Source organism: Euwallacea similis, unplaced genomic scaffold, assembly GCF_039881205.1.
Source record: "Euwallacea similis isolate ESF13 unplaced genomic scaffold, ESF131.1 scaffold_72, whole genome shotgun sequence".
NCBI classification, from domain to species: domain Eukaryota; kingdom Metazoa; phylum Arthropoda; class Insecta; order Coleoptera; family Curculionidae; genus Euwallacea; species Euwallacea similis.
The window spans coordinates 1-71,246 of NW_027098697.1; the positions used below are offsets into that span (position 1 = coordinate 1).

The following is a 71,246-nucleotide window of genomic DNA, read 5'->3' on the forward strand; positions in this document are numbered from 1 at the left end:
TACTAAATTTTGGTTAATATTAGTTTTTAGTAAATTACAAAAACAAAAATAAGCAAAAATAACTTGTAAGTACGTATGTTGACTATCGAGTCTCTTTCGTTACACAAACTTACACCTTATATCTTTTTTAGAGTATAATACTACCTCAATTTAGTTTTAAGAAGGCTAGTGCTATTCCCTATCTAAACCGACTTGTGAACGAAGAATTTGTTTTCAAAAAGCAGCTTCGCTTCAAGGCTCAAGCCATCCTCAGAGAGGCTTTGAATAATGTTTCCAAACCAGAGCTTATTACTTTTATAGGGGTGCACGTAAGACGAGACGACTACATCAAGTATTTGGATAAGTAAGTCATGTTATGTATAATAATAGTTATTTACATAACAAATGAAGGAAGGTAACTGTTAACGCATAAACTTGAACTGCTGCGCACGAGACGCAAGCGTGAGCGTAACATTTCGAACAGAGCCTTTATAATTAAATGGAGGTGGTAGGTCAACATTTTCAGCATTTACTTCATTGACACAAGTAGCAAAAAATATTGTTACTTCCACATTTTATTTCTTTATTTCTCACGAATTACTCAATCGATCCCAACGAGGAAGGTCTCATGGCAAAGGGAATTCAATTCCTTTTAAAATAAGATACCACTCGCCCTTCCTTTCTATTTAAGATTTCAATGCCACAGACACCTCTTCGTAGAGGTTGGGGCAGAGGGGGTGCAAAAGTTTAAAAAATATGTCTCTGAAAACTGAGGTTTACGTCTCGGAGCATATTTTCATTTATTCGTTTACAAGAAAAAAACCCGAATGGAAACTTTTCGGCGCGCCTCCCTGTATTTATAAATGTACTAAATCTTCAGTACCTAGATATTTAAATTAAAGGATTATATTTGCGATGGAAGGATCATCCACTTAAAAGTAGCAACTGCTTTTCTAGGTGATAGAATCGACGCTCTTCTATGTCGCCCCTATTTGGGGATGGATGGTCAGGATCAAAAAGTACGCACACAAAATGCTGAGTTTGCAAATAGAAACACTGCTGCGGGTCATGTGCGCATATCGCACTCTGTCCCTTGAAGCGATGCAAGTATTAGTGGGCACTCCCCCCCATCGACTGTCTCCTGGAAGAAAGAATTCGTCTCAGCATTCTTCCACGAGTAACGAAGGGTGACAGAAGAGTGGTCAAAACACCAATCATTCGAAACTGACAGGAATGATGAATGAATGTAGAAGATAAAGACCAGGAGACTCAGAGATTAATCCCTGACCTTGAAAACTGAATTTTGTGCAGACACAGGCGGCTGAATTACTTTCTAACTCAAGCGTCAAGCGGCCATGGAAAGTTTGAGGCGTTCACGTACTGAATCGGGAAAACCGGGCCTGAATGCAGGACCTGCGAAATCGACGATTCTGCGGAACACTACATCTTCTAGTTTCTAGACTTTGAAATATAAACAGAAGAACTAAATGCGTTAACACCGGATTGTTTTGTGGAAGTAGTGCTAGAAAGCATATTATACCGGGGATAGCATATTATACCTAATAGTACCGATACAGCAGCGCCATTTCTGTGTTGGTCAAAGAAAAGAAAAAGATGGAATGCAGCATTTAAAATGCATGATCCTACGGAGTACATAAAAAATACAAACTCAATAAACAAAACACAATATAATAAAATATAATGAAAAAATAAATAATAAAACTATCGAATTTATACCTCCTTGATTCCGATGCTTTTATTCCCGAGAAACAATTCCGTGTCGTGGCAAGTTTGGGGAGGAATCCTCCGAGACTTTTAATGGGTAGGCGCTCCGATGAATGCCATTCTACCAGGTCGTTAGAATAACAGACCGGGCGTCTGGACAATTTTCTTCAAGAAAAAAGTACCTAGATATGTCAGAAACGGTTAAATTAACATGTTATATTTGATACGGTGTTGTCACCAGGTTAAATACTTCGTAATTTTTCCGTAACATACGCATTGGGAACAAAATTATTCATTCATTGAAAAAAAATTTCTTTGTTTCTGTCCGGATAACTAAGTATTTAAGCCCATATATTTTTGGTAGAAAATTTAATATAGAGACATATTATAAAGCTTTTCAATGGCTGTTTTTTAAATTGTATTTAATTTTAATAAATTGGAGGAATTTAATTGTAACATTATAATAGATAAAAAGAAAAAGTTTAATACTAACAATTTTTTTTCGAGGAAAATCTTCAAAAAGATACTCGGTCTGTCGTGTCTGGTAATCGAGCAGTGTGGGATTCGCTTGGGCACCCACCTACTAAAAATCTCGGGGCTCTTTTCCAAATCTGTCACGACCCGGAATTGTCCCATGGGGATAAAAGCCTCGGAGTCGGGGAAACATAAATTCGATGGTTTTAATTTTTATTATTTTTTTAAATTATTTTAATGTGTTTGTAATTTTTTTATGAACTCAGTAGGATTATGTATTTTAAATGTTGCGGTCGATCCTTTCCTTTTCTCTAATTACAGCAGAAATGACGTCGCTGCATCAGTCCCATTTTGTTTTGCTTTCCAGTATTTCTTTTATCAAGGAATTTGCTGTTTGTAGTTCAAAGTCTGAACACTAGAAAACATTAATGATGTCCTTAGTAGAATTGAACTACATACCAAAGAATTAGAAGAATTTGTGTATTTTTTGGAATATACGCATGTATAAATAATTTTAATAAAATCAAGTGAAGTGTAAATGAAAATATGTGCAACTAACTATAACATTTATTATTCACAAATTTCTTAATTTTTTTTTCAGAAAATACAAAGTTACACCTGCGACAAATGAATATTACTTGAATGCCATGGGATACTATAAAAATAAGTACAAAAGATGTCTTTTCATCATCATTAGTGATGATCCACAGTGGTGCTACGATCAATTCGGCAAATTACAAGACGTTTTCGTTGCGTCGTACAAAAGAAACAACACGGCTGGGGAAGATTTGGCCATAATGGCAGCGTGTAATCATTCCATCTTCGATTATGGGACCTACGGAGAATGGGGTGCCATTTTAGCAGGTGGTGAAGCCCTTTATAAGTCGATCCACAATACAAGGGGGGCTATCATAGGCATAAAAAAATGGCGAATGATGCATTAAGATATTTTTATTTTTTGTTAAAGTTTCTAACAATGTTTGTGATTGTTGATGGGGTTTGTAATTGTTAGATCATTGAATTAAATTGAATTGAATGAACGATTAGTTCGTAATAATATACTCATATATGATATTAATAAAAAGAAGGTATCCTAGTATGGGTTTTACTTCCAGTAGAAGTTTTTCATACTGTCTGGATAGATCTGCTCATCCTGTGCTTACTTTCTTTTTGCGAGGAAGTGAAAATGCGCCCACCTACCCACTAAAACCACCTCTTCTCTTCTGCCCCAGAAGCGCCTTTAGGCCTTGCATCGGGGACTCCTGCTCGCCTGGACTAGGCGAGGTCACAATTTCGCAACCCACTCTTCTTCGTTTCGTTCTCGCTTGCAATCTTCGCTCTCAGAATCTTTTCAATCATGCTCTCAAACAATTCCTACTTCTCCCTACTCTCCACCAATTCGTTCTTTATCGTGCTTTGGTTCAGGTCGAGTCCCCCTCCCTCACTTCCACACGATAACTCTCCCATTCCGGACATCCCCACAACGTGTGCTGTGGCGTGTCCTCCCTTTCGTTACAAAACTAACATTCCGCACTCGTTTCAACCTCTATCCGCCTCAGGTATTTACCAAACACACCGTGCCCTGTAAACACCTGAGACAGCATATAGCCGCTCTTTGTCCACTCACATTCATATCACATTCGGATTCTGGGTATGAAGGTTTTTGCCTATCCTTCATACTCCTCCTATTCCCTTTCCCATTCCTCCATCATCCAGTCTCACACCTCTCCCCTACATTCTCTCCCCCTTTCCCACATCATGCTCCTTTCTTTCACTCTGATTCCCACCGGCGGTATTTTTGCTAAGGCCAACACCGACGGGGCCGGAGCAGTTCTGTAGGCGCTAGCCACCTGGAACGCGAACAAACGATTTGCCCTCTTCAGAATAGCTTCGCACTGCCTGTACGTCAGCTCCGTCTGCCAGACAGGAGCCGAGTACAACAGGGGCGACGATATCGCCATCACCATGAATCGCCTCCTTTAGTATCCCAAATCGTTCACCCACGGTAATATGCCTTCGAGCTCACGGATCACCCGTGCCACCTTTTCGGCCGTTCGTCGGGCGTGCTCACCGAAGTGAGCGTCCCTACCGAATCAGACCCCTAGGTATTTCACGCATTCCTTCGTCTCATAAATCTCGTCGTCCACTCTCAGATCCATGCTCCGAATCATCTTACGTCCGGCCAGAAGCTTCATCTCTGTCTTGTCTGTCGCCATGTTGACACTTTTGGCACGGAACGTATCAATGATCAGTTCCATGGCCTTCCATGTCCTCGTCTCCAGGATTTCCCTATTCCTGTCCGTCACCACCAACGCCACCGGAGTGACGCCCTTTGGAAAACCCATCGTCAGTATCTCGTTGTAGTACAGATTCCACAAGACGGGGCCCAGCACGAACCTCTGAGGAACCCCACACAACAGCTTCCGAGCTTCTCCGTTAGGCAACGTTAAGATTCTATCTTGCAGGTATGACTGCACGAGGTCAGTCATGTATTTTCTCACGTGGGATCTCCTGAGCATCTCGACTATGAGGTGTCAGGGCGCGGAATTGAACGCATTCTTAACATCAATGGTTATCATAACGCAGAAGTCCGCGCGCTTCTAATCCGTCCTCCTGATCTTCTCCACGATCTATATCACACCCAGCATGACGTCCATGGTGCTCCTGTCCTTCATGAAACCATGCTGCCTTTCACCGATCATGCCATGTGCTTTCACCTCTTCCATCAGTCTGGTTATGATCACCTTCTCCGCTACTTTTCCGTGTCTGTCAATTAAACAGATGGGTCGGTACGAGGCCCCCGTACCTGACTCCCATTTCGGTTTCTCCATCAGCACCAATCAGGCCCTCTTCCAGACCTTCAGGAAAACCACCGACGTCACGATGCGTGAAACGTAGTCAGCCATACCCTGGGGCACTGTCCCAAGATACAAATTTAAGACCTCGTTCGGTATTCCATCCAGCCCCGGAGCCTTGCGGCTCTTGAGATGCCCAATGGCCTGCCGAATCTCCTACGCTGAGACCCGAGCCACATGTTCGGTCCCCAGTTCTCTTGGCACCCCTCTTGGATCCTCTCCTTCTTCGTAAAAAGTTCGTCCACCTACCGTTCTACACACGCAACATTTCTATTTCCGATAAATACTCTGTACTTACTTGCGGCTAGTAAATCGAAAATTACAACCTGATACTGAAATGTCATTGCAAACCAACTTTACCGGCCTTTAATGAATTATCTTTCGGTTCAAAATTGCAGTCGTTTAAATTCAACATTTTTATCATGATTAGAGTTATCACTAATTTTATCCTAAAGATATTTTGAAACATTGCAATATTCACTTCTTCATATTTTAATTATATTGACATTATGAATGGCCAAATTTTTATAAAATATAGAACAAATGTACAGTATTAGTTCAAAGTAGATAGACAAAGTCGATTTATATCTCAACTATATTAAAACAAATAAATTGAGCATTGTTTTATTTTTTTTGTAAAAGAGATAGCCATACTCTAATAAATAAAACAACAATTTCTGAAATATCTTGAAAATTCTAAATGAAACAGTAGAAAAAAACAGAATATGGCTGGACAAAAGTAGATAGACATATAAAAAATAACTCAATTTAAAAAAGAAAGGAAAACATTTTTTCTAAACATTAAAGTAATTATAATTAATACTTAGTATAGTATTATAGTACTGTTTATTATTAATTACAACATGGCACCTCCTTGGCATAGAGTCTAACAGCCTATTGATAACAACCAAGTCCATATTTTGCCAGGTTTCCAGTAATTTCGCAAACAAGTTATCCCGATTTGAATATTGTACATCTCTAATCTTTTTATCAAGGATTTCCCAAAGTTTTCTATTGGATTTAAATGAGATGACTGCGACGGTCATTTTAAAACAATGATTTTTTCAGCTTCAAAAAATTGTTTCACCAACTTAAAAGAACGTTTCGGGTCGTTATCGTGTTGAAATTTGAATCGAAGAGGCAAATTTTTATCAGTGTAGGGAACCATGATGTCTCTAAAAATATTTCGATACATTATCCTATCCATAATGCCCTTAATAATGTGAAGTGGTCTCGTTCCAAATTCCGAGAAGCATCCCCACACCATTACGGAGTCACCACCATGTTTTAAGGTCGGTTTCGTATATTTAGGATACAGTCGTTTCCCAGGAGGTTTTCTAATATACTGAATACCATTAGAATTGAGTAGATTGTCTTCTAATATAGTGAATACCATCAGAATTGAACAGATTGAACTTCGATTCGTCCGTCCAACATACTTTTTTCCATTTTTCTTTTGTCCAGTAAATGTGTTGGTGTGCAAATTCTAATCGAGCCTTCCGGCTCTTTTTAGAGATAAATGGTTTCTTGGCTAGTCTACGAGCAAACAACCTTTCTTCAACTAGTCTTCTCGTTATTGTCTTTGAAGATACACTACACATCCCTGTCGACTCTAAAATTTCCTTAATTTTTTGGGACGAGAGAAAGAGGTCACTCGAACATATCCGTTTTAACTTCCGAAAAGTTCTGGCACTTGTTTTTCTAGGACGGCCTGACTTTGGTACAGGTTCAATAGTACCGGTTCTCTCGTATCGCTTGATAGTGGCCCATACAACAGCCCTTTTTATACCGAACCCCTTACCAATATCCACTTGGCGGTCATCTTGTCTATAGACCTCTATAATGTGCTGCTTTAAATCAATTGAAATTCTTTTTCCACGGGGCATTTTAAAAGTTGATATTAGAACAAACTTCACTAAGAATTTAGTTTTTGGTTAAACACTTATCATGCAGAAAACTAACCATAAATGGTTTATCTATCTACTTATGGCCAGAGCTATTTCCTTTTTTTATTAACAAATTTCGTATTAAAAATAATAAGCGGAGAATTTTTGCAAGCAGGTTTGGAGTGCTGCTTGTGTGTTTGATTTCAATATGAAAATAATTCGATTTATTTATTTACAACATTCTAAGGGACAAAATAGCTTTGTTTATCTACTTTTGACCAATACTGTATTTACCACACCAAATCAAAGCCGACTCACCAACAATAATAACAGGTGGACACACAACTGAACCAAAGAATGTCGTGAAATACCTGGGAATAACAATCGACAAAAAATTAAAATTTACTAAACATGTGCGAAACATCAGATCAGAAATTATCAAAAGAGCAAAACATTTCTAAACAATAACATACAAGGACAAAGGGGTCAGCACTGAAACTGCTACACAAATATGTTAAGACTGTAACTAGTCACATCGGACTGTTTCCTCAATTAAGATACCCGATGCTACGCCCCTGTATTTGTAATTTCGTTTTAGTTCCCGAATCCTACTAGTTTTTTTTTCTGTAAGTTATTTTAGTAATAGTCACGTGCATTCAAGGAATTCTCAGCGTTAGCATCCATCATCCCCAGATGGTTGTTTTATGATTGGGATTTCCAGCAATGTTCTTTGTCGGAGTCATAATGTCCGTCCAATTTAAACGCCGCTCCGCCGGCCTGGCCAACGAAGGCCCAGTCGGCTATTCATCTGGACGTTGCGCGTTAACACTATGAGTAGCCGGGAAGCCGACAATTGCTTCTAAGTTAGGGGTACGTCTATGAGTACCGGCCCTTAGCTATATTATTTAAGACCCAAAAAATGTAGAAATCTCTCTCTCATCTATCATCTCTCAGTGCAACAACATCACGACCAAGACACTGTGAGATCCTCAGCTACCTCGCGCACCCCTTTCCGACTTGTAACAACCACTCCGGGCGTGAATTATTAAGTTAGTTAAGTGCGTTACTTCGTGTATTGTTTAATAGTACAATAAATGAATTGTAAAGTACTCCCGAGTTCATTGTCCGCGAGTTACGAGATCCTGTAAAATATTCACGAGGGTGGTGTTCGCGCCAATCGAGGAACGAACCCCCTAACCCGAACAAAATATACAAATCTATCTGCAGATTATTGTTCGACTACAGACACATATTAAGGACAAATGCAACAGAAAAAATTAAACGACACATACAGACAACAAAATAGATTACACTAAGGTTAATCACAAAAATAAGACATTCCGACAAACCGTTATATGTATAATTCACTCAACCAATTACTATACGAACGCACACACATGACAAAAATAACCGAACGACTCTTACAACTTCAGATGAAATGGAAGAACGATTCTCACTGATCGAGAATGAGATCTCGGGCACTCAATGTCTCATCCCAAACACAAGTTGGGGCACAGTTGAAAAACGATGCCAAACGTTTAACTTATCTTTGTTCCTTAAATGCTTGCTTAAGGACCACAACTGCCACAAGAAGACACTTGGAGCTTGATTGCACTTAAAGTTTTATTTAACAACATATAAACAACATACACTACACGGTTAACTAAAATTCTAAAATAGTGCTGATAATTGTGAAAAAAAACAAGTGACCGCCGATAATTCAAATTCTCCCAAAAATTGTACTTTTCGTAAAGTTCGGGAGAAGCGTCGGCTGTTAGTGGTAAAGAGCCAATAATGATGACCTTACTAGGGTTGTCAACGAAGAAGGCGCCAGTGGTGATCTGTTTTGTGTTTTTGAAAGGAGACTCAGGTCGCCTGTCCCGTTTTCTTCTCACTGTGCCATCATAAAAGGAGAGTAACGACTAATTTATATTGTCTAGGCCATAAATTAGTCTCATGGGTTATCTATAGTACAAATGGTGTTGGGTCTGTTTTCTTTCAACAAGCAGATTTGTATCACTTATAGATGGTGTTGGGTATTTTTCCAACACTCACAACTGGATTATACTGAAACCACTTTGCTTAACGAGATAAATAAGTCAATCCCGTTTCTTTCCGTTGACTACTCTATTGGAACACTTCCAGATCTAGATCATAAGTTTTGTTTATAATAATGTTTAGTCTAAGTTAAGAATATGTACCATGGGCAGAAAGAACAGTTTAGTTGATAGTTTTTTTTTGCAAGGAAATAAATATTGTTTATATGTATATTTAGGGTGTTTCGTATTAGTAGGCCAATCCGCTAACTGGAGATTCCTTATGCGAAAATAACACCGACCGACATATTTTTTGTAACTCCATTCAGTCCACTATATTTGCAATGTTAATACTTTTCTAATAATAAAAAAAATATACTTACACTATATATATTCTATATATATAATATAATAAATACGTACCACTTTTCGGTAACCTCGGTAGACCCTTTTATATCATCAAGTAGTAAATTTTATGAGAGGGATTGTTAAAAAGAGTACATTTTAAAATTAAAATATAATTAAAATTAAAGCGTTTACAACATAAAACTTGTTTTCTTATTCAGTCTTCTTTTCAGTTTCGAAATGAGTGGTTTTGCGTTGTTAAGGCAGTTTTTTGAACGACGAAAATATAAAGTCAAACGCTCCGCAGTTGCAAAATATCTCCTGACAAGTTTCGCTATCTATGTGGAGAATTTCTTCTGAAATATGAAGCCAAGTCATTTTCAGAAAACATGAAAAAAGCCTATGTCATGTATTTTAGGGTTTTAATTGGAATTGGGAAAATTTGGCCCGAAAGGAGTGAATTTCAATCAGAAACTCAAAATGTTAAATATGTGCCTTTTGTAGACTCAAAAAAATGTCCTTTTGCCTCCTCTTTACATTATACTTGGGCTGAAGAAGAACTTTGTGAAGGCTATGAATAAAGAGGGTGAAGGATTTAAATATCTAAGGCAAGTCTTTCCCCAGTTAAGTGTCGCCAAATTAAAAGAAGGCATTTTTATTGTGTCACAAATTAGAAAATTACTGAGCGATATTAATTTTGTAGAAAAGCTCACCACACAAGAACTTAGAGCTTGGAACTCATTTGTAAGTGTAGTGAGGGGACTTTTAGGCAACAATATGGATTCAAACTACGAAGAACTAGTTAATGAGCTTTTATACTCCTGTTCGGACTTCTAGCATGTAGTAAATCATTGCCCATCTCCCGTTGTAAATCATTGCCAAGGGAAAGAATACCCTTTGTTGGAAAAGAAACATATGGGCCAACTTGTACCATTTATAAGTGGACAACGGTTAAAAAACATGGTGTGCAACTGACCAAGGACCAGAGAGACAGGCAATGGTGATATACAACAAAAAGAACCAGTACACTTTGGCAAGTTGATCGAAACGGGCGCGCTTGATATCCTTCAGGAATTTTTATTGTTAGCATTGTTAAGGTGTTATCTTCGTTAGCTGTTAAAATAAATAATTTGAAAGGCATCACAACTGAGAAATGAATTCGTCACGTGCACGTCGTCCACGAACCCTTATTTATCACTGAGTAAATCGAGATGATATGAGGATAGTAATCATTATTCAACAACTCCTACAAAGCGCTTGGTTGCCGGATATTATTGAATGTTCACTTTCTTTATTTCCATTTAACTTTTTTTCTGAGAATCTGGGAGCTGACAGCGACGAGCAGGGTGAAAGGTTTTATCAAGATATCAGGACAATGGAAGTTCGGTACAAAGGATGATGGGATCCAGCCATGATGGGTGACTACTGTTGGTTTTTAAAGGGAGAAGATGTGTCCCCCAATAAAAGGGAAAAATGGAATTATGGTCTTTCAAATAAATGCGTTTCATTTTTGCTTTTTCTTAGATGTTACCACAATACTCGACGCAACAAAAATTATAAATATAGTCGATATACAGGATAAAATTATTTGTAAAATGATTTTTTAAATACAGTAATGTTCGCTTATAACGAACCTCAAGGGACCATAGTAAATTGTTCGTTATAACCGAAGTTCGCTATAAGCAATAAATGCTGATAGGATTCTTTTTTAAATTAATATATGTCGGAGTAACTTGAGAAGTATTCTCCATTTTTTTTGTATTTTGTATATTGCTTTTTTTATTAACAGAAAAAGAAAGATAGAAGAGACAGACAAACCAGTTCACTATTCCACGACCGCTCTTCTTCCCATCAATCTATTAACTGCCCGTTCTTTGTCCTTCTTGTCTTAACTTTCCCAGTTCTGGTGAGTCCTTCAGAACCATGGGAAAAGTACCTGCTAGTCCCTATTACAAAGGAACCAATAGTTTAGTGTCACCCAAATAATTAGCACACATGGCCACTTAAGCGCGCCGTGGCAATAGTGACCTCGTTCGACAGTGCTTTGTCTTCAGATGGCCCTGTCAGCCTGCTCTTCATCTTATTGTCTATCCTAATGTTACTTTTACACATCTTAAAAACTAATAAATCTCCGACATATATAACGTACTTTATTTACATATGAAAAAAAAATTAACAAGTAACATTCTTCAACTAGTAACCAATTTAAATAATATTTGTTAAATTTAACAACGCTTTTTAAGAATTTTTTTTTAAATCACGAATTTTGGTTCCTTTTATTGTGGTGAAATGAATTTAATATATATGCAATACCACATTGGCTATTTCATCGAGAATATTTTGTGGAGTATTTCATCCCTTTAGCTTTCTTCTCCTCTTTAACTTTACTGTATGGTGAAAAATATTTGTACATTATACAACCAAAATTGCAATAATCTGGATTAGTATCAAAAGTAATTCTCCAAGGATCAGGTTTCACAGTTACCGATTTGCCTTTCTTTTCAACAACGATATGATAAATCTTGTTAAGTTTCTTAGTATGCTTACTTATAGAAGGTATATTTTCATTTTCAATATAAGGATAGCTTTTTTGGCTAAGTTTACTGTATAACTCCTGATCTGTAGATAAGACTTGCATTTTTTCTGACAAACTACTTGCATCTCTGTGCTTAAATAATAGTCCATCTCTAACATATTCTACCATGCCATTATAATCGGCTATTATAACTGGTATTATAAGTTGTTGTGTTTCATGTGTTACTAACGATGAATTTTCACCCCAAATTGAAGGAACGACTATTGCACCAACATACCATTCATTCTATTTTTTCTTTAACGATAGGTAAAAACTGATTGGTAATCACTTTTAAAGCTTTAGTTCCTTCTCTTGCTGCTGTAATGTACCTATCTTATGAATTAGGATAAATTAACTGATATTCGAGCTTATTTGTATTTCTCATGAAGAATTGTATTTGTTCTGTACTAACTCGGCCTTTGGCCCAACCAATAATACTAACTTAACCTTGGCCCCACAGATAAAGTAATTAAGCCAAGGTCCGGAGTTTTTCCAATAGACATTACATAGTAATTAGTTTTGTAATCACCCCTCTATTTGATTAGATATATACATAAATACAGCTTGGGGGTAAAAACACGTACACTTCCCAATAGAACCTCGACCAGAATAGTTGATTATAGTAGTGACTAGTAGAACCAACGCGTTTTTGTTGTCAAAACCTATCTCCCTGCATCGGGGTACATAACACTGCTTCCCAAATTCTAAATTTTGCTTTAGATGATAAGTGAGAAAAAGCCTTTAATAATAGGTCAACACCTTTCTCGACGATATGAGTGCCAATAACCAACCAATAAAACATCAATACCAGTAAAATAAAAATGTAACCAAAAATAAACTCTTTTTCTTGTACATACTTCTCTTTTAGTTGTACATGAATTTCTATTCTTAAGACGATTTAGATCAAAACATAATCAATATAAGAAATTTTGTTTATCGGAACATTAAGTGTGCAAATTAATCCTGAGTAAATTTATCCATCAAGAATTTCGATGGGGAAATAAAGTAATCTATAGTATAGTCTATTATTTTTCTCGTGTGCTTCATTCTAGTTGCAACCCATTGCTCCCAATAGTTTAAGTCTAAATTCAGGAATTCTTCATCTCCTGTAAAATATTCCTTGTACCATTGGATTGCACGTTTTTGATTTTTTTGTTCATCACAAAGCCGTAATAAATCTTCAGAATTATGTACGTTGAATAAACCCTCCTCTTGGACGCATTAACCAAAAGTCATGTAGCGTAAAAATTACAGCTATATTGTCTTTAAAAGCAACTTCTGGTAAAGTAATTGATAGATAATTAAGATGACCAAAATGTATAAAATCTGGCTGAAACTTATCTATTACTTTTTTAAATTTTATATCTATTTTTTCATTAATTTTGTAATGATATTTAGCTGTGGGTATATTAATTAAATGCAGTAAAATCCGGGGCGAATCACTACGATTTAGGACTGTAGTATAATAAAAATCAGGTGAAAAGCTATTTTCATACCTAGTAAATACTTGTACCTCATTGTTATTTACTAGTTCATAAACAAGAGTTTGGCTATCAACCTCTGAACCAGCACTATAATGAGGAGGGTAACCATGAATAACTTTTAATATTTTCATATATCATTATAATACTACATCTATATTGTTGGGATATTCTTGTGTATTGTTTTGTAGACTTTTTATAAATTTACTTAATCCTACTTCTAATGATTACTTAGAACACCAATCAAGTAGCTCTTTAGCTCTAGTAAAATTACCATCAATTCAATTGATCAAACTCCTTTATATCGGTATCCAAAATTTAAGATTTTTAGATATATTAGAACCTCGTTAACTTTTAATGTGCCACTCACCGTGAATGATTCTATGTAATATAGAATTACCATTCATTTTTATATCAGAATTAAACGCGAAATTTTTATTAGATACAGGTAATACTCGTAGATTCATCAATACAAATTTAACATGTAAATATTTTCCAAATTTTGTAACAGAAGAATATTTTCAAATTCAAACCGTGCATGCCACCTCCTATAATAAAGAAGTTGCAACAATGCCAATCTTTCATACATTTGAAACTAAGGGATATCATAAATATTATCTACTTGATTTTTCCAACAAATACGACGGATTAATAGGTATAGATTTAATTACACAATTAAACGCAACATTAGATTTCAGTTCAAACGTTGTTAAGGACTTTAGGTTATTGTTTCTTGGCGTAGTTTGCTTAGTTAATTTGTTTTGTACTTTCATCCCTTAAGTTACGCCCATGTGCATCGATACGTATTTGAAGGAGTCCATCTGGGCGCCAGGCCATAGTACCCATCAGGCCATATCGAAGGGCTCTTTATGGCTGGGAAATACGCTATTCGTCAAAGGAAGCTTTCTTAATTGGACCATTGCCGCGATCCGTAGTTCGGCGGATTTGCCATACTTCAATGAAAGCGACTTGTATAGGTATTTGCTAGATGGCGACTATTTATGACCTTAGGCGCGACCATTGCCCGTAAGGGCTTCTGGTACTGGTGCGCCCCTGGTTGGAGTTCCTCGGGTTTAGTACTTAAGGGATGATCGCAGTAATTTTGCTCTTTTTCTTCTGACCGGTGCTTGCTCCAGACATGTGATCGTAAACGTAGTTTGTAATCTTCCCAACTAAGCAAACTCCCACTTCATACTTAGACCAATACTTTACCATTATTTATATAAGTGAAATTTAATACAGTCCACTTTCGTAAACCAAATTGTTGTTTTCGTGGTTTTCGTTTATCGAAGGAACCTCAACAAACGTATTACAATTACCCTCAAAGAAAATTCCTATACGTTATCAAGGAAAAATTGAAAATGAAATTTACAATAAAAATTTCAAAGCAAATCCTGCATATATCATTCAATCAAGAACAATTCAACAAATCAAAGTATCCACAAAAATAAAAAAGGAATAGGAATATTAAATTAACAAAATGAAGGTAATATAGAAATTCATGAATGTCTAATAAAAGTTAAGAATCATTTTGCATGTATGTACAACATCTTTAAATCAAGTAGAGAATTCTGTTGAAATATAATTCATTGGACGTTAAACCACTAAATTCAGCAGAATTTAATTTTAACAATCATCCCGAATTAAACGAAAATGTTGATTAAGAATTTGATAACTTATTAAAAGAAAATCTAAAAAATATTAACTTGAGTCTCTGTAAGAGAGAAAAAAAGGAAAAAACACGGAAACTTTATCATAAATTTTGAGATATATTTCATTGCGAAAAAATTCCTTTATCTTTTTTAAATGCAACGACACACGAAATTAAACTCATAAATGAAACCTCAATTTTTACCAAACATTACAGAGGTCCTAAAGTCCATTTGCGAAGAGATTAAAAAACAAGTGTCTAAGTTATTAATTAAATCAAAATATTATTATGACATCGAATTTATCTTGTTCTGTTCCAATATCGATAGTTTCAAAAAGAAAAACCAATATAAAACTCAAAGATGGCATTTAATAATTGATTTTAGTAAATTAAATGAACGAAAGATCGAAAATAAGTTCCCATTACCTTGTATTAACGAAATTCTAGGTAAACTGGGAAAGTCAAATATTTTTATCACATTCAAATGAAGGACGATATGCCTAAAACGAAATTTTGTACTGAATTAGGATGTTACAAATTCGTTCGAATGCCATTTGGTTTGAAAAATACAGCGGCGACCTTCCAACGTGTCATGAAAAACATTTTACGTGGCTTACAGGGTGCGCAAAAATGTAAAAATATAAATTTTCCAAATTAAACGTTTTTGAATTAAACTTTTTGATGCATCAAAATGAAAAAGCTTGGAAGGAGAAATCGAAAAGCCGAATAAAGTTTTTCGATAGGATTTGTGGTTGTCGTGATATTTTACTTAAAAATCTAATAGCTGGAAAAAATAAATAATTTATTTAACTTATTACACTGAGATAAATGACAAACAGTAAAATTTATTCAACATGGAACCTTCCAACGTCGATACATTTCTCCATCCTTTTTCGAAATTCGTAATAAGCATTGTGAATTATATCTGGTGTCACTGTAGCAATGGCGTCAGTAACTCTGGTTTTTAAAACCTCAATATTATCTTACATGTCTGTAGTATAAACTTTTTGCTTAAGGTAATCTCACAGAAAATAATCAATTGCAGTAAAGTAAGGAGACCGTGGTGGCCAGTATATCGGTTCAGGACGAGCTATCCATTTTTGGGGGACATGTTCATTAAGCCAATTTGTGACAACCAGTATACTATGCGTTGGGCAGCCATCTTGCTGAAATACCATATTTCTTCTAAATTCTAAATTGTCTTAATCTAATTGATGCATAAAATATTCATTAAGAATTTCCAAATAATAATTTGTGTTCAGTCTTCTTTCCAAGAAAAATGGGTAAAAAATTACTTTATTGAACATAAATGCATACCATACGTTAACTTTCTTAAATTTCCGACTATTTGTATGAAGCTTAAAGTGGAAATTTTCTTTTGTCCAAAAATGATCATTTTGAGTAGAAATTATCCCATTTGTAGTGAACGCAGATTCGTCAGTGAATCTGATATTATGGTAAAAATGACGGCTTTCTAGTATGCGTTCACCTATTAGTAAAGAGAATTCTAGTCTGTATAAACTATCGCCTTCTTGAAGTTTATGAATAAAAGTTAGTTTGAATACGTGAAATTTATTTTCGGACAGAATATTGTTTACGTCACTTTTAGAAATGCCACCCACAACCTGAACTAACCTGATTCGCTCTTGCTCTTAAAGTCGGGGATTAATACTAACTGATTATAACTCTATTATAATTATAACTCTATATTTTTATAGATAACTCTAAATTGTTGCTGCATCATTTTCATCATAAGTCTTTTTTGTTTTTTTTTTACATATTTAATATTACCGTAAACGTCGAATTTACGTACCAAATTTTTTAAAGTATTAACAGAAATGTATACACTGGGAAATTTCCCATTGAAAATTTCAATTGCGTATTTGTAGGAGATCTCTTCGATACAAATAGATTTGATCAAGTAAATGCACTGCTCTAAGATAAGCATCTTTCTGGAAAAATTAAAGTGTGTATTCACTTCACTGTTCACACAAATGTTGACAAATAATGTAGAGATATCACGTAGGCGTTATTTGAACACAGCAGTCTTGATATTGTTATTCACAGAACGAGATAACGACCCAACTTCTCAAAATAATACCCAGATAATTGAATCAAGTCAAGAATGAATCACCCGAATCGAAAAACTTAAATATTAAAAATCGCAGCAACCACAAACCCTATAGAAAAACTTTATTCGGCTTTTCGATTTCTCCTTCTAAGCTCTTTCATTTTGATGCTTTAAAAAAGTTTTATTCAAAAATTTCAATTTGGAAAATCTACATTTTTACATTTTTTGCGTACCCTGTACATCAAAATCAACGTTTCTTAACGTGAATCGTATTTGTTAATTTAAACATCAGTCGATACGAAAAGAGTTTATTATATAGGTATATTGAACTTCTGACTATAATGAGCGACCAAAATGGACTGAACTACAACTGATATATTTTACGATTAAGAAAAGCAATTGGCGATGCTGATTCTGATATTATTTGTACCCCAAGAAAATTAGCTCTAAGCAGAACCAGCAAGGAATAACAAAAATAAATCAAGCTAAATAACGATTAGATATGAACTTAAATAAAGGCTGAAATATTTTTCTAATCTAATTCCAATTTAACAATATTTATACGACAAGCAAAAGAAATTAGAAGACTGACTTTTTCCGAAAAACTGAAAATAAAATATATTACAAGTATAGTGAAGTTCATCCGTGGACACACAGTATAAACAAGCGGAGCGTTTATTTGAAAAATAACACATATCCGAAAAGGTAAAAGTTGGAGAGATGAAAAAAACTGGTTATGTTTCCATATTTTGACAACAGGCTTTTTCTGGGCTATTTACCCAAAGAACTGGTCATATTGCAAACATTTTGGAAATTATATTTCAAAAATAATGGTTAAAAAACATAAAATAAAACTTCTTTGACATATTTTGGAAAAGTAATATACTATAATATAATATCCTTTAGTAACAAGTAAACATTTTTAGGAACAGGACGAAAAAGAAACCACTCAGAACTACTAGAGTAGCTTAGGGATGTGCTGTAAGATCAGCCTTATGTATATTTACATAAAATTCATTTTTGCGTAAAATGGACATGTGTTGTTTTTTCGATAAACGCTTCAATTGTACTATTTGTCAAGCAGTAAAATATAGTAAATTGAAATCTTATGTACCTTTAGTCAAAACCGAGACGCCTTCAAAACTGTTTCAAATGTTACACATCGATCCGTTCATCTTCAAGGGACAAAACTTTCTTACAATATTTGATACATCTTTTAAATTTGATCAAGCTTATCCTTATGATAAAAATTCAAAATCGGTTTGCGATAAATTGATCAATTATTTTTAATTTTTCAGATACTCTGATTCAATAATATGTGATTATAGCGACGAATTTAATAACACTCTTCAAAAAGAATTACTAAAGGTACAAAAAATAATTCATTTTACTATCCCGAAACACCACGAATCAAATTCACCAGTTGAACGTTTCCATTCCACTCTGAGAGAACATCTAAGAATATTGAAACAGAAAGATAAAGTAAAATCTGTATCCGATTTAATGCCTTACGCGATTATCGCACATAACAGGAGGACACATAGTGTAACTAAATACACGTCCCACCAATAAATCTTGGGATATACAAAGTCGAGAATCTTCTCGATTTAATCAATCCTGGGTTCTATTCGGATTACATTTCTTCACATGTAGATACACCTACTTCGTTATACAAAAATGTTATAAGAAAAACATATGAAGCAAAGGAGAAAGTTATAACTAAACGTAACAGTAAAGGAAATTTAGCGTTTCAATTTAAATTAAATCAGAGAATATACACTGTTGGCCAAAAGTAAATTGACATTCCTATATATGAAGAAATTTTCTATTTCAAAAATTAAAAAACCATACCTGGCCAACAAAATCCATAAAAATAAAATAGCAAGCCTTAAACTATTTATTGATAAATTCCTTGTTTTCGTACTAATTGTTTATCGCCTTATTTTATAGATAAAAAATAGTTGGCTTTGAGTGCGACTCCACAAAAATAATTTGACAATGTATTAACGAATGGTTTAAAAACTGATTTTATTCAATTGTTGTTTTTTTAACAGTGAATTGATTTTGTGTGTTCCTAATTTAATAAAATGGCACCAGGAGTTGCTTGATCAAGTGACATAAAATCCAGAATTATTGCTGATTATGAAAAATATATATTGCTAGCTATTGCAAGCCGATATTGCTAGAAAATATTCATTATTAAGAGCTACAGTTTCACAAATTATTAAACAATTTCTTATCCACGGCAATGTTCTCCCTTGTCGAAAAACTGGAAGACGTAAAAAAACTACTATTGCTGCTGATAGATTAATTTTAAGGCAAACATAGCAAAATCCATGTATTACTTCCAGAGAAATAAAAGACATTTTAGACGAAAACCAAATTTGTTCAGTAAGTTAGCGTATTGTGAGAAGAAGACTACAGAATAGTGAGCTAAAACTGGAAGACCTGCTAAAAAACCTTACCTTAGTAAAAAAAATGTGAATGCCCGTCTTAATTTTGTAAGAGAATACGGAGCTTGGACTGTTGACGATTAGAAGAAAGTCATTTTTAGTGAGTAGTCAAAATTTTATTTTATCAATTCGGATGAGAAAAGATATGTGTATTGGGTCCAATAGAGGAAGTTTGTTTGATTCGAAATTCGTAGAAACAATTGTATTTCGCGATTCGAAGATCAAACTTTATTCCTCTAGTGTGGAGTCGATGGTTGATTGGACTTTCTTAAGGACCACTCTGAAGTTTACAGTCTCAGAGAAACTGCTTTTGGGAAACAATAACTCTCACTTTTAACTTGATACTTATTGCGTTCTTCTGCGTAATATTAAAAAAAGAGTTACTATTAATTGTTAGGGCTTGTGTAGAGGACAGAATATCCGATAATTAATTTAATCTATTAGTTCGATAAGTTGTATTCTTCATAAGCCTAGTATTAAATCTGTGACTAGTATGTAAGGAACCCGTGTGCTACGCCTATGAACATTACTCGTTTTTCTTGCCACTTTGCCCGTATGACCAGATGTTGGTCCGCATTTCGTTTGATCTTAGACTAACTATGTAATAAAACTCCTTGCCGACCTTTTGTGCGTACTAGAATTTAGACACGTTCTCGGTTCTGGTCATAACCGCCCTCCAATAAAACCCAATTATATTGTTAAAGTTAGGCAAGTTACAAGGACAAATCTCGAAGAAGTACCGTTGATGACCTTTTGGTTTCTGGTACGCCTATGTATGCTTACCATTAACTTTAGTATTTAAGATTTCGCAAGAAGAAAAATCGCCCTCTTCTTGTGCGTCTCCGTCGACTCTTAACTCCGTACTTTGCACGTTACTCGTACGCCATTACTTTACTCACGGTTCCTATACACGGTTAATTAGTACACTAGTTAACCTGTCACGAAAAGTTGTTACTCCTTTGCTAAATTACTCGAAATTGTTGGTGAACAATAAACCTTAGTTACCGTTAAAAAGGGTTTTTGTTTTCTTCATTTGCACGAACACGGTGTCTCTGAGACCGCGAACTCAGGGTGGTCCTTCGCAAGCATCCAGTCCATTGCTAACTAGACGTATCAAGAATTAGGCCACGTCTAATCAACATCTTGGTACCACGATTCACGAAAAAACAATTAATAACGAGTAAGTTATCAAATTTGAGTTAGCGGATGAGCTCGAGACCTTTCGCGTGGCGTCTCAAACCTAACTGCCTTTTCAAGGTCTTTCTAAATTCTAAATATATTCCACAAAGAAACATGAATTAAAATTATACACTCCCATGCTGGAATATAAGTGTTATGTGATTACCTAGACAAAATAAAACTAAACGTAAGGTCGGACACAATTGCTCGCACTTAAAGGTTCTCTTGTCACCGCCAGACTAAATCATAGACTTGGTCGTGACAAATTAATCGAAAAAAAAACTTAATATGAGTTCATTACTAAAGTCCGAACAATATGAGACGTCCTGAAGGCAAAATATGCGGTCCAAAATACATTATTTCAACGGTCAAGCATGGCGAAAGATCAGTAATGATCTGGGGATGTTTTTCTGGATAAGGTATCGGGCCACTTCATCGAATAGAAGGCAATATGGATAGGTTCATGTATTAAGACATATTAGAAAATGTGGTAGTACCTTATTCAGATGAGGTTATACCTCTTAGGCATTATTCTCAGTATGATAATGACCCTAAACATGCTTCGAAGTTCATTAAGAATTGGCTAACAAAAAAAAAAATGTTATTAAATATCCATCCCAGTTGCCGGATCTAAATCCAATGAAAAATTATGGAACTATCAGGACAGAAAAATTAGAATCAATATATATAAAAACAAGGACAACCTTTTTGAAAATTTAATGTAAACATAGACAGAAATAATCGAAACTTTAATTAAAAAGCTAATTGGATCGATGTCAAAAATATTATTAAAAGTAAGAAGGAACAGAGGATATAGTAATGATTACTAAAAAAAGAGTGTCTTAATTTTTAAATTTGTTTTTTTTTGTTATTTAAAAGAATTGTCAATTTATTTTTGTCCACATAATAATTTATATTTTAAGATTACATATAATTTTTTTGTAAAATATGTGTTTAATTTATGAACATTATTTATCTAGAGTGGATGATTATATCATTAAAAGAAAAAGAATAGGGTGATTGTTTCTCTTACTTAGTAAATTTTGAAAAATGTATTTGTCAATTTATTTTGGTCACCAGTGTCTAAAAAACTTTCACCATGGAATAAGAAAAATCCTACATTTTCAGGAATCAATCATCAAAGAAATATACTGAATGACAAAGAAAGGTAAACACCCAGTGTTTGTACGATTCGTATTTTTATTTCAATAATATTTCGCATGCTTTTTGAGGAAAGAATTTGACTATTCGATCCTTAACACAAAAATGTTTATTGGTATTTTCGTACAACATCGTGTGTCTAATAAAGACTTGTCTCTACATTTACACTCAATGCTTTAAATAAATTTGCCGATAAAAACAATTTTCCCTGCGGACATGCAGATGGCACAACTATATTATTCAGCTGTGAACTGTATTCCTTTGATGTTTAAGACCATATTTGCATCAATTCCAAATCGTCCCTTGGCGACCCTTACAGGGGACCCCACGGAGCTCCAAAACCAACTTCGGGTTTTTTGTGAAACTCAGCGGATGTAACTGAGTAGCAATGCTCTTCTGGTCATGTGGGATTTCCCAGTACGAGCGGTTGGGCGCTGTTGGATACCGATGCACTGTCGTCAGCCGGCACATCAGTCTGACGGAATCCAACGGCAGCCATAATCTCTCGACCTACATACTGGAAGAACGTTAGTACGTCCAGATGGACCCGGGCCCGTTTTGTTCTCAAAGAGCTGGGAGTCGGTCTAGGAGAATACTCCGCGGAATACAATTGAAAATATAAATTCTGTTATGTAAAATGTTCTGTCAGTGGCATATAGTAATAGGGAGTGCTGAAAGCATGTGATTAACTTAAAATATATACCGTATTACCCCGGATAGATGAAACATCAATTATAAAAAAAAATTAAAGTTGCCCGAGGATTTTTAAATTTAGTATAGGACCACAGATGTTGATTGTAAACAGTTCTCCATGATAAATTTTTGTAGCATTTGCTTCACAGAAAAATTTTACAAAAGCTGTTTTACTTATCCAGGAATACACTTTATATTGAAAGATCAGACTCTGATGAAGGAAAAGAACAAATTGAAAGAAAAAAGTACAGAAAAAGAGATGTAAGAAATTTCAGAACTTCAATAATTGATTAATTGTCTTCGCATTATATTCAGTCAGATTCAGTTTGATAATCTATGGTAAATACTTCGTATAAAACTACTGCTATAAATCGGAGATGTAGAGTACTAATTTAAAAAATCTGAATGTAAATTTTATCGAATGGAATCAAAGGGATAACTCCCACAGTTGAAATGTGCGTGAAAGGTATAAAATCTTTTACGCCTTAAAACGAAGTCGTTAAAGTATTTTTCTAATTTAAACGGTTATTACTACTTTGCCACGCCGCTAGTAGTTTGAATGTGAGCTATATTACCGTACTACTGTGGTTCTTTTTGCTCTGTTATGTTGGCTACCATTGATCTATACAATTTAAATGGCGAATTTAAGGAAATTGCGCCCAGAAACGTTAATTATTTCTCCGCAGTGTTAGAAGCTTAATACTGAACAATTTTAAAATTACTAGATACTTCGAATATACAGGGTGTTTCCTAAGTATTCTAAAATATTTCACGAGGTGATTGCCTAACTCAAAACATAAAAAAAATCATATGATAATAGGTTCGCAAACGCATCCAAATACGTTTCCAACATACAGGGTGTTAAAAATTAATTATATTTATATTTTTTTACTCGAAAACTGTGCATTTGGCAAAAAAATATCAAGAGAGCGCTTTTCTTCTAAATTAAAAAGGGAAACCTAAAAATAATTTGTGTTGAGAAAAACTAACAGTGTACCATTTTTTTCGATAAAATTCTACTAAGATGTACCCGTACGCACGCCACTGGTAAAATTAGAATGATTGGTTGTACATAAAAAAATCGTCATAGTTAACTGTTAAAAAGTGCAAAATGTCATAAAAATATCTCAATTATTTTTGGAGATATTATTAGTAAATTTGAATTTTTTAAATGATTCTTTAATACCTTGTATTTTTATAACGAAGCATTTCCGGACTATGGTTTCAATAACAAACAAACACTATTTCGAATAAAGAATTCAGTTCTGAAGTTTGATCCACTAATTATGACTCACCCTATATACTTTGATTCTATCGCATAATATACGTACTGTAGGCGTTATGGTATGGGGTGCTATCGCATATGGTAGCAGGTCACCCCTAGTTTTCATTAGAGGCAACATGACTTGCCAACGTATATCCAAGAAGTGTTGGAGCCATATGTGATTCCATATTTTCTAACTATCTCGAACGCTATTTTCCAGCAAGACAATGCTAGACCTCATGTTGCTAGGCAAACAATAACGTTCATGGATCAACATCAAATCAACCGTTTACCCTGGCCACCTCGATCGCCGGATCTGTCTCCTATTGAACATGTCTGGGACATGATTGGCCGCAGACTGTTGAATTTACAGCACCCTCCACAGACTTTAGCAGCCCTTACTCATGAAGTTCAGATTGCCTGGAATGAGATACCTCAAGAAGACATTGACAATCTTATTAGATCCGAGCCCAGGCGTATCAATGAGTGTATAAGGAACCGTGGATGCTCAACACACTATTGAAAAAAAAATGAAGTTTTTCCTCTGATCTTGCTGAAAATGTAATCATTGAATAAGTATGTGGTACTGAACACGTACAAAAAAAATGATCAAAATAAAATTATCTTTAATGGGTGTTTACCTTTCTTTGCCACGCAGTATATATACAGAGTATTTCAAATTCGACCCTCACCATTGGGATCTCGGAAACTAGAGGAGATACGAAGAAGTTTAAATAGGGGCAAAGTTGCGTAATCTAGCGTTTGATCGAGTACCATTTTCAAAATTTTAATTTTCCGAGTACTTCCGAAGATATCCGAGAAAAACTAAAAATTGGAGAATCCATTTTTATTTTTTTTTTAGTGTTATTTGATAAGGAAAATTAAATCCGTAAGCACATTTTCATTGCCACTTTTTCTCAGCAACACTATGACATATTCAGATTTGCCATCCAACGTTTCGTCTTTCGGCTACCATTATCAACTTTATTTTTTCTTATGAGCGCTATATTGGATTTTTTTACAGAAAAATAGTGCGTTTCGTTCTGATTTCATTGATATAAAACTTCTTATAATTTACTTTTTTAAAAGCCGAAATATTTAAATTAAAAGAAATATTACATAGTTGGCCTTGACTTCATCAAAAGACTTTCTTTTGTTCGCGTTATATGACAGAACTCCTCAAACGAGATTAGAGCGTGCGCAGATTTTCAATGAAAATGAGCTTCAGAAATGAAGAGAAACGATGTTAAGACTTTATTACAAATTTGATAGGAACAGTACGAAAACAGCTCAAATGTATTTTGAGTTATATCCGGAAAGACAACAACCGCATAAAACATTATTTAAAACTTTGGATGAACATTTCGAAAGCACCAAACTCACCAAACTGACCAAAAATCTAAAATGAAGTATGGAAACAGAATGGAAAAAGATTTTCAAAGGTACCAAACTCAGCTAAATGTATATATATACCAGGTCTACCGGTATGAAATGAGCGCTATTTTGTGAAAATAAAACACCAATTTTAACAAGGAAAGAAAAATAAAATTTATTCAAAATATTGACCATTGTTTTCTACACATTTTGACCACCTTTCTGGCAATTTATGGATACCACGCCAATAGAAATGTGCCTCTTTGGCATCAAACCAATTAGACACCCAATTTTCTACTTCTTCGTAGGAATCGAAGTGCTGCTCAGCTAATGCGTGTCCCATCGATGAAAACAAATGGTAGTCCGAAGGAGCCAAGTCTGGTGAATACGGCGGATGGGGTAACAACTCCCAGCCAAGTGTTTTGATGGTATCCTGAACCGGTGTTGCTTTGTGTGGAGGTGCGTTGTCATGGAGCAAAATTACCTTCCCGTGTCTTCTGGCCCATTCTGATGGTTTTTCGATCAACGCATTGTTTAAATTAATCAATTGTTGTCGGTAGCGAACAGTATTAACGGTTTTACCAGGTTTTAAAAGCTCGTGGTGTACCACACCTTTCTGATCCTACCAAACACACAGCATTGCCTTCTTGCCGAATCGATCAGGTTTTGCAGTCGATGTTGATGGTTGTCCCGGATCAACCCATGATTTTTTCCGTTTAGGATTTCGAAAATAAATCCATTTTTCATCTCCAGTAACAATTCGATGCAAAACTGATTTTCTTTCGTGCCTTTGAAGCAAAATTTCACTGGTGTTTTTTCGGTTCTCCATCTGTCTTTCATTCAATTCATGCGGCACCCATTTTCCAAATTTTTGGATCTTTCCCATAGCTTTTAAACGATCAGAAATTGTTTGTTGTGCAACATTTAATATTTCTGCCATTTGTTTTTGACTTAAAGTGTCATCTTCATCCAATATTGATTGCAGTTCGGCGCCTTCAAACTTTTTTTGTGGTCTGCCACGTTCTACATTTTGCATATCAAAATTGTTATTTCTGAATCGTTGAAACCATCTTTTGCATGTTGCTTCTGATAAAGCATAATCACCATATGCCACGACAAGCATTCGATGCGACTCTGCAGCACTTTTCTTCAAATTAAAGCAAAAAATTAATGCTTTCCGCAAATCATCATTTTGTGATACAAAATTCGACATTTTTGGCACAATGAAATAATATAGTGTTATTTGTTCAACGACTTGATTTGTACTAAATATGTTTGTCAGTTTGTATACCAACCAAGCAAACAAAAAAAAAAGGTTTGTTTACAACAAATGCTCTATATCGAAACATTTATATCCTGACGCTCATTTCATACCGGTATACCTGGTATATATATATATATATATATATATATATATATATATACAGGGTTGCTCATTAGTGCGTCAAAGTGCGATATCTCAGTAAATATAAGTTTTGGAAGGAAATATGTCTTAGTAAAGTTTTTGGGGAATAAAAGGTACGTATTTTTAAATTATTTTCAAATGTACAGGGTCTGTCATAAAAGTGTGGTAGTACCAAATTATGTTTTTTTAAATGGAACCCCCCAATTTTTTTGCCATTTTCGGATTTATCGTCAAATTTTAAAGTTAGTTTATGAAATAGGTCTTATATAAAAAATTTACCATTTTCGAGTTATTTGTGAAAATTCGAAAATTTTTTGATGACTGCAAGGTCTCACGGAAATCAATGCTGTTCCCTAACCGTTGCGAATTTTGGAACCGATCTTATGAGGCTCCAAGGCGACATAATAAGCTACGTTTTGACATGTTTTAGTTTTAAAAAAGTTTTCCATAACCCTCGAAATAGGCCTCCGAAGTTGCATGACTTCAATCCTCAATAACTTGCTTATTTCAAATGGAATGCCATACTTTTCTCGACAGCATCGTGTTCAGAATCCAAAAACCTACAACTTTTGTTAACATTACCCTATCCCTAAACCCAACCGTTTCTGAGCTGCCGAAAATTGCCCCTTTTTTACATCTAAATTTGTATTTGAAGTCGCATCGGTTACGTCACCATAGGCAAATTTTACGCGATGTCCGGTGACGTCTACTGTCATTTTTTAAATTTTGATCAAGTTAACCAGCTACATGTTGTCATGGAAACAAAAACAAATGCTTTGTTTATTTCTATTGATGTCTGTGTTTTCTTTCTAAAATATCATAAAAGTCGTAGATATTTGTAAGTTACAATTAGTTTTACATTGTACATTCGTTATTTGTTTCGTTTTTTTAATCCACATATTTTTTAAATTTGTTTAACACAATTTTTTAAATTGTTTATTTTTATCCACTTGGTGAGTAGTTACTCAGATGTTTTGCACATTTCCTTTTTATTCTTATATTAAGGTTTGTAGTTCACTAAATACGTATGAATTTCGAAAAGACGGAACTGGTTGACATGATCTTTGTTATGGGATCTGCTGATCAAAATTGTTTGCTAACTCAGAGGATGTATGCTCAAAAATATCCTGATAGAAGGCAACCCTCGGTTAGAAGTTTAGAAAAACTTAAGGAAAGATTTATTAGAACAGGCAATGTGACTTATGAAAAATGTGAAAGGACTAAGAGGACAAGCGATGAAGATCAATTGAATGTTTTGCTATCTGTAATTTCGGAGCCTTCTACCAGTTCAACAACAATATCCAAGGAAACCAATGTTCCTCGATCTACCGTTAGTAAAATTTTAAAGAGAAACAAGTTTCATGACTACAGTATATCCTTCCATCAAGAACTATTGGGGCCTGATTTGGAGATTAGAAGAACATTTTGTCAGTGGGGGTTAGAAATGGAAAGGACAACACCTAACTTTTTCCTAAAAGTATTATTCTCCGACGAATCAACATTCACTCAGAATGGTAGTCCAAACCGTCATAATCTCCATTATTATTCAATGGAAAATCCAAGAATAGTAAGATCAGTGAATACGCAGCGGCAGTGGACTGTAAATGTTTGGGGTGGTATTATAGGCGATTTTATAATTGGGCCACATTTTTTTAACGGACATTTAAACGGTGTTAAATATTTGCGTTTTTTGCAAAATGATTTGCCCCAACTTTTGCAAAATATTCCTCTAGTTTTGAGGGAAAATATGTGGCTACAACATGACGGTGCTCCAGCGCACTTTGCGGCAGATGTCAAGGAGTACCTAAATCAAGAATTTGAAGGTAGATGGATAGGCCGCGGCGGACCCGTTTTTTGGCCACCAAGATCGCCAGACTTAACAAAAATAGATTTTTTTCTATGGGGACACATAAAAAATGTTGTGTACCAAACTGCTCCGACTACTGCAGAAGATATGAAACAACGCATAATTCATGCGTTTAGAAATACCGTCAGCATTGAGATGTTACGAGAAGTAAATAGGTCTTTTCTGGCAAGACTTCAACTGGTTTCTGATCGAAATGGAGGACAGTTTGAGAATTTATTGTAGATACAAATAATGTTGTGAAAATAAATAATAATAATTGGTTATAAATAATATAAAAATAATAATACAGTCATCGAAACTCATGGAAAACGTCAAAATGACACTGGACGTCACCGGACATCGCGTAAAATTTGCGTATGGTGACGTAACTGATGCGACTTTTCAAATACAAATTTAGATGTAAAAAAGGGGCAATTTTCGGCAGCTCAGAAACGGTTGGGTTTAGGGATAGGGTAATGTTAACAAAAGTTGTAGGTTTTTGGATTCTGAACACGATGCTGTCGAGAAAAGTATGGCATTCCATTTGAAATAAGCAAGTTATTGAGGATTGAAGTCATGCAACTTCGGAGGCCTATTTCGAGGGTTATGGAAAAATTTTTTAAAACTAAAACATGTCAAAACGTAGCTTATTATGTCGCCTTGGAGCCTCATAAGATCGGTTCCAAAATTCGCAACGGTTAGGGAACAGCATTGATTTCCGTGAGACCTTGCAGTCATCAAAATTTTCGAATTTTCACAAATAACTCGAAAATGGTAAATTTTTTATATAAGACCTATTTCATAAACTAACTTTAAAATTTGACGATAAATCCGAAAATGGCAAAAAAATTGGGGGGTTCCATTTAAAAAAACATAATTTGGTACTACCACACTTTTATGACAGACCCTGTACATTTGAAAATAATTTAAAAATACGTACCTTTTATTCCCCAAAAACTTTACTAAGACATATTTCCTTCCAAAACTTATATTTACTGAGATATCGCACTTTGACGCACTAATGAGCAACCCTGTATATATATATACAGGGTGTTCCGTGAAGAATGCGCCAAAAAGGAATCTTATAATCTAGACATTAAAATAATAAGATTTAACCCAACTTGCCTCATGAAAATGTTATTCGTTTAGGATATACAGGGCGTAAAAGTTAATTTTTGTATTTGAATTTCTTTAAGTAAATCAAATAGTTTTGAAGATATCTTGTTCAAATTTTGAATCTATGTTTTTTTTAAGACCGGTAAAATGAATATTTCATGAAATTTGGGTTTCGAAAAAGAGGGCGCTAGTTGCAGCCTATAGGGCGCACATTTATGTCCATATTTTTTTACAAATGCAATAATTGTGATTTTAAGAGGTATTTTTGATAGATCTATCATTTCTAAAGATAAAAGGTATACCTCATTTATTTCGCTAATCCAAGCCATTTTCGAAATATGGCGAATTTAAATTTCCATAACGTGTCTAAGTAAGTGCTCGATATTATTATAAGTAAAAACAAATTATTAATAACAATTATTAATTTATTGAAACAGTATATTTTATTTTAGCAAGTGTGAAAAATGTCCACCATTTACTTGAATGCATTTTCGTACTCCTTTTATTAAGTGTTGTCTTATTCTAAATAAATAACCGTCACTATTTTTAATCGCTGTGGCGGCATCCTGGATGCGTTGAAATAATTAGTCACGCGTATTTATCTCTGTATCATAAACTAAGGATTTCATGTATCCCCATAACGAGAAATCCATTGGGTTGAGGTCGGGACTACGAGCTGGCCAAGGTACATCACTTCCTCGTCCAAACCATCCATTAGGAAATTGTCTATTCAAAAAATTACGAACTACAATGGGGTAATGTGGAGGAGCGCCATCATGCATAAAGATGATATTTTGTCTTAACTTCAGCGGTACGTCTTCAAGTAAATTTCCTAATTCAGTTCTTAAAAACTCTAAATATTGAGTTTTATTTATTATTCAATTGTTAGTTCACGTTGCAGAAAACCCCCAAAAAATCACTTTCAATAAGAATTTTCTATTAATATGTGGTGTGGAATTTTGGACGATTTCATAATTGGACCTGTTCAATTACCTGCAAGGCTTAATGCAGAACAATATTTAGAGTTTTTAAGAACTGAATTAGGAAATTTACTTGAAGACGTACCGCTGAAGTTAAGACAAAATATCATCTTTATGCATGATGGCGCTCCTCCACATTACCCCATTGTAGTTCGTAATTTTTTGAATAGACAATTTCCTAATGGATGGTTTGGACGAGGAAGTGATGTACCTTGGCCAGCTCGTAGTCCCGACCTCAACCCAATGGATTTCTCGTTATGGGGATACATGAAATCCTTAGTTTATGATACAGAGATAAATACGCGTGACCAATTATTTCAACGCATCCAGGATGCCGCCACAGCGATTAAAAATAGTGACGGTTATTTATTTAGAATAAGACAACACTTAATAAAAGGAGTACGAAAATGCATTCAAGTAAATGGTGGACATTTTTCACACTTGCTAAAATAAAATATACTGTTTCAATAAATTAATAATTGTTATTAATAATTTGTTTTTACTTAATATCGAGCACTTACTTAGACACGTTATGGAAATTTAAATTCGCCATATTTCGAAAATGGCTTGGATTAGCGAAATAAATGAGGTATACCTTTTATCTTTAGAAATGATAGATCTATCAAAAATACCTCTTAAAATCACAATTATTGCATTTGTAAAAAAATATGGACATAAATGTGCGCCCTATAGGCTGCAACTAGCGCCCTCTTTTTCGAAACCCAAATTTCATGAAATATTCATTTTACCGGTCTTAAAAAAAACATAGATTCAAAATTTGAACAAGATATCTTCAAAACTATTCGATTTACTTAAAGAAATTCAAATACAAAAATTAACTTTAACGCCCTGTATATCCTAAACGAATAACATTTTCATGAGGCAAGTTGGGTTAAATCTTATTATTTTAATGTCTAGATTATAAGATTCCTTTTTGGCGCATTCTTCACGGAACACCCTGTATATATCTTTCTATATGTATATGTCAGTGGCTCAAATAAATATTTGGGCGACAATAATCGAGAGTTATCTTGCAGGACCGGTATTTCTACCGACAAATCTAAATGGGAATCGAATTTTAGTTTCTCTACAAAATAAATTTCCTAATTTACTTGATGATGTGCCTTTAGCTATTGGTCAAAATATGTGGTTTCAGCTAGACGGTGCACCACCTCATTTTGCGCATAATGCTCGGGACCGTGTAAACGAAGTTTTTTATAATCACTGGATAGCGCGAGGCCAAGATGCTCCTGTTTATTGGCCGCCTCGGTCTCCCGACCTTAATACATTAGATTTTATTTAGTTTCTGCGGTTTTATGAAAGATTTTGTTTACAGAGTTCCAGTATTAAATGAGCAATATTTGAGACAACGAATTATAAAAGATGGACACCGATTTAGAATGCAACCACATATTTTTCGAAATTTCGTTTCTCCTGTATAAAAAGGGCTCAGATATGTATTTGTAAAGGTGGCAAACATATGGAACATTTACTTTAGATTTATTTTAATTGTTCATTTAACTAGAAATAGCAAGTATGTAACGTAGTTATCATTATTTTTTATTCATTATACTAATATTGTTGTCACTTTAGTAAAATTATTACAGCAATAATAATATTTAAATTTAAAATTTAATTTATGTCATTCACAACATGGTATTTAAGAGAATCACGTGACCATACGATATGTTTTGGAACTACGTTATCGATAGAAATAAAAAATGGAAGCCGCGTATTGAGGGGTAATAAGCTGAAATATCTTCTAAAATAAGCTGTAAATCAAAATTTTACAAGAATGAAGAAATCCAGATAAAGAAACAACTAATTTGAATCACTAAACAAATGCACTATTGGCATGCTTAAAAAAAGTTGGCGAAAAAGATATACACGACCCCCTATTTTCTCCATTGTTTCTTCAAATTTTATTACCCAAATCATTGGAAATGTATGCGTAATCGAACTATACATCACTGCAAAATTTCATTAAGAGATGTTAAGAAACACTCAAGTTGTTAACAAAAGTATTTTTTTAACTAACTTCAACACCCTGTGTAATGAGTATAAAGCGTGAAAGAAAAAAGTTTCACAAGAAAAGTCTAATTATTTGCGCATATTAATGCGCAAAAAAACTCGGGATTAATTTAATAATTTAATTTTATAAAGAATTTAATAACAAATTGTTTCAAATGATTTTCTGGCAACCAATCGAAGATACTCATGATAAACAGGATTTCTAGAAAAGGACAAATTCTAAAATTTTTCTGACGATTATCTACAGCGTTTTGAAATAATAGTGAATAATTGAAAAAATTATTATGTCCTTGTTTAAATGCGTCTAAAAATGGATAGCAGTAATGCTAAGTCCTATGTTTAACATGCTGAAAGAAGGAATTTAAGCATCTTTCAGAACATGCAATCAGGACTTCCCTATTAGGTTTGGTTCTTGAGAAATTTTAGTATAAGTGTTTGAAAACATGTAAAGAGTTAAAAATCTTTGATTGTCAATATCTTGAAAAGGAAGAAGAACCGCAAAAAAAGTTTATAGAACAAAATATGCTTAATTTTATCAGAAGAATCTAAATTTTCAATTATACCGTTTAAAGTTGGGTCACCCTGTATAAACAATCTTTATTTCCTCGGAAAAAAACTATCAACCAAACTGTTCTTTCTGCTCATGGTACATATTATTAATTTGACTTAAACATTTCTACAAACCAAACTTATGATCTAGATTTGGAAGTGTTCCAATAGGGTAGTCGACGGAAAGAAAAAGCGGGATCGTCTTATCTGTTTTGTTAAGTAAAGTGATTTGAGTATAGTCCAGTTGTGAGAATTGTCCTTCCATTTCTTCTAAAGTTGTAGGAGTTTTTCGGTTATTTTTATCATGTGTGTGCGTTCGTATAATAATTGGTTGGGTGGGTTATATACAGGGTGGCGCAATAATGTGACAAAGTACCATATCTTCCTTATTTTACAAAATTTAAAAAAATCTGTTCGTATAAAAGTTATACGTGAACATACAGCCTACATTTTAAAAATATATTTCGGATTGTGAAAAGTTCATATTTAAATTTATTGCAACCTTATTACAACTGATATACAAGTGATCAATAAATAGTAAATTTGACGTTTAAAATTTGTCAACGGCTTTCATGGCAAACTGGAAAATTAAACTATTAATAGACGTAGCATGTTTTATTTGCAAATGTATTAAAGAAATAAGTATTCTGCCAAAACTAAAGAAAATGCGTATAATGTTACCTTAACAAAAGTTGAAGAGGATTAAAATCTCAACAATATAGGATTCGTAAATACAGGGCGTCCCATTTAAAAATTCCAAGAAAAATGAATTTGAATATTCCCAAGTTGCAGGGCCTGTAGAAAGTATTCTGAATAAGAAACCAACTTATTCGTTGAACAAGGCACTTAAGCATCCCTTTGTCTTCTGTTGTGTCAGTTTTTGTTAAAATAATTAACGTGCTTTGAAAGTTATAGCACATGTTATGGAACCATGTTTTGCTTCAAATTTAAACATTTTTCGTCATAAGCAGACAACGTCCCCATTTAATTTAAAACTAATTACCCTACCATGGAGAGAATTTTACGAGGAATCCAAATATATAATAATATATAATGGGTTCCGTTAAATAAAATGAATAAATATTTTGACCCGTCTTTATGCAACACCCTACATGGTAAAAAATATTTTTAAAATGTAGGCTGTATGTTCACGTATAACTTTTATACGAACAGATTTTTTTAAATTTTGTAAAATAAGGGAGATATGGTACTTTGTCACACTATTGCGCCACCCTGTATATAACGGGTTGTCGGAGTGTCTTATTTTTGTGATTAACCTTAGCGTAATCTATTCCGTTATCTGTATGTGTCGTTTAATTTTTTCTATTGCATTTGTCCTTAATATGTGTTCGTAGTCGAACAATGGTCTGCAGATGGATTTGTTTATTTGTGAAGCAGTTTTAGTGCTGATCCCTTTATCCTTGTATGTTATTGTTTGGAAATGTTTTGCCCTTTTAATAATTTAGAATCTGGCGTTTCGTACATATTTAGTGAATTTTAATTTTTTGTCAATTGTTATTCCTAGGTATAATATGTCATTCTTTGGTCCAGTTGTGTGTCCGTCTATTATTATTGTTGGTGAGTCGGCTTTGATTTGGTGTGGTAAATACACTTGTTTCATATTTTATAAATGTTTTGCCATTCATAATGCAAATATAATTAAAATATAAAAAAGTGAATATTGCAATGTTTCAAAATATCCTTAGGTTAAACTTAGTGGTTACTTTAATCACGTTAAAAGAAAAATGTTGAACTGAAAGATCAATAATTAGAGGCCGATAAGTTTGGTTAGCAATGATATTTCAGTATCAGGTTGTAATTTTCGATTTACCGGATGCAAATAAGTATAGTGTAAACAGATCTACTCCGACAATCTAAAATAATGCAACCGGAGGTAAAACCCATACGAAGATACCTACTTTTTATTAATATAAATATTATGACCAACTAATTGTTCATTAAATTCAATTATCTAATAATCAGAAGCCTTATTTTATTAGAAACTTTAGCAGAAAATAAAAATATTTTAATGCATCATTTGCCATCCTGCTATATGTCCAGTGGCCCTCCCTTTATTGTTGATTGACTTATAAATAGTTTCCCCACCTGTTAGAATAGCACCCCATTCTCCGTAGGTCCCATAATCGAAGATGGAATGATTACACGCTGCCATTATGGCCAAATCTTCCCCAGCCGTGTTGTTTCTTTTGTACGACGCAACGAAAACGTCTTGTAATTTGCCGAATTGATCGTAGCACCACTGTGGATCATCACTAATGATGATGAAAAGACATCTTTTGTACTTATTTTTATAGTATCCTATGGCCTTGAGGTAGTATTTGTTTGTCGCCGCTGTGGCATGATATTTACTGAAAAATATATAAGAAATTGATAGATGGTAAATGTTATAGTTATTTCAGGTTAGTACACATATCTCTTCAATTGCTTTCATTAAAATTATTTATACATACATATATTCCAAAAAATACACAAATTCTTCAGATTCTGTGGTATGTAGTTTTATTCTAAGGGCATCAGTATTTGTTTGACCACAGCATTTTTTAGTGCTGTGGTCAAACTTTGAAATACAAACAGAAGATTTCTTGATGAAAGAAATGCTAGAAAGCAAAACCAAATGGGACTGATGCAATGAGGTCATTTTTACTGTAATCAGAGAAAAGGAAAGGATTGACCGCAGCATTCAAAATGCATAATCCTACTGAGTTCATAAAAAAATATAAACACTGATTGGGTCCAATGGAGGAAGCTTGTTTGATTCGAAATTCACAAAACAGTTGTATTCCGCGACTCGAAGATCAAACTTTATTCCTCTAGTGTGAAGTCGATGGTTGACTGGATTTTCTTAAAGGACCACTCTGATGTTTACAGTCTCAGAGAAACTGCTTTCGAGATACAATAACTCTCACTTTTTACTTGATATTGATTGTGTTCTTCTGCTTAATATTAAAGAAAGAGTTACTATTAACAAATGAGTAAATTATCAAATTTGAGTTAGTAGATGAGTTCGAGACCATTCGCGTGGTATCTCAAACCTAACTGCCTTCTCTATGTTCATCTAAAATTCCAACATATATTCCACACTGAGATATAAATTAAAATTATTCATTCCCACGCTGGAATATAAGAGTGATGAGATTACCTAGACTAAATAAAAGATAAATTCAAATCGTAGGGTCGGACACAAAATGCTTTCACTTAAGGGTTCTCTTATCACCGCCAGATTAAATCATACACTAGGTGGTGACAAATTAATCGATAAAAAAATCTTAATATATGAGTTCATTACTAAGGTCCGAACAAACACAATAGAAGAATAAAAAAAAAATAATAAAAATTAAAACCATCGAATTTGTATCTCCCTAATGCCCGCACTTTTATCCTCCTGGGACAATTCCGGGTTGTGGTAGGTTTAGAAAGGAACCCCAAGGTTTTTAATGGGTACTCAATCGAATCCCACACTACCCAGTCGCCAGAGCAACAGACCGGATGTCTTTTTGAAGATTTTCTTCGAGAAAAAATGATTAGTATTCAACTTCCTCTTTTTATATTATAATGTTACAATCAAATTCCCCCAATTTATTAAAATTAAATAAATAAATTACAATTTAAAAAATATCTATTGAAGAGCTTTATGATATGATGCTATATTAGATTTTCTACGAAAAATATAAGGACTCAAAAACTTAGTTACCTGGACAAAAACAAAGAAATTTGTTTTCAATAAATTAATAATTTTGTTCTGAATCAGTATGTTACGGAAAGATCTTGAAATATTTGACCTGTTGATAACACGATATCAAATATAATATGGTAAGTTGACCGTTTTTGATATATCTAGGTTTTTTTTGTCGAGGAAAATCGTCCAAAGACATCCGGTCTGTTATTCTAAGAACTCAGTAGTGTGGGATTTATCGAAGTGCCTACGCACTGAAAACCTTGGGATTACTTCCCAAAACTGAAACGCCCTGGAATTGTTCTTAGGAGATAAAAGCATCGGAGTCGAGGAAACATAAATTCGGTAGTTTTATTATTTATTTTATATATATATATATACAAAATCTTTATTTCATACGAAATAGGCTATCGACCTTTTGGTCTTTCTGCCCTTGAGCGTGTACATTTCATTTTAGAATCTAATCATTTACAATTTTCCCTAAACTATGTGTGGTATAAGCGGGAGCAGTGCAGGGAGTAAGGGAGTAAGATATTAGGATAGGATTTATGTTTGGAGGTGTTCTAGGAGGGTGTTTGTGGGAGAATGGAAGCGCGACTGTCTAGTTTGTCTTGTTAGGCACAGTGGGATCAGTAGTGCTAGATTGTGAGGATTGTTTTTCCATTTTGTCTGGATGTGCTGTAGTCGTTCCGTTATTCTTATCATGTGTGCGCGTTCGTACAATAGTTGGTTAGATGGGTTGTATAGTGGGTTTCTAGGGTTTCTTATTTTTGTGATAGTTCGTAGGGCGATTTGTTCCGTTGTTTGTATGTGTTTTATGGTCTTTTCTGGTGCGTTTGCTCTTAGGATATGTCCGTAGTCCAGGAGTGGTCTGCATATGGATTGGTATATTTTTGTTGCAGTCTTTGTACTGATCCCTTTGTCTTTGTATGTTAGTGATCGGAAATGTTTTGCCCTTTTGATTGTTTCTGTTCTCATGGTCTTTACATGTTTAGTGAACTTCAGCTTGGAGTCAAGTATCATTCCTAAGTATTTTACGTCGTTTTTTGGTTCCGTTGCTTGTCCGTCCGCTATTATTGCTGGGGAGATTTATTTTTTATATTTTATTATATTGTATTTTGTTTGTATTTTTTATGTACTCTGTAGAATCATGCATTTTGAATGCTGCGTTCCATTCTTTTCTTTTCTTTAACCGGTGTAGAAATGACGTCGCTGCATCGGTTCCATTTGGATTTGCTTTCTAGCATTGTTTCCATCAAAAAATCCAGTTTTAACGCGTTCAGTTCTTCTCTTTGTATTTCAAAGTCTAGACACTAGAAGATGTAGTGTTCCACGGAATCGTTAATTTCGCAGGTCCTGCATTCCGGCCCGATTTTCCCGATTCGGTACGTAAACGCCTTAGACTTTTCGTTGCCACTTGGCGCCTGAATTAGAAAATAATTCAAACGCCTATGTCTATACGAAATCCATTTTTCGAGGTCAGGGATTAGTCTTTGACTTTTGGTCTTTGTCTTTTAGATTCATCCATCGTTCCTGCCAGTTTCGAATGGTTGGTGTTCTGGCCGCTCTTCTGTCACCCTTCGTTACCCGTGGAAGAATGCTGAGATTGATGTTTTTTCTTACAAGAGGAGTTCGATAGGGGAAGTGCTTACTAATGCTTGCACCGCTTTGAGGGAAATAGTGCGACAAATGCATATATCTCGCAGCAGTGTTTCTATTTGTAGGCTCAGTTTTTTGGGTGCATATTTTTTGATCCTCATTATCCATCCCCAAATTGGGACGACATAAAGGAGCGTAGATTTTTTTCACCTAGTAAACAGTTGCTTCTTTTGGGTGTATGGTCCGTCCATTGTCAGTATAATCCTTTGATATATCTAGATACTATCAAGGTACATTCATAAATATAGGGTGGCGCACCGAAACCTTTTCACTTAACTTTTTTTCTTGTAAACGAATATATGAAAATATACTTGGACGCGTAAACCTTAGTTTTCAGAAAAGCACATTTTTTATATTTTTGCATTTCCTCTGCTCCAACCCCTTCAAAAAGGTGGTTATCGCCTTTGAAATCTTAAATAGATAGGATTGTGAGAAGGAGGGAGGAGGGACGAGTCATATCTTATTTTAAAGGAAATTGAATTTCCTTTTATTGTCTTGAAATAAAGGGATTGCAATAGAGGAAAACCACAAAATACTGTTTATTTTTAAGAAAGAGCATTTATTAGGTATATCTAGGCTAACTTCTCACTCACTGACCCTTGTATCCATTCCCGTATATGTATATGTATATACAGGGTGGTCTTTAATTAATGGGACACAGAGCATCGACGGATTCTTCGTGTAACAATAATCCGATTTACATAAATTTATGTCATACTAAAAGATAATAATAACTGAAATACAGTGTTAAATTTCAAAAAATAAATCACATCTTCTTCAATATCTTTCAACTACATCAAGCTAATTTTATGAAACTTTGTATCCGGGAGTTTCTTAAGATGAGAATTTATTCAAATTTATGAATGATTTAGTTATATCTTCTAGAAGGCGCCATCAGCGGCCATTAGAACACCTTTAAACAGCTGAAACTTTTTTGTGCGACGCTGTATGTGACTTTCGAGGAGAAAAATCTATTTCTCTACCTTTTCTACTAAAAAAAAGTGTACCTTATGCAAGTCGCTAAAAGCAACAGTTTCTGAGAAAAACGAATCTAAAGCTCACCATGCATGCAACTTATTAAAACAAAACAATATTATAAAGTATACAAATAAGTTTCCGGCGTTTGACAAAACATGGCCCCACCAGAAGATTATCTTGAAATTATCAGATGTAAAACGTACTATTGCAAGTTTAGTCATCTAGTAACAACATAACCTTGAAATATTAGTGACTCCTTATCAACATCACATAATTTGTTTCGTTTAATAATGTTAAGTTTTGCGCCGAATAAGCGTCATTTGCAAGAATTTTTAATTTACTTCTTTAATTTGAAAAAATCTGCAGCTGAGATGCGTCTATTGCTTGTAGAAGCATATGGTGAGGCTGCTTTAAGTGAGAGAAGTTATCGTAGGTAGAGAAATAGATTTTTTTACTCAAAAGTGACATAAAAAAGTTGTAACTGTTTAAAGGTGTCCTAATAGTCGCTGGTGACGTCCTCTAAAAGATACAACTAAATCGTTCATAAATTTGAATATCTCGATTTAAGAAACCACCGGATACAAAATTTCATAAAATTAGCTTGATGTAGTGGAAAGTTATTGAAGAAAATGTGATTTATTTTTTCAAATTTAACACCCTGTATCTCGATTATTATTAACTTTTGGTATAACATAAATGTAGGATCGCAATAGACTGCTGGGGTATTATTGTAGATAGGTGTTAGTTTTACATTTGATATATATTAAATAGTAGGTATGATCTTTAAGATTGATGTACCCCTGAGGTACGACCCTGGTAGGCATTAGTTGGAGCATGGGAGTTTCCCACAATATGCCTTGTTGGCATTGGAAAGTCCCGCAATAAGCTTGGTCGGCATTGAAAATGCCTGTAATATACTTTGTCGGCATTTGAATTGCCCATGATGAATTTGGTTGACCCTATAGTTGCAGTTCCAATTCCCAACTAAGACGCCACGGTTTAATGCGGCGGGTGGTGCAAATGGTATCCTAATCAGGTTACGCCTATGGTTTATCACCACGGGTTTTAGTATTTAAGAATTTGCAGAGCATGTACAAGCTTTCTTTTTGAGAGGTGACCTAGACTCACCTCCTGAGAGAGGCACGAATAAGGCCTAGAGCGATGGCAGAGTAAAAAACGATAGTTCCGCTTGACTCTGTTATCTCATGCCAAACACCAAAAAGGGCCCAAAAGTTATATATGTGTGATGCATGTAATTTAGGTCAAGTGCTGATTGTGAGTACTTGAATTACTTCATTACTAGTTACTTGTTCTCTTTTAATTGTTAACAATCAGTTTATTTATAGGTATATTATAACCTAGTTGTTGTTATAGATAGGTCTGGCAAACTACCAATTATTATTATTTTTTAGAGTATTTGCGAATAGATACTTCTTACCAAATTAGTCTATTTAAGTAGTTGTCAAGATTAAATAAAATAGTTCGTTACCATATTCGCGATCGTCAACATCTTTTAACTAAAAGGGCATATGTATAAATAATTCCAAACGTCGAGATCTAAAGCACTGGATTCCTGAACATAGTTGTGAAACGCATAGAGTCTATATTACGACCGGGGAGTTTTCGCATGACTGTTCGTTATTATTTGTATGTAACACCTTTGTTATAGGACCTTCCTCATTGGGATCGATTTAATAATTCAAGAGAAATACAGAAATGAAATGTAAAAATAACATTTTTTACTACTTGTGTCATGAAGTAAATGTTGAAAATGTTCACCTCCCAGCTTTATACTATTATAAAGACACTGTACGAAATGTTACGCTCATGCTTATGTCTCGTGCGCAGCAGTTCAAGTTCATGCGTTAATATTTACCTTCCTTCACTACTTATGTAAATAACTATTACATAATACAACTTACTTATCCAAATAACTGATATAGTCATCTCGTCTTACGTGTACTCCTATAAAAGTAATAAGCTCTGAATTGGAAACATTATTCGAAGCCTCTCTGAGAATTTCTTGAGCCTGAATGCGAAGTTGCTTTTTGAAAACAAATTCTTCGTTCACAAGTCGGTAAAGATAGGGAATGATAATAGCCTTGCTAAACTTATATTGAGGTAGTACTATACTCTAAAAAATATATAAGTTATAGGTTTGCATAACGAGTGGGACTCAATAGTCAACATACAGACAAGTTAAAGACTAATTTTCGCTTTTTTAATTTACTAAAAACAAAGATACATACTTATTCAAAGTTTGGTACCCTGGTGGTTTTTAGGTTAAAAAATGCAATTCTTAGAATTAAAAAAGCACAGCAGACATTAAATTAATACCAAAGAAATTGTGGATTTTAATAAATAAAAAATGTAAAATAAAATTTAAATTTTAGCACCCTGTGTCATGAAAAGAAGACATTTGCAAATATTTCGTTATTTAGATTTTTTTCTTACTTATTTAAACAACCTTGCGTTCAAAGTTTAACATGATCCCATAAAGACCCCGTATAATATAAGTGTTTGGTAGAGTTTTTTATTTTAATTTAATAATTTTTCCTATTTTTTAACCTGGAAGATTTGCTTGAGAGATCAAAATCAGAGGTTTTTTGTTTTAAGGTACGCAAGCACTTTAGAGAAAATGTCTATGTATTTAAGCCACACTGAAAACATTCTGGCAAACGGCCATTGCTGCAGTGAAGATGATTTAAAAATATTTATTAACGACTCAAGATCATGTGAGATGTTAGATTTAAATGACTTCATAATTTGCGGTACTAAAAACAGCCGCCATTGGTTTCTGCCAATTTAAAACTTTGTAAGTCACACCCATTGTATTTTAATACTAGTCTTCATAAGAGCCAAATTTTTTATGTGTTATTAACTTTAATTGCAAGCTACTTTTTATAGAAATGTTCAAACAGAGCCTTAATATTATACAGCGCTTGTAAAAAGTATTGCAACACGTTTATAACTTTTATACACTGAATATTTTAAAAAAATGCTTAAACGCATAAAATTTTATTTTAAAAAAGACATTTAAAGCATTATTTTCGATTTTTTAATTTTTCAGCCCTATCCAGTTACCCCTATTAACTGCTTATTTTCAAATAGGAAGGTGCCCAGTGTAATATATCAAAAGAAAGGCAATTAAATTAGGGATATAACAGTATATTCATAAACTAAAATTGAAACAACAGTTTCCTTAAAAGAATGAACAAAGTCCATATCCTAACAAGATTAAAAGTTTTAAGTGAAAAAATAACATGAAAACGTAGAAATTCCAAATCGGTTTCAATGCAAACAATTTTTTAAATACAAAATATTTTGTTTTTCATATAATTCATTAGTAGTTCAATTCAGTTGTTAGGCATTTACCATAGTTAGAATATCAAAAAAATAAATAGTTGGGGTGAAAAATATCAATATAAAAAAATAATGCCTTTTTGTTAATAAAATTATAGATGTTTAAGTTTTTTTTTAATATCATGTTTATGAAAGTGTAAAGCACCCCAGGTTACGCATATGTATTATTATATTATATGTATTAACCTCTTACATTATTACTTATATTACTTTCTCATGGAAACCTAGGGACAATATTGGAACCTAATTAGAATGTATGTTTACGTAGAAACACAATTCCTTTGTCCGATATAACTAACCCATCAAATTGTAATTAGCTGAGACTCAAAGTCTCAGTACTGTTTAAGGTTCAAACTACCCTTATTAATGTACTTTAGCAAAGTCCATGTAGATATCATGTATGGCATATAAATAGGGTACGTCTACACAACAAAAAGGAAGTCAAGCAGTCAAGCTCAAGTCCAGCAGAAACCTTCACGACTCATCTTCACAGACACTTACATAAAAGGGTCTTTACGCCTCGCCTCCGCTCTTGTATCATCGAGAAGTTAATAAAGTGTTATATTTTTGACTCGCGTATAGTTTTTCCAACCCGGCACATTACAAAAGTTATAAACGTGTTGCGATACTTTTTACAAGCTCTATATAGGTTTTTTGTTTCTGTGACACAAGATCAGTACTTCAACAATATGGCCCTATATGAAATATACTATACCACATTTTTATCGGCGACTGGTTGTATGAAGCAAACACAATTAAATATGAAATTATAAACCTGATTGCCATTCCATTTGTCCATTGAGTCAACTGTTGTGTTTTTAAAATCAATAGGACAATGTGCAATATTATCCATATTTGGTATAGACAAGTTTTCAAATAACTCCTTCACTCCATATTTAACGCATCCTGGATCATATGGTGTCAAACCGGTTATTTGGACAATAACCCATATTTCTGCATACTTCCACAGTTGGTTACCTAAAGAATAAGAAATTCAACTTTCAAATCTAACAATACGGACTTAATTAAAAATCACCAGTTCTTCCTCCAGCGACATACGTTACAATGTGTTTTTTCGGGCATGGTTCCTTTACTGCAGATTTTTCGAAAGTCCTTTTCCTCGACTTTGATTCCTTACTGCACAAATATTCCCTTAAATTAGCAAAAGTAGTTCTGTTTTGAGTTGCTTTTAACTGTTGTAAGGAATTATTAGCTATCTCAGGAGAATAATTTTTATTAGATGACGAATTCTTGATGTCATCGTCTGTTTCTTTAGGTGAGGCCAACCGAAGCTCATGGTCACCAAGAGCGTGTTCTTTAAGAACTCCAATGTATTCAAATCTTGGCTTATTTAAATTTAGTACATAAAAAAAACTGAATAACAATCCGGTAAATATTGTGATGCTTAGAAATATTAGTTTTCTTTGGACCATAATTGTTCATGACTGATTTTAAGATTATACCTAGTGATTAGATAAGCACATTCACATACGGCTATTAATATTATAACTTTGTATCTTTACGTTAGTTATTGTACTTTGTCATGCACCCAGAGGCGACGCCTATGAACGGTCACTAATTGACATTATTCCAGAATGCCCAGATGTGGGGAATCCTTTGTTTGAATGATGATGGTTCCTCGAAAGGGACTAACTTTCTCTCCATTTGTATTGTCGTGCAATAGCACCACATTTCTAACGGCTGCTATTAAGAGCACCCTCTTTGTCGACAAGGTTTCTATTGGAGTACGCCTATGGGTGCCGATCCCTGAATGTGGTATTTAAGATTCAATAGGGCAGTTATTTTAGCTCTCTCACTGTAAGGAGACCTCACAGCAAGTGTCCCTTAATCACCATATTTATTTAAACTTGTACCAAATTATATCATCCAGAAGTGCAAGAGAAACGTTTTATTATACAGTCCTTCAATCCAGAGGCAAAGTTTCTCTAAGTCAAAACATGGTCCTTCGAGCCGGATAGAAGCAGGGCTGTACGGTGAAATTGTGTTGATAACCAAAGGTGCCGAAAGTTAGTACGTCGTCAAGAAAGTGTCAAGACATTGTGATAAAGACAGTACAAGAAAAACCTGGAGAACGCAGCTGGGAAACGGAGCACGGCAAAATCAAGATGCAAATCATACTGGGTGAGTCGGTTCCAATTAATCCCTTTATCCTCTGAAATTTATGCTGACTTGACGCGGTGATTAGGGAAACAATTTCAAACGGTGATCAAATCCTTGGGTCTAAATTCAAGGATTGGTGCCAAAAGTACATAGGTACCCAAGAAAAGGAAAAACGTTACAGTGCCCTTTTCTTGAAGTGTACAGCGGGAATCTAAACAAGGGAGAGGGCAATAAATTAAGAACAGGTTACTGAATATTGTACAATGGCTCAACCAAACAGTATCCGTAAAAGAGCGGCATTAAAATCCAAAATGACCCTTTTCAAAACCTTTTTGGGAGGATTTGAGAAGCAGCTAAGTGACCAAACAGTCACAGAGCTCGATTATCGACAACTTCAAACGAGAATAGATGCCTTGGACAACGTCCTTTTCGAGTATGAAGAAATTCAAGCCAAAATTGAAAGTGAGGAGAATAGCGCGGATGTAGATCTCGCAGAACGCACCTTATTTACCAACCAATATTTTGATTTAATTTCTAGAGCTAAACATCATTTAGAAACTTTTTTGCAAGAATCAAATGACCTAAGTAATAATAAGTCTGCGTCATCTCCAACCTCGATTAGGCGTAATGCTTCTCATGATACAAATGTTAAGCTTCCTCCCATAGACATACCTAAATTTGATGGTAACTTTCAAACTTGGCTAGAGTATCGGGACACATTTGAATCAATGATCCATGCTAGTACGGTTCTGAGTAACATTCAGAAATTTCATTATTTGAGAGGTAGCTTGATGGGAGCTGCGGCGTTGGTTATAAAATCTTTGGAATTTTCGGCAAGCAATTACGAAGTAGCGTGGATGCTGTTGTTAGAAAGGTACAATAACCCCCGCGTGTTAGTTCAGAATCATGTAAAAGCTCTTTTTCAAATCGAATCTATATCAAAGGCTTCGGCAGAGCGTATAAGATGGCTAATAGATACGGTCTCTAAACATATGCGATGCCTCGAACAGGTGAAGGAGCCCACCGTGGACACGTTAATCATTTTTCTGATAAGTTCAAAACTAGACAGCGTCACATCACGGGAATGGGAGGAATATAAAACGAAAAGGGATCTTGAGAACACCTCCCCGTCTCTGGAGGATATGAAGAAATTTTTAAAGAATAAGGCTGTTTTATTAGAAACAATAAAGATGAACCAGACTCAGGCACAAGAACCCAAGAATGAATTAAAATACAGGCAGCAAAGGGAAGTACGAGGGTTAGTTACGGGGACGTCAAATTGCGCAATTTGTAACCAAGAGCATGTAACCGCAAATTGTGAAAAATTATCAAGTCTAAACGTACAAGAACGTATCAAACGGATACAAGAACTTAAACTTTGCATAAACTGCTTAAAGTTCGGACACCATAGTAAAGTGTGTAGGGGACGTCCTTGTCAACGGTGCTCATTAAAGCACCACACGTTGTTACATTTGGATAGGCGTCTCAACGCTAATCCCTCGCAGAATTTTCAATCTGGAACCCGATCTAATATTTCGGGTACCGGAAACCATGATACGGGGAACAATAGTCCGGGCTCCAATGCGTCCACCGAAAAGAGATCGGGTCAGGTACAAGAAACTAGCACTCTTTGTGTGAATTCTGCTCATCCAGCACATGTGCTTCTTAGCACCGCGTTAGCGAAAGTTTCGACTCCCGAAAAGAGATCAATTAACATCCGGGTACTATTAGATTCAGGATCTCAATCTAACTTCATACGTGGAGAGGTAGTTGAAAGATTAAAGCTGAATAAACAGGAAATCAACATGACTGTAACAGGTTTAAATCAACTAAGGTCGAGTGTAAACCACAAGTGTGATATCATAATCGAATCGTTGTACAATGCCTTCAAAAGAAAAATATCGTGTCTAGTACTTCCTAACATAACGGGAAACTTGCCGAGTGTACGTGTTAACACACAAAATTATAACATACCCTCGAACATAAAATTATCCGATCCAGGGTATGGTGAACCTAGTGAAATTGACATGTTAATCGGGGCGGAAGTTTTCTGGTCGCTGATTTGCGTTGGTCAGATCTCTCTCGGAAAGAATAAACCGATTTTACAGAAAACAAGACTGGGATGGGTAGTTTCAGGATCGATTGAGACATTTCCTAGTCACCCGAAAAATAATATGTACTGTCACTTGACACAAGAAATTGACATTCAAAATCAATTATCGCGGTTTTGGGAGATAGAAGAAGGGTTTTCATCTCAATCTAGTCAATCCGAGGAAGAAATAGCGTGTGAAAATCATTTTAATCAACACACCGTCCGATTAGAAAACGGAAGGTTTCTAGTACGCATCCCGCTCAAATCTTCTCCTGACGATCTCGGTGATTCATTTCATCAAGCAAAAAGGCAATTCTTTGCGCTCGAACGAAAACTCGATTCAAACCCAAATCTAAAATCTCAATATGTCGAATTCATGACCGAATACATAAAATTAGGGCACATGCAAAGGGTGTCAAGCGCAATGCTACATAAGCACGCATACTATATGCCACATCATGCCGTAGTACGTGACGAAGCCAGAACAACAAGGCTTCGAGTTGTCTTTAATGGTTCCATGAAAACGTCGACCGGGGTCAGTTTTAACGATCTTCAGATGATCGGTCCTACCATACAAAGGGATCTAATGTCAATCCTATTGCGGTTTCGGCAGCATCGGTACGTAGTTGCCGCCGACGTTGAGAAAATGTACCGGCAAATTCTGATCGAACCCGACCAACGGTCCTTACAAAGGATTTTATGGCGTGATAATGCACAGAAACCGGTGGAAGTTTACGAACTAAAGACGATCACCTATGGAACAAGCTCCGCTCCGTTTCTAGCGATAAGATGTTTGTTCCAATTAGCCTTTGAATGCGAAAAATCAAATGCAAGAGTGTCACAAGCTATAAAAAATGACATGTACGTGGACGATCTTTTAACAGGAGCTGATACGTTAGAAGAGGCGGCCGAAATTGCCCGCGACATATCTCATATATTGAACGAGGGTTGTTTCAAGCTGCGTAAGTTTTTCTCGAATGAGAAAAACGCACTGAGGTACGTCGAATCTTCTGATTCGACAAATCAAACGTTGAACTTTGGCGAAAACGAGCCAGCAAAGACGTTAGGGTTAATATGGCATTGTCAGGCTGATACCCTGACGTATAATATAGGTACAATATCCAAGGAGTTTCCAGTCACCAAACGCACGATTTTAGCTGGTACGGCACAAATATTTGACCCTCTGGGACTGCTTGCAGCATGTATCATCAAAGCGAAAATCCTATTGCAAGCTTTATGGCTAGAAAAACTATCCTGGGATGAAGCGGTTCCCACCAGCATTCATACCGCTTGGCAACAATTTAGAAACCAGCTTGTAAGATTAAATACCTTACGGATACCCAGATATGTTCGGTGTACGGGGGCAATTAAGGTACAGATACATGGATTCTCCGATAGCTCAGAAGCAGCATACGGAGGGTGCATTTATCTTCGGTCGGTTGATGAAAATGGAGATGTGCATGTTAGACTTCTATGCGCAAAGGCCAAGGTTGCCCCGCTTCATACCCTTACTCTGCCCAGACTCGAACTTTGCGGTGCGTTGGTGCTATCTCGTCTTTTATTAAAGGTCACATCCTCTATCAATATAAAATTTGACGAATGCGTCTTATGGTGTGACTCATCAGTGGTACTTGGGTGGTTAAAAATCTCTCCAAATCTACTGAAAACCTTCGTAAACACTCGTGTTGCAGAAATTCAAGCGATCACGCACGATTATGTGTGGCGGCATGTCCCTTCGAAGGACAACCCCGCAGATTTATTGTCTAGAGGGTTAACTCCATCTCAAATGCTAGAATCGGAAATGTGGTTTCATGGACCGAATTGGCTGAAAGGTAACCCCTCGACATGGCCGTCTAAATTTCGGCGAAACGAAAATTTACCCGAAATGAAAATTATTTCCCGAGCGTTTCTCACAGTATATAACAGTGAATTTCCATTTGAAAGATTTTCGAGCTATCATCGAATCAAACGTACAGTGGCCTATATGTTTCGTTTTCTACGAAACTGTACGGCAAAGGGTAAACCCAGCACCACAGAGCGAGGTGGGGCGTTAACTAGTGCGGAAATAGCCAATGCCGAAATTCGCTTAATAAAGATTGCCCAAGAGCAATCGTTTCCTGAAGATATCTCTAATCTCATGACAAACACTGAGCTCAGTCATAAGAGTAGAATTTTGGGACTTACGCCCTTTTTGGCGGAACAGTCAATGCTACGAGTGGGTGGCAGACTGACGGAGTCAAATTATTCCTATGAGAAAAGGCATCCTATACTGTTAGACTCTAAACATAAGCTCACTAAACTCATTTTTCAATACGAGCATCATCGGCTATTGCATGCCGGACCTCAGCAGTTGCATTCCTCCATACGGGACAAATTTTGGGTTATTGGGGGAAGAAATTTAGCGAAATTAACTTACAGAAAATGCGCCCTGTGCTTTAAATATAATCCAAAGATTGAAACACCACTGATGGGTAATTTACCCAAGGAACGCCTACTGGCAGAATTCCCCTTTAAGGTATGTGGAGTTGATTACGCAGGACCGTACTTAGTGAAAGATCGAAAGGGTCGTGGATCAAAAACTTCCAAATGTTGGATGGCATTATTCATCTGCTTTGCGTCCCGAGCAATACATTTAGAACTTGTATCAGACTTGAGTAAAGATTCCTTTATCTTGGCTTTAAAGAGGTTCATATCACGTCGGGGCAAACCGACATTAATTTATTCAGACAATGGCACTAACTTCAAGGCCGCTCAGTCTGAGTTGTCAAACTTCGGTACCTTTTTACAAAAAACACAAGGCGATATAGTCAATGCCATGACAAATGAGAGTATCGAATGGCGCTTTATTCCCCCTAGCTCGCCCCATTTTGGCGGTCTTTGGGAAGCGGGTGTTAAATCTAGTAAGTATCATTTAAAACGGATTTTGGGTGCTCAAGTACTGACCTTTGAGGAATTGTACTCCCTTCTTACCCAGGTAGAAGCAGTATTAAACTCCCGACCACTTAGCCCTCTTTCAACCGATCCTATCGATTTGAATCCTTTAACCCCGGCTCACCTGTTAATTGGACGACCCTTAGTCGCCCTTCCAGAACCCGATTTAAGGACGATCACTACTAATCGGCTAAACCGATTCCAACTGATTGAACAAATGCGCCAGCATTTTTGGGATAGATGGCATAAGGAGGTGGTGTCTGAGCTGCAACAGCGAGTTCGTTGGAAAAGGAACCAGCATCAACTGAAGGTTGGTACCTTGGTTATCATCAAAGAAGACAACACACCAGTGATGAATTGGAGACTTGGACGGATCTTAAGTGTCCATCCAGGCAAGGACGGAGTGGCCAGAGTGGCTACCATAAAGACTGTTCGCGGTGAAGTAAAGCGAAGTTTTGCTAAGATATGTCCGCTCCCATGTAATGATAAGACTGATAGTGACTAAAACAGAAAGTGTTATTGAAAGTGGACGCTTTCAAGGTGGGGGGCATGTTCATGACTGATTTTAAGATTATACCTAGTGATTAGATAAGCACATTCACATACGGCTATTAATATTATAACTTTGTATCTTTACGTTAGTTATTGTACTTTGTCATGCACCCAGAGGCGACGCCTATGAACGGTCACTAATTGACATTATTCCAGAATGCCCAGATGTGGGGAATCCTTTGTTTGAATGATGATGGTTCCTCGAAAGGGACTAACTTTCTCTCCATTTGTATTGTCGTGCAATAGCACCACATTTCTAACGGCTGCTATTAAGAGCACCCTCTTTGTCGACAAGGTTTCTATTGGAGTACGCCTATGGGTGCCGATCCCTGAATGTGGTATTTAAGATTCAATAGGGCAGTTTTTTTAGCTCTCTCACTGTAAGGAGACCTCACAGCAAGTGTCCCTTAATCACCATATTTATTTAAACTTGTACCAAATTATATCATCCAGAAGTGCAAGAGAAACGTTTTATTATACAGTCCTTCAATCCAGAGGCAAAGTTTCTCTAAGTCAAAACAATAATCATATTATTAGGAGATTAAGCTAGATTTTGATTCCATGGGCCTCAAATGAATACATAAGTAGTTCCTCTGCACAGTAACCTTTCTGTTCCTCCGAATAGAAAAATCGTAACTTTCACTATTGCTTCTCACGATACATTCATTATATTTTATATCACATATTACACATATGCAACTAAATAGGGAATCATATGTGTCTGGTACATTTTTATCCCTAGTATGGATCCACGAGATTATCTAATTCTATTAGCCTTATCTGATAAGATATGAAATAAGTACTGAAAAAAACTCAACATATACAGGGTGTAATTACGTCTCCATCTTGAATATCAGTTTTTATTTTTATCACTTGTTCACTTCTTGGTTGTATGGTTATATTATTAATCTGTTTCTTAGTTTTGTAGAATTGTAAATATATTTTGGCGAATGGCGTCATTAAAATTTCCTTATCATAATCCAATTTTGCTTGTAAGATTCGTAAATTATCCAATCCTATCAGTCCATCAAAAACATTGTGAAATTTAAACAGATAAAATTCCATTGGAATCCGGTTAGATAGGTTAAATAATCTTGACGAAGGAATTTTTGCACTAAATTTATGGGCAGATTGTTGAAAGACTGTTGATACTATAAATGGATCAGCTTCGATACAATTTGGAAAAAATTTAAACGTAATATCAGAAGTTATAAAAGATCTTGTCGAACCGCAATCAATTAAAATTTTCAAATTATATTCGGGTAAAGTTACAAACGAAAGTTCACTGGCATTGTTGTTATTTAAGGAAATAAATTCCGGTGCTATGTGTCGTTGTTTATGTTGGGAAAATACCCAACATCTTCACCTAACAATAAATTTCTTTCTTTGCCAACGTAAACCCTTCTTAATCACCCTTAAGGGCAGTGTTTACATTATCCAAATGCATTCACATTCCACACTTTTCCCACGCTCATAACTCTTCTCACCCATCATTTTTCTCACACCTTCATGGCACCGTATTGATAAGCAATTCTTATTCCCCTACACTAATAATTCACACTAATTGATATGACTATGAGATGGTAAAAATATACTATATGGATAAGATGAGGTTCATATTCGGTGGGAAAATTAAGTTTTTGAGTCGGTCTCAAACAGTCTCATATAGTCTCTCATACAACACGCAACGCCTTTTAAACACCTCTCCAACTCTCTTTTTATACTCCTACAGCCTTAGTAGGATCTCAATACTACTCTCAGTTAAAAAATAACATTTGTCCTGTTCCAAAAAACTCCCAATCGTCAAAAGTTCTTGGCAATCGGTAGTCGCTTGTGGTTCTCTAGTTTGCCCTAATGTTATATTTTGTTATGACCTTTGTCACTTGTGCAGTAGTGTTGGACATTTAGTTAAATAAATATAAGTGTGTTTGTTCTACATCGGTTGAGCGCCAAATAAGCTATGGTCCTTCGAACAAAAATAAGATATACACAAAAGAGATACAGTTCACTTCGGCACTGCCAATCAACTGTGCCCCCCTTGTGTCTGGGGTGAGACAGCAAGCAAAACGCAAACTTGCCCCGTTCAGTAATGGAACGTTCGAATCATGATAACAATTTTGTCAGGAACATTGCCTTCATGGATGAATCGACCTTTCCATTATTAAATCGACCTAATTCTGCTCGTGTGCGATATTGGTCTCGGGAGAACCTGCACAAGTTTTTTGATGTTCGCACTCAGTATCCTCAAAAATTGAACGTCTGAGGAGGCATATTGGGTGAGAATATGATCGGTCCATTTTTCATTGATGGAATTTTGACTGGCGCGAAGTACTTCGACCTACTTCAACAACAAATAGTGTCCGAAATTCAAAGAATCGCTGGGAATCGATTCTGTGAGACCTGGTTCCAACAGGATGGATGTCCCGCTCATAATAGTCGTTTGGCCATGGAATTTTTATCTCAGACTTTCCCCCAACGACTTATTGCAGTGCAAAAGGGGACTATTTTGTGACCAGCCAGATCTCCAGATCTTTTTTCAAACGATTTTTTTATGGGAGCACGTAAAATCTAGCATTTATGGCTTTGATAGGACTAATAATTTGGATTAACTTCGAGGAAAAATCGAAAGCTCATTCCAAATTATTAAATGTAACACGCTACGAAATGTTAGGTCATTTTATGACCGGTTGGGCTATTACCTAGCTCAGGAAGGTGGGATTTTCGATCAACTAATTTAATTTTTTTAATTCATTATTTTAATATTTTTATCATTTGGAATTCGTTTTTATTTTATTATTTTTAAATAGAATGAATTTTTAGTTTGGTCAGAGAAAATCCTTTCATTTCAAAGAAAGAATAAAACATGTAATTTCAAGTTCATTTTAGAAATTTATCTATTTTATTAGAAGTGCGGCCACCGCCGTCTACACTCCACACGTATCAATATCGTACTGATTTATTTACGGTACTAACTGGGTACTTGTCCTTGCGCGGGTATGAGGGGGGAACAGATATGGACATGATTTGAGTAGTAGTCAATTCGACCGGTTTTTCTCGTGTTCGATTGGCTCGGAACAGTATTGTATATCAAGAATAATATTACATAATCAGTAATTGAACTTTGGCGAACAATTTTGCTACTAGTATTAAAAAAAAATTAATATTATTTAATAAAAAACGAAATCAGTGCATTCACTCATAGTTAAAACGTTTTTTAGTACTTCAATTGCACTTCGCACTTCTCGAAGGGACGACTTGGTCATTTTAATTTCCTCGACGTCATCATCTACTTCAGATAGAGATTCTTGTTTTTTGGTTGAAGAAAAACCTTCATTAACACTATCAATAATATTTTTTTCAGTCGGAAATTCATTTGGCATGATACCTCCATCAACATTTAGAAAAATGTATCTATTTTTTTAAAACTTAATTTATCTATTAAATATCTAAACTGACTTTCAAAAAAACCGTAACACTAAGAATAACACATGGTACGCGTTTTAAATTTTGGCATGACGTTGAGTTGGGTGATAAGTAAAAACGATCAAAATATCAAAAGAAATTTTTTAGGAATAAGTAGAAAAATTTAATAATGGGTGGTATCTCCCCTTAAATTAAATCAATCCTGTAAGTGACGTGAACTGCTCAAAATGAAATTGTCAATATCTTCCTGTGGTATTGTATTCCAGGCAGTCTGTACCTGCTGGTGGAGTTCATTTATAATCTCTGGAGGACGAGCTAAACGTTAAAGTCTCCAACCTATTATATTCCATTCGTGCTCTATTACAGATAAATTTGGAAATCGAACCGACCAAGGTAAGATATCCAAATTTTAGGCTTTCAAATACCTCAAAGTAACGATGGCTATAACGTATGTGGTCGCGCATTATACTGTTGGAATGTGCTTCTAGGATGGTTGCGTATGTATGGTACAAGAACCAGTTCTAAGACACTATTAATGTGTCTCTGAGCATTTAATCGATCATAAATGAAAACGAGAGGGGATCGATTACCATACTGGATGGCACCCCAAACTATGACACCTGGTGTTAAACCAGAATGGCGCCTTTCCACAAAGTCAAAATTTAATCGCTTTCCTCTGCGCCTTCTAACACGTAACCGTCCATCTGATCGCCATAAACAAAATCGACTTTCATCACTGAAGATGATCCTTCTCCACTCATTCATCCATTGCATCCTCAGACGACACCACTCTAGTCGGGTCATCCTGTGGTTTCGTTTTAATGGAAGCTCACGCATATCAATTTAGTCCGAAACTTTCAATTCTGCGATAAATCGTATTAAGGAAGACTCTTCGATTTAGGATGCCTACTCAGTTAGCACCAAGAGACAGGGTTGTTTCAAACGGGACGCCAATTGCTGAACAACGAAGTCACCGATTTCCTCCTTGGTACGTCATTCTTGGGCTACCACCACCACGATGACGATTTACTAACCCTTCGTTAGACCAACCTCTCCAAGCTCTTAGCACTGTTGATGCTTTTCGACCCAATCTTCCTGCAATTTTGCGAATAGATAAATTTGCTTCATACATGCCAACAATTCTTAACTTTTCAAAGGGAGTTAATTGGCGGTAAACTGCATTTTGGCGAATACGAGGCAATTTGCGCTATTAGACGTTAAATGTGATACGAATAATAATATCTTTATCGCTATCTACCTCCAGAAAAATTACGAAAAGAATGGTTGTCACATATAAACAAGTAAAGAAAAACTTCATATCGCATTAAAATACAAACTCAAAATTTTAATCGTTTCTTTTTATTTACAAATCTAACATCATACCAAAATTTCAAATACATACGATGTGTTCTTCTTGGTGTTGCGGTTTTTTTGAAAGTTAGTGTATATTGCGTATATTAATCTAGTTGTTGAATAGACTTTCAATATTATTTTCAGAAATGTCCGACGTAAAATTTGCGTTAGCAATTAGTTTGCGACGCAATTCTGACAACGGAAGGTCGTCCTCCTCATTGTCTTCGTCATTTGGGTATCTTCCAAAACCTGACCTTTTAAAGCAATTCTGGATAGTTTTCTTCGTAATATCGTTCGTCCACACCGACTATGCAACTTTTACGCAGTCAAGTAGATTAATTTTAGGTTGTATCTGATTGAATCGATCGTATGAATCCAATAATTTAATTAGGATTCGCCGTTTATAATGATCTATAAAGTTTTTTATCATGCTCTGATCAAGAGTTCGCACTTTTGATGTCATGTTTGGTGGGAAAAACTGCAATTCAATTACTTTATCTTGACGTCTATTTTCAGACTCCATTTTTCAAAGATATCTCCATGCATCCAAGCTTTTTTGTTATTATTATAATCCACTGGTAACCCATTTCACTCTTTTAAATCATCTTGGTTTTGCATTTTTTTTCAATTAACACAATTATTATTTTTTAACTGCTGTCCATGTTTACTGCTAGTAAACAAGTTACTTTTTCATTACTGAGTTTCCTGCCATAACATTTATCGTTTTTAATAGCCAGTGTTTTTTTCGGTAAGCATTTGAAAAAAAGTCTGGTTTCATCAGCGTTAAAAATATTTTTTACAGTGTAACGCGATGAAAATTGAGGTAAAATGGTTGACTTCCAAGTTTCAACATTATCTTCATATACGTGTTGTGACACCAGTTGGTATTTTATACGTGGGCGACACCACGTTATGAATTTGTCAAGATTGAGACAACTCACTAACTCACTAACGACTTTTTACTTCACTAATATTTCCAATGAAAATAAGACAACACAAAATTTAGAACATAGGAATTGTAATAACAATAATTAGTGATTTTATAGATTAAATAAGAATGTCGAAGAACGAATGTTGAGTTACGAATGTCTGTTGAATGTCTTGTATGAATGTCTATCTACGAATGTCTATTTACGAATGGCCCTTAATGGAAAGGTCTTGACTACTTATACTACAGCAGCATCATTAAGGGTAGTTATCAATTTAAATAGAGCTTAGACCCTTGGTCCAAGTTAACTACATTTTGATGGCTTTGTCATATCAGAGAACGGGATGATGCTTCTTAAGTAAACTAGTACCTTAATCGCGTCGTAAACATTATCATTAGGTTTTCATGTGAAATCAAATATAAAAGAATAAATAAATAGACGTAACCTAAGGTACATAAGGAGGTACATGAGATACGGTTGCACCCCCACCACAGACTTTTTTCTGGAGAATCCTATATTTTGATTAAAATTTAAAAGAATATTAGAAAATATTTACATATATACAGTAGGCCGCATTAATATTTAGACACTATGGTAGTTAAGCATTTGTTGCTTTTAAACTAAGCTGTTTGTGAAATTAATAAATCTCTTGCTTTATAATAAGTTAAATCACACATTGTATATACTCAAAACATAATTTTTATTTATCTAATTTATACATTTTTTATTAATCAATATTAAGTGAAATACTGCTTAACAGAGCAAAAATATTGGGACACGTCATATATTATGCAATTTATTTTGTGTTATAGAGATTTTCGACTTCTGGAATTTTGAGTTATAAGTAAGAAATAACATTGAACGTACCTTGAAGGGTAATGGCTTACGAATTAGTTCGAGTTATAGACGTTCGACTTATGGGAGTTTCACTGTAGTTCTTTTACTAGCATATACAGATGTGAGCAAAAAAATAGCGTCACCTACTTTTCGTTTTTGTGTATTTTTGTAACTTTCCTCAACATTTTCTTTAATATACAACACACCGACATCAAATTACTTGTAGATTGTTCTTAAAAGTGCTCAAAGAACGTGTTGTGTTTATAATTTCACTCATCTTAATTGGTAGAAAAATATTCAACTTAAAGCTACGAGCGCATAGGTGACGCTATTTTTTTGCTCGCATCTGTATGTATGTATGTATGTCGGAGATTTATTAATCCTTAAGTTTAGGAATGTAACATCCGAAGTGATAATAAGATGAACAGCAGGCTGACAGAGCCATCTTGAAGATAACGCACTGTCGAACGAGGTCACTACTACCGACGCAATTAAGTGGCCATATGTGGGCTTTTGTCCATGGGAAATCGGGACTAGCAGATACTTCCACTTTGGGTCTTAAGAACCACTAGAACTGGCAAAAGTTAAGACAAAAGAAACAAAGAACAGGCAGTTAAGAGATAGAAGGGCGGGGAAGCGATCGGGTAGTAGTGAATTCGTTTTTGCCTTGCTACTTTTTCTTTTTTATTTTAAATATATAAAACAGTTAACTATGGGAGCGTCTCTAATGTTACCCCGATATGTACATACGTTATAATAAATTTAGTTGCTTATTATTCTTTTCAAACAGAAAAGTAATTGCACCATTTTTCTATGATATTATGCGTCCCTATAATTTTTACCAAAAACCAGATAGGAACTCTGTCTCACTATATGATCTCAAGTGAGCTATTAATGCGACCTGTTTATTTTCGTTGAGGGCAGAATCGTATCCCAAACTTTTAATTACAATTTAATGTTCTAATTTTATTATTTAGCCTAATTACATAGCCTAAAATGAAAAATTAATGCTACGAAGCTTTAAAGAAATTTGAGAAACATTTTCTGAAGTCTTTCGACAAAATGTTGAAATATTCTGAATATTTGATTGTTAATACAGGTTATTCCCATGTATCTTTCGTAGCATGTCGAAGATCGTAACTTACCATATTGGCACCTACATCCGGTCCTGCCCTCTAAAACCTTTAGTCCTAATACCCTAGTTAGCCAAATTTGTTTATAAATATGATTTACCCTGCCGACTCCCAGATGGCGGAATTGTTATAATATTACTATAAACAACATCCTTTCGATATTGAAGACCACAGTTTAATTAATGCAAGATTGTCCACTAATCAGAGGCTGGGTTAGGGTCTCTCCGGAGATCCAAAACCAACTTTCAGATCGTAAAGGAACTCGGCCAACTTGACAGGGTTGCAAAGTTCTTCTGGTTACGTGGGTGATTCACAGTGGAATGGTTGGAGGCTGGTTCAGTTGGGTATCGGTACATTAAAAGCGGCCTGGCCTTCAGTGTGCCGCAATCCGACGTTCACAATCATCTTCTCTCCTACATACCAGAAATATATTCGTATGTTCAATTATGACCGTCTCGTGGTCTTCAAAAAACTAGGAGTGGTTTAGGAGAGTACTCCATAAAATATAATTGAAAATAAGTTTTGGTGGGCAAAATGTGCCAATAGAGCGTAGTTTTAAAGGCAGTATGCAATATTATGCGATAGAATCAAAGTATATAGGGTGAGTCATAATTAGTGGATCAAACTTCAGAACTGAATTCTTTATTCGAAATAGTGTTTGTTTGTTATTGAAACCATAGTCCGGAAATGCTTCGTTATAAAAATACAAGGTATTAAAGAATCATTTAAAAAATTCAAATTTACTAATAATATCTCCAAAAATAATTGAGATATTTTTATGACATTTTGCACTTTTTAACAGTTAACTATGACGATTTTTTTATGTACAACCAATCATTCTAATTTTACCAGTGGCGTGCGTACGGGTACATCTTAGTAGAATTTTATCGAAAAAAATGGTACACTGTTAGTTTTTCTCAACACAAATTATTTTTAGGTTTCCCTTTTTAATTTAGAAGAAAAGCGCTCTCTTGATATTTTTTTGCCAAATGCACAGTTTTCGAGTAAAAAAATATAAATATAATTAATTTTTAACACCCTGTATGTTGGAAACGTATTTGGATGCGTTTGCGAACCTATTATCATATGATTTTTTTTATGTTTTGAGTTAGGCAATCACCTCGTGAAATATTTTAGAATACTTAGGAAACACCCTGTATATTCGAAGTATCTAGTAATTTTAAAATTGTTCAGTATTAAGCTTCTAACACTGCGGAGAAATAATTAACGTTTCTGGGCGCAATTTCCTTAAATTCGCCATTTAAATTGTATAGATCAATGGTAGCCAACATAACAGAGCAAAAAGAACCACAGTAGTACGGTAATATAGCTCACATTCAAACTACTAGCGGCGTGGCAAAGTAGTAATAACCGTTTAAATTAGAAAAATACTTTAACGACTTCGTTTTAAGGCGTAAAAGATTTTATACCTTTCACGCACATTTCAACTGTGGGAGTTATCCCTTTGATTCCATTCGATAAAATTTACATTCAGATTTTTTAAATTAGTACTCTACATCTCCGATTTATAGCAGTAGTTTTATACGAAGTATTTACCATAGATTATCAAACTGAATCTGACTGAATATAATGCGAAGACAATTAATCAATTATTGAAGTTCTGAAATTTCTTACATCTCTTTTTCTGTACTTTTTTCTTTCAATTTGTTCTTTTCCTTCATCAGAGTCTGATCTTTCAATATAAAGTGTATTCCTGGATAAGTAAAACAGCTTTTGTAAAATTTTTCTGTGAAGCAAATGCTACAAAAATTTATCATGGAGAACTGTTTACAATCAACATCTGTGGTCCTATACTAAATTTAAAAATCCTCGGGCAACTTTAATTTTTTTTTATAATTGATGTTTCATCTATCCGGGGTAATACGGTATATATTTTAAGTTAATCACATGCTTTCAGCACTCCCTATTACTATATGCCACTGACAGAACATTTTACATAACAGAATTTATATTTTCAATTGTATTCCGCGGAGTATTCTCCTAGACCGACTCCCAGCTCTTTGAGAACAAAACGGGCCCGGGTCCATCTGGACGTACTAACGTTCTTCCAGTATGTAGGTCGAGAGATTATGGCTGCCGTTGGATTCCGTCAGACTGATGTGCCGGCTGACGACAGTGCATCGGTATCCAACAGCGCCCAACCGCTCGTACTGGGAAATCCCACATGACCAGAAGAGCATTGCTACTCAGTTACATCCGCTGAGTTTCACAAAAAACCCGAAGTTGGTTTTGGAGCTCCGTGGGGTCCCCTGTAAGGGTCGCCAAGGGACGATTTGGAATTGATGCAAATATGGTCTTAAACATCAAAGGAATACAGTTCACAGCTGAATAATATAGTTGTGCCATCTGCATGTCCGCAGGGAAAATTGTTTTTATCGGCAAATTTATTTAAAGCATTGAGTGTAAATGTAGAGACAAGTCTTTATTAGACACACGATGTTGTACGAAAATACCAATAAACATTTTTGTGTTAAGGATCGAATAGTCAAATTCTTTCCTCAAAAAGCATGCGAAATATTATTGAAATAAAAATACGAATCGTACAAACACTGGGTGTTTACCTTTCTTTGTCATTCAGTATATTTCTTTGATGATTGATTCCTGAAAATGTAGGATTTTTCTTATTCCATGGTGAAAGTTTTTTAGACACTGGTGACCAAAATAAATTGACAAATACATTTTTCAAAATTTACTAAGTAAGAGAAACAATCACCCTATTCTTTTTCTTTTAATGATATAATCATCCACTCTAGATAAATAATGTTCATAAATTAAACACATATTTTACAAAAAAATTATATGTAATCTTAAAATATAAATTATTATGTGGACAAAAATAAATTGACAATTCTTTTAAATAACAAAAAAAAACAAATTTAAAAATTAAGACACTCTTTTTTTAGTAATCATTACTATATCCTCTGTTCCTTCTTACTTTTAATAATATTTTTGACATCGATCCAATTAGCTTTTTAATTAAAGTTTCGATTATTTCTGTCTATGTTTACATTAAATTTTCAAAAAGGTTGTCCTTGTTTTTATATATATTGATTCTAATTTTTCTGTCCTGATAGTTCCATAATTTTTCATTGGATTTAGATCCGGCAACTGGGATGGATATTTAATAACATTTTTTTTTTTGTTAGCCAATTCTTAATGAACTTCGAAGCATGTTTAGGGTCATTATCATACTGAGAATAATGCCTAAGAGGTATAACCTCATCTGAATAAGGTACTACCACATTTTCTAATATGTCTTAATACATGAACCTATCCATATTGCCTTCTATTCGATGAAGTGGCCCGATACCTTATCCAGAAAAACATCCCCAGATCATTACTGATCTTTCGCCATGCTTGACCGTTGAAATAATGTATTTTGGACCGCATATTTTGCCTTCAGGACGTCTCATATTGTTCGGACTTTAGTAATGAACTCATATTAAGTTTTTTTTTCGATTAATTTGTCACGACCAAGTCTATGATTTAGTCTGGCGGTGACAAGAGAACCTTTAAGTGCGAGCAATTGTGTCCGACCTTACGTTTAGTTTTATTTTGTCTAGGTAATCACATAACACTTATATTCCAGCATGGGAGTGTATAATTTTAATTCATGTTTCTTTGTGGAATATATTTAGAATTTAGAAAGACCTTGAAAAGGCAGTTAGGTTTGAGACGCCACGCGAAAGGTCTCGAGCTCATCCGCTAACTCAAATTTGATAACTTACTCGTTATTAATTGTTTTTTCGTGAATCGTGGTACCAAGATGTTGATTAGACGTGGCCTAATTCTTGATACGTCTAGTTAGCAATGGACTGGATGCTTGCGAAGGACCACCCTGAGTTCGCGGTCTCAGAGACACCGTGTTCGTGCAAATGAAGAAAACAAAAACCCTTTTTAACGGTAACTAAGGTTTATTGTTCACCAACAATTTCGAGTAATTTAGCAAAGGAGTAACAACTTTTCGTGACAGGTTAACTAGTGTACTAATTAACCGTGTATAGGAACCGTGAGTAAAGTAATGGCGTACGAGTAACGTGCAAAGTACGGAGTTAAGAGTCGACGGAGACGCACAAGAAGAGGGCGATTTTTCTTCTTGCGAAATCTTAAATACTAAAGTTAATGGTAAGCATACATAGGCGTACCAGAAACCAAAAGGTCATCAACGGTACTTCTTCGAGATTTGTCCTTGTAACTTGCCTAACTTTAACAATATAATTGGGTTTTATTGGAGGGCGGTTATGACCAGAACCGAGAACGTGTCTAAATTCTAGTACGCACAAAAGGTCGGCAAGGAGTTTTATTACATAGTTAGTCTAAGATCAAACGAAATGCGGACCAACATCTGGTCATACGGGCAAAGTGGCAAGAAAAACGAGTAATGTTCATAGGCGTAGCACACGGGTTCCTTACATACTAGTCACAGATTTAATACTAGGCTTATGAAGAATACAACTTATCGAACTAATAGATTAAATTAATTATCGGATATTCTGTCCTCTACACAAGCCCTAACAATTAATAGTAACTCTTTTTTTAATATTACGCAGAAGAACGCAATAAGTATCAAGTTAAAAGTGAGAGTTATTGTTTCCCAAAAGCAGTTTCTCTGAGACTGTAAACTTCAGAGTGGTCCTTAAGAAAGTCCAATCAACCATCGACTCCACACTAGAGGAATAAAGTTTGATCTTCGAATCGCGAAATACAATTGTTTCTACGAATTTCGAATCAAACAAACTTCCTCTATTGGACCCAATACACATATCTTTTCTCATCCGAATTGATAAAATAAAATTTTGACTACTCACTAAAAATGACTTTCTTCTAATCGTCAACAGTCCAAGCTCCGTATTCTCTTACAAAATTAAGACGGGCATTCACATTTTTTTTACTAAGGTAAGGTTTTTTAGCAGGTCTTCCAGTTTTAGCTCACTATTCTGTAGTCTTCTTCTCACAATACGCTAACTTACTGAACAAATTTGGTTTTCGTCTAAAATGTCTTTTATTTCTCTGGAAGTAATACATGGATTTTGCTATGTTTGCCTTAAAATTAATCTATCAGCAGCAATAGTAGTTTTTTTACGTCTTCCAGTTTTTCGACAAGGGAGAACATTGCCGTGGATAAGAAATTGTTTAATAATTTGTGAAACTGTAGCTCTTAATAATGAATATTTTCTAGCAATATCGGCTTGCAATAGCTAGCAATATATATTTTTCATAATCAGCAATAATTCTGGATTTTATGTCACTTGATCAAGCAACTCCTGGTGCCATTTTATTAAATTAGGAACACACAAAATCAATTCACTGTTAAAAAAACAACAATTGAATAAAATCAGTTTTTAAACCATTCGTTAATACATTGTCAAATTATTTTTGTGGAGTCGCACTCAAAGCCAACTATTTTTTATCTATAAAATAAGGCGATAAACAATTAGTACGAAAACAAGGAATTTATCAATAAATAGTTTAAGGCTTGCTATTTTATTTTTATGGATTTTGTTGGCCAGGTATGGTTTTTTAATTTTTGAAATAGAAAATTTCTTCATATATAGGAATGTCAATTTACTTTTGGCCAACAGTGTATATTCTCTGATTTAATTTAAATTGAAACGCTAAATTTCCTTTACTGTTACGTTTAGTTATAACTTTCTCCTTTGCTTCATATGTTTTTCTTATAACATTTTTGTATAACGAAGTAGGTGTATCTACATGTGAAGAAATGTAATCCGAATAGAACCCAGGATTGATTAAATCGAGAAGATTCTCGACTTTGTATATCCCAAGATTTATTGGTGGGACGTGTATTTAGTTACACTATGTGTCCTCCTGTTATGTGCGATAATCGCGTAAGGCATTAAATCGGATACAGATTTTACTTTATCTTTCTGTTTCAATATTCTTAGATGTTCTCTCAGAGTGGAATGGAAACGTTCAACTGGTGAATTTGATTCGTGGTGTTTCGGGATAGTAAAATGAATTATTTTTTGTACCTTTAGTAATTCTTTTTGAAGAGTGTTATTAAATTCGTCGCTATAATCACATATTATTGAATCAGAGTATCTGAAAAATTAAAAATAATTGATCAATTTATCGCAAACCGATTTTGAATTTTTATCATAAGGATAAGCTTGATCAAATTTAAAAGATGTATCAAATATTGTAAGAAAGTTTTGTCCCTTGAAGATGAACGGATCGATGTGTAACATTTGAAACAGTTTTGAAGGCGTCTCGGTTTTGACTAAAGGTACATAAGATTTCAATTTACTATATTTTACTGCTTGACAAATAGTACAATTGAAGCGTTTATCGAAAAAACAACACATGTCCATTTTACGCAAAAATGAATTTTATGTAAATATACATAAGGCTGATCTTACAGCACATCCCTAAGCTACTCTAGTAGTTCTGAGTGGTTTCTTTTTCGTCCTGTTCCTAAAAATGTTTACTTGTTACTAAAGGATATTATATTATAGTATATTACTTTTCCAAAATATGTCAAAGAAGTTTTATTTTATGTTTTTTAACCATTATTTTTGAAATATAATTTCCAAAATGTTTGCAATATGACCAGTTCTTTGGGTAAATAGCCCAGAAAAAGCCTGTTGTCAAAATATGGAAACATAACCAGTTTTTTTCATCTCTCCAACTTTTACCTTTTCGGATATGTGTTATTTTTCAAATAAACGCTCCGCTTGTTTATACTGTGTGTCCACGGATGAACTTCACTATACTTGTAATATATTTTATTTTCAGTTTTTCGGAAAAAGTCAGTCTTCTAATTTCTTTTGCTTGTCGTATAAATATTGTTAAATTGGAATTAGATTAGAAAAATATTTCAGCCTTTATTTAAGTTCATATCTAATCGTTATTTAGCTTGATTTATTTTTGTTATTCCTTGCTGGTTCTGCTTAGAGCTAATTTTCTTGGGGTACAAATAATATCAGAATCAGCATCGCCAATTGCTTTTCTTAATCGTAAAATATATCAGTTGTAGTTCAGTCCATTTTGGTCGCTCATTATAGTCAGAAGTTCAATATACCTATATAATAAACTCTTTTCGTATCGACTGATGTTTAAATTAACAAATACGATTCACGTTAAGAAACGTTGATTTTGATGTACAGGGTACGCAAAAAATGTAAAAATGTAGATTTTCCAAATTGAAATTTTTGAATAAAACTTTTTTAAAGCATCAAAATGAAAGAGCTTAGAAGGAGAAATCGAAAAGCCGAATAAAGTTTTTCTATAGGGTTTGTGGTTGCTGCGATTTTTAATATTTAAGTTTTTCGATTCGGGTGATTCATTCTTGACTTGATTCAATTATCTGGGTATTATTTTGAGAAGTTGGGTCGTTATCTCGTTCTGTGAATAACAATATCAAGACTGCTGTGTTCAAATAACGCCTACGTGATATCTCTACATTATTTGTCAACATTTGTGTGAACAGTGAAGTGAATACACACTTTAATTTTTCCAGAAAGATGCTTATCTTAGAGCAGTGCATTTACTTGATCAAATCTATTTGTATCGAAGAGATCTCCTACAAATACGCAATTGAAATTTTCAATGGGAAATTTCCCAGTGTATACATTTCTGTTAATACTTTAAAAAATTTGGTACGTAAATTCGACGTTTACGGTAATATTAAATATGTAAAAAAAAAACAAAAAAGACTTATGATGAAAATGATGCAGCAACAATTTAGAGTTATCTATAAAAATATAGAGTTATAATTATAATAGAGTTATAATCAGTTAGTATTAATCCCCGACTTTAAGAGCAAGAGCGAATCAGGTTAGTTCAGGTTGTGGGTGGCATTTCTAAAAGTGACGTAAACAATATTCTGTCCGAAAATAAATTTCACGTATTCAAACTAACTTTTATTCATAAACTTCAAGAAGGCGATAGTTTATACAGACTAGAATTCTCTTTACTAATAGGTGAACGCATACTAGAAAGCCGTCATTTTTACCATAATATCAGATTCACTGACGAATCTGCGTTCACTACAAATGGGATAATTTCTACTCAAAATGATCATTTTTGGACAAAAGAAAATTTCCACTTTAAGCTTCATACAAATAGTCGGAAATTTAAGAAAGTTAACGTATGGTATGCATTTATGTTCAATAAAGTAATTTTTTACCCATTTTTCTTGGAAAGAAGACTGAACACAAATTATTATTTGGAAATTCTTAATGAATATTTTATGCATCAATTAGATTAAGACAATTTAGAATTTAGAAGAAATATGGTATTTCAGCAAGATGGCTGCCCAACGCATAGTATACTGGTTGTCACAAATTGGCTTAATGAACATGTCCCCCAAAAATGGATAGCTCGTCCTGAACCGATATACTGGCCACCACGGTCTCCTTACTTTACTGCAATTGATTATTTTCTGTGAGATTACCTTAAGCAAAAAGTTTATACTACAGACATGTAAGATAATATTGAGGTTTTAAAAACCAGAGTTACTGACGCCATTGCTACAGTGACACCAGATATAATTCACAATGCTTATTACGAATTTCGAAAAAGGATGGAGAAATGTATCGACGTTGGAAGGTTCCATGTTGAATAAATTTTACTGTTTGTCATTTATCTCAGTGTAATAAGTTAAATAAATTATTTATTTTTTCCAGCTATTAGATTTTTAAGTAAAATATCACGACAACCACAAATCCTATCGAAAAACTTTATTCGGCTTTTCGATTTCTCCTTCCAAGCTTTTTCATTTTGATGCATCAAAAAGTTTAATTCAAAAACGTTTAATTTGGAAAATTTATATTTTTACATTTTTGCGCACCCTGTAAGCCACGTAAAATGTTTTTCATGACACGTTGGAAGGTCGCCGCTGTATTTTTCAAACCAAATGGCATTCGAACGAATTTGTAACATCCTAATTCAGTACAAAATTTCGTTTTAGGCATATCGTCCTTCATTTGAATGTGATAAAAATATTTGACTTTCCCAGTTTACCTAGAATTTCGTTAATACAAGGTAATGGGAACTTATTTTCGATCTTTCGTTCATTTAATTTACTAAAATCAATTATTAAATGCCATCTTTGAGTTTTATATTGGTTTTTCTTTTTGAAACTATCGATATTGGAACAGAACAAGATAAATTCGATGTCATAATAATATTTTGATTTAATTAATAACTTAGACACTTGTTTTTTAATCTCTTCGCAAATGGACTTTAGGACCTCTGTAATGTTTGGTAAAAATTGAGGTTTCATTTATGAGTTTAATTTCGTCTGTCGTTGCATTTAAAAAAGATAAAGGAATTTTTTCGCAATGAAATATATCTCAAAATTTATGATAAAGTTTCCGTGTTTTTTCCTTTTTTTCTCTCTTACAGAGACTCAAGTTAATATTTTTTAGATTTTCTTTTAATAAGTTATCAAATTCTTAATCAACATTTTCGTTTAATTCGGGATGATTGTTAAAATTAAATTCTGCTGAATTTAGTGGTTTAACGTCCAATGAATTATATTTCAACAGAATTCTCTACTTGATTTAAAGATGTTGTACATACATGCAAAATGATTCTTAACTTTTATTAGACATTCATGAATTTCTATATTACCTTCATTTTGTTAATTTAATATTCCTATTCCTTTTTTATTTTTGTGGATACTTTGATTTGTTGAATTGTTCTTGATTGAATGATATATGCAGGATTTGCTTTGAAATTTTTATTGTAAATTTCATTTTCAATTTTTCCTTGATAACGTATAGGAATTTTCTTTGAGGGTAATTGTAATACGTTTGTTGAGGTTCCTTCGATAAACGAAAACCACGAAAACAACAATTTGGTTTACGAAAGTGGACTGTATTAAATTTCACTTATATAAATAATGGTAAAGTATTGGTCTAAGTATGAAGTGGGAGTTTGCTTAGTTGGGAAGATTACAAACTACGTTTACGATCACATGTCTGGAGCAAGCACCGGTCAGAAGAAAAAGAGCAAAATTACTGCGATCATCCCTTAAGTACTAAACCCGAGGAACTCCAACCAGGGGCGCACCAGTACCAGAAGCCCTTACGGGCAATGGTCGCGCCTAAGGTCATAAATAGTCGCCATCTAGCAAATACCTATACAAGTCGCTTTCATTGAAGTATGGCAAATCCGCCGAACTACGGATCGCGGCAATGGTCCAATTAAGAAAGCTTCCTTTGACGAATAGCGTATTTCCCAGCCATAAAGAGCCCTTCGATATGGCCTGATGGGTACTATGGCCTGGCGCCCAGATGGACTCCTTCAAATACGTATCGATGCACATGGGCGTAACTTAAGGGATGAAAGTACAAAACAAATTAACTAAGCAAACTACGCCAAGAAACAATAACCTAAAGTCCTTAACAACGTTTGAACTGAAATCTAATGTTGCGTTTAATTGTGTAATTAAATCTATACCTATTAATCCGTCGTATTTGTTGGAAAAATCAAGTAGATAATATTTATGATATCCCTTAGTTTCAAATGTATGAAAGATTGGCATTGTTGCAACTTCTTTATTATAGGAGGTGGCATGCACGGTTTGAATTTGAAAATATTCTTCTGTTACAAAATTTGGAAAATATTTACATGTTAAATTTGTATTGATGAATCTACGAGTATTACCTGTATCTAATAAAAATTTCGCGTTTAATTCTGATATAAAAATGAATGGTAATTCTATATTACATAGAATCATTCACGGTGAGTGGCACATTAAAAGTTAACGAGGTTCTAATATATCTAAAAATCTTAAATTTTGGATACCGATATAAAGGAGTTTGATCAATTGAATTGATGGTAATTTTACTAGAGCTAAAGAGCTACTTGATTGGTGTTCTAAGTAATCATTAGAAGTAGGATTAAGTAAATTTATAAAAAGTCTACAAAACAATACACAAGAATATCCCAACAATATAGATGTAGTATTATAATGATATATGAAAATATTAAAAGTTATTCATGGTTACCCTCCTCATTATAGTGCTGGTTCAGAGGTTGATAGCCAAACTCTTGTTTATGAACTAGTAAATAACAATGAGGTACAAGTATTTACTAGGTATGAAAATAGCTTTTCACCTGATTTTTATTATACTACAGTCCTAAATCGTAGTGATTCGCCCCGGATTTTACTGCATTTAATTAATATACCCACAGCTAAATATCATTACAAAATTAATGAAAAAATAGATATAAAATTTAAAAAAGTAATAGATAAGTTTCAGCCAGATTTTATACATTTTGGTCATCTTAATTATCTATCAATTACTTTACCAGAAGTTGCTTTTAAAGACAATATAGCTGTAATTTTTACGCTACATGACTTTTGGTTAATGCGTCCAAGAGGAGGGTTTATTCAACGTACATAATTCTGAAGATTTATTACGGCTTTGTGATGAACAAAAAAATCAAAAACGTGCAATCCAATGGTACAAGGAATATTTTACAGGAGATGAAGAATTCCTGAATTTAGACTTAAACTATTGGGAGCAATGGGTTGCAACTAGAATGAAGCACACGAGAAAAATAATAGACTATACTATAGATTACTTTATTTCCCCATCGAAATTCTTGATGGATAAATTTACTCAGGATTAATTTGCACACTTAATGTTCCGATAAACAAAATTTCTTATATTGATTATGTTTTGATCTAAATCGTCTTAAGAATAGAAATTCATGTACAACTAAAAGAGAAGTATGTACAAGAAAAAGAGTTTATTTTTGGTTACATTTTTATTTTACTGGTATTGATGTTTTATTGGTTGGTTATTGGCACTCATATCGTCGAGAAAGGTGTTGACCTATTATTAAAGGCTTTTTCTCACTTATCATCTAAAGCAAAATTTAGAATTTGGGAAGCAGTGTTATGTACCCCGATGCAGGGAGATAGGTTTTGACAACAAAAACGCGTTGGTTCTACTAGTCACTACTATAATCAACTATTCTGGTCGAGGTTCTATTGGGAAGTGTACGTGTTTTTACCCCCAAGCTGTATTTATGTATATATCTAATCAAATAGAGGGGTGATTACAAAACTAATTACTATGTAATGTCTATTGGAAAAACTCCGGACCTTGGCTTAATTACTTTATCTGTGGGGCCAAGGTTAAGTTAGTATTATTGGTTGGGCCAAAGGCCGAGTTAGTACAGAACAAATACAATTCTTCATGAGAAATACAAATAAGCTCGAATATCAGTTAATTTATCCTAATTCATAAGATAGGTACATTACAGCAGCAAGAGAAGGAACTAAAGCTTTAAAAGTGATTACCAATCAGTTTTTACCTATCGTTAAAGAAAAAATAGAATGAATGGTATGTTGGTGCAATAGTCGTTCCTTCAATTTGGGGTGAAAATTCATCGTTAGTAACACATGAAACACAACAACTTATAATACCAGTTATAATAGCCGATTATAATGGCATGGTAGAATATGTTAGAGATGGACTATTATTTAAGCACAGAGATGCAAGTAGTTTGTCAGAAAAAATGCAAGTCTTATCTACAGATCAGGAGTTATACAGTAAACTTAGCCAAAAAAGCTATCCTTATATTGAAAATGAAAATATACCTTCTATAAGTAAGCATACTAAGAAACTTAACAAGATTTATCATATCGTTGTTGAAAAGAAAGGCAAATCGGTAACTGTGAAACCTGATCCTTGGAGAATTACTTTTGATACTAATCCAGATTATTGCAATTTTGGTTGTATAATGTACAAATATTTTTCACCATACAGTAAAGTTAAAGAGGAGAAGAAAGCTAAAGGGATGAAATACTCCACAAAATATTCTCGATGAAATAGCCAATGTGGTATTGCATATATATTAAATTCATTTCACCACAATAAAAGGAACCAAAATTCGTGATTTAAAAAAAAATTCTTAAAAAGCGTTGTTAAATTTAACAAATATTATTTAAATTGGTTACTAGTTGAAGAATGTTACTTGTTAATTTTTTTTTCATATGTAAATAAAGTACGTTATATATGTCGGAGATTTATTAGTTTTTAAGATGA

The 71,246-nt window shown here is 34.5% G+C and overlaps 4 protein-coding genes across 4 annotated transcripts; 3 read left to right on the forward strand and 1 right to left on the reverse strand.

Moving 5' to 3' along the window:
• Positions 1-131: 131 nt before the first annotated feature.
• Positions 132-3,260, forward strand: LOC136419083 (galactoside alpha-(1,2)-fucosyltransferase 1-like; the record flags this gene model as incomplete). Its single annotated transcript, XM_066405259.1, has 2 exons — positions 132-343; positions 2,780-3,260. Coding segments are annotated over 2 exons (555 nt in total), but the record flags the coding sequence as incomplete, so codon positions are not given.
• Positions 3,261-27,664: 24,404 nt separating this feature from the next.
• Positions 27,665-28,696, forward strand: LOC136419084 (histone-lysine N-methyltransferase SETMAR-like). Its single transcript, XM_066405260.1, has one exon. The coding sequence runs from the start codon at positions 27,665-27,667 to the stop codon at positions 28,694-28,696; it is 1,032 nt and encodes a 343-aa protein (XP_066261357.1).
• Positions 28,697-35,155: 6,459 nt separating this feature from the next.
• On the reverse strand, positions 35,156-44,256 carry LOC136419086 (galactoside alpha-(1,2)-fucosyltransferase 2-like). The gene is made up of 4 exons (XM_066405261.1): positions 43,860-44,256; positions 43,599-43,801; positions 41,383-41,594; positions 35,156-35,498 (listed from the first exon to the last, which is right to left on the reverse strand). The coding sequence occupies exons 1-4, from the start codon at positions 44,254-44,256 to the stop codon at positions 35,156-35,158; spliced, it is 1,155 nt and encodes a 384-aa protein (XP_066261358.1).
• Positions 44,257-45,207: 951 nt separating this feature from the next.
• Positions 45,208-50,472, forward strand: LOC136419087 (uncharacterized). Its single transcript, XM_066405262.1, has one exon. The coding sequence runs from the start codon at positions 45,208-45,210 to the stop codon at positions 50,470-50,472; it is 5,265 nt and encodes a 1,754-aa protein (XP_066261359.1).
• The last annotated feature ends 20,774 nt before the right edge of the window (positions 50,473-71,246 follow it).

Bases quoted from the DNA above. Each gene is read 5' to 3' on its own strand.
- LOC136419084 (XM_066405260.1), top strand. From the start codon at position 27,665: ATGATCTTTGTTATGGGATCTGCTGATCAAAATTGTTTGCTAACTCAG.
- LOC136419086 (XM_066405261.1), bottom strand. From the start codon at position 44,256: ATGGTCCAAAGAAAACTAATATTTCTAAGCATCACAATATTTACCGGA. The intron at 43,802-43,859 runs GTGATTTTTAAT...CTTATTCTTTAG, and splicing joins TGTCGCTGGAGGAAGAACTG to GTAACCAACTGTGGAAGTAT. The intron at 41,595-43,598 runs GTTTATAATTTC...TATATTTTTTAG, and splicing joins ACAAATGGAATGGCAATCAG to AGTATAGTACTACCTCAATA.
- LOC136419087 (XM_066405262.1), top strand. From the start codon at position 45,208: ATGGCTCAACCAAACAGTATCCGTAAAAGAGCGGCATTAAAATCCAAA.